Source organism: Sminthopsis crassicaudata, chromosome 5 (genome assembly GCF_048593235.1).
Source record: "Sminthopsis crassicaudata isolate SCR6 chromosome 5, ASM4859323v1, whole genome shotgun sequence".
Lineage (NCBI taxonomy): Eukaryota > Metazoa > Chordata > Mammalia > Dasyuromorphia > Dasyuridae > Sminthopsis > Sminthopsis crassicaudata.
In genome coordinates, this window is record NC_133621.1 from 91,474,976 (window position 1) to 91,525,590 (window position 50,615).

At 38.2% G+C, this 50,615-nt stretch overlaps 2 protein-coding genes across 2 annotated transcripts in view; both read right to left on the reverse strand.

Moving 5' to 3' along the window:
- Positions 1 to 12,063: 12,063 nt before the first annotated feature.
- LOC141542878 (stonustoxin subunit alpha-like) lies at positions 12,064 to 28,992 on the reverse strand. The gene is made up of 5 exons (XM_074267558.1): positions 28,858 to 28,992; positions 18,959 to 19,083; positions 16,176 to 18,218; positions 14,648 to 14,693; positions 12,064 to 13,272 (listed from the first exon to the last, which is right to left on the reverse strand). Exons 2-5 carry the CDS (start codon positions 19,077 to 19,079, stop codon positions 13,245 to 13,247), a joined length of 2,238 nt encoding a protein of 745 aa, XP_074123659.1. The 5' UTR covers positions 19,080 to 19,083; positions 28,858 to 28,992; the 3' UTR covers positions 12,064 to 13,244.
- Positions 28,993 to 48,821: 19,829 nt separating this feature from the next.
- Positions 48,822 to 50,615, reverse strand: part of LOC141542879 (stonustoxin subunit alpha-like) — a 5,510-nt gene continuing 3,716 nt past the window's right edge. Inside the window, exon 3 of the mRNA XM_074267559.1 lies at positions 48,822 to 48,940. The gene's annotated coding sequence lies outside the window, so the exon portion shown is untranslated. The remainder of the gene's footprint in view (positions 48,941 to 50,615) is intronic.

The following is a 50,615-nucleotide window of genomic DNA, read 5'->3' on the forward strand; positions in this document are numbered from 1 at the left end:
TCACAGAGGCTTGTATGATCATACAAAACACATTTTCATGTAAGTCATTCTGTGAAAGAAAACATATACAAAAAAAGAAAGTAAAAGTATCCTTAGTCTAAATTCAGGCTCTACCTGTTTTTCCTCTGAAAATAGGCAACACCTTTCTTCATAAGTCTTTCAGAATTGTCTTCAATAATTGCATTGCTGAGAATGGCTAAGTTATTCATTGGAGATCATCACACAATATCGCCACTGTATACATTGTTATTTTATTATCACTATTATTGCATACGTTATCCTGGTTCTTAACATAACACTGTATCAATTCATATAAGTTTTCCCCTGTTTTTCTGACAGCATAATGTTCATCATTTTCTAAAGAACAGCAGTATTCCATCCCAATATACCAACAGTGCCATTCAATGACTACCTTCTCCTCCTGGGTGAAAGCACACACTTGCCACACACAGAAGTAGAGCATGAAGACTTGGAAATGACTGGGTCATAAAAGTTGCAATTTCTTCCAGATTTTTCTGGTCTAGAGAGATAGTGTCAAAACTGTCTGGAACATCAACAACACAAATGCCTCTCCCATTCCATATGTTTCTGGCTTTCATGCATACCTTGGTGACCGACCCTCCTCAAAACCTGAACTCATATTGTCCTGCCTAGGAGGGTGTTTCCTGTTTCATTTTCCCCAGGTCCTGTTTTCCCCACAAGGACAATGCAAAGTTTGAGCTCTTTTGAATCTCCTCCACTGTTGTCTGGGTCTAGGAAACAAGTGAGAAACATGAATGAATAATTGCTTTTGGTAAATGGTAATAAAGCCCTGCTCAGAAATCTCGCATGATATGGCAATAACCCTTAGGTCCTTGAAGGGTCCCATGTAGCAGCAGCTGAGGCAGGTTCTTACAATCTGGGCAAGTTTTGAATATGAGCTAGTTCTCTATTGTCCTAGTAAAATTCATATATCCATGCCAGCAGAAGTGAGATCACCACTAGCAAGTACCTATGTAGGAAAGTCAAAGAGCTCAGAGATGAGGTTTCTTAGAATTACATAGCTACAAATACCAACCTTCCTCTGGGGCATAAACTAGTGCTTGCTTGAGAACATATGCAAGCATTATGCACATTTATACATAGCCATATTAAATCTACATTAAATTATATATCATAAAAGCTACATTAAATACAATTACATTAAATCCTTGAGACTTTCCCTCCAATTTAGGATGTTTGTGTGGTAGGAGAATGTTAGGATTACTAAGTGAGAACTCAGGTTGTCTGGACAGTGACAAGGTGAGAATTCAGGTTGTCTGGACAATTACAAGGTGAGAACTCAGGTTGACTTGATAGAAAGAGCAAGCTCATTGGCTGAAGTGGTTCTTCCCAGAAGCCCTTGCATTATCCCACGCCCATTCTCTGGGAGGATAAAAGAGAGGACTCCCAGAGATAGAAGAAGACTCTGCATTGCATCAGGCTTGAATTTTACATAATTCATGAAATTCCGAAAGCCATAATAAATTTTCTCCAGGTTCCAGACATGTCCTTGCTATGGATTTCCAATCATTCGGGGTTAGGACTTCATAAGACAAACCATCTAGTAACATTTTGACATAAGCTGATGTAGCCCCATAAAGGGTACAACCTTTTTTCAAATCCTTAATTTTATTCAAATCTAAAAGTGCATATCTCTTCTATCAAGTCAACCTGAGTTCTCACCTTGTAATTGTCCAGACAATCTGAATTCTCACCTTGTCACTGTCCAGACAACCTGAGTTCTCACTTAGTAATCCTAACATCAGAAAAGGCAATCAGATTGCAAAAATGGATTACATTTGGGGAGAATACAGGCCTTTTAAACCAACAGGGCTGTATCCAGTGCAAACAATTCCAATGTAATTGCCAGATGATGAGAAGAGATTTAGAAAGTGGTAAATAGAAGGTAATTAGATAGGTTAACTGCCTGGGAGAGAGGGTTTGCTTGTATTTCTTCAGCAGGAGAAGGAATCAGATGGGTGCCAACGAGTCATATTCGCCTTGTCCATCAGAGAGAGACAGAAAAAGAGAAAAACCTCAAAATAAAGGAGAAGATCTAAGAAACATCTTACACCGAAAGAGCATGGCTAATAAAAAGACTGTTAAAGAACTTTAAAACCAGCAGGAATCATTGGACTTCCTCACACAAGATGAGACTAATGGACAATGGACTTATGGACATTTATAAATTTTCAATTTATGATTATTTGATTATGTTATATACTTCTAGCATGTGTTATGTTACTGTGTTACTATGTGCTTATGTAATTTATGTAATTATCTGTAATACTTCCCATATTGATGGATTTATGTTTCAAGGTCATTTATGTAATTATCTGTAATACTTCCCATATTGATGGATTTATGTTTCAAGGTCATGACTGTCCTATGTTCTAAATCAAAAGAAAGGGGGAGATGTTAGGATTACTAAGTGAGAACTCAGGTTGTCTGGACAGTGACAAGGTGAGAATTCAGGTTGTCTGGACAATTACAAGGTGAGAACTCAGGTTGACTTGATAGAAGGAGCAAGCTCATTGGCTGAAGTGGTTCTTCCCAGAAGCCCTTGCATTATCCCACGCCCATTCTCTGGGAGGATAAAAGAGACAACATTGGGCCCAGAGAGCAGATTGGCCTGGAGAAGGATAAGAGCTGGAGGAGATTCAAGAAAAAGACTCTGCACTACGTCTGGCTTGACGCAGCTCTCTGCAGGAAGGGAAGTCACTTCTCTGGACAAGAGTTAACAGCAACTGCCTGGAGACAACGGTTCACTACAGGAAGAAGAATCTGTCTGAGAGATTTGAGTAGACACAGCAGATCTCTTCCCAGAGAGCGATCCAGCAGCTTCTGGAGACGACAGCTCGCTACAGGAGAATATATTCCTCCCTCTCCCTCAAGAAGCTGAATTATTATTTCCTAGTTAGAATCCATAGGGGAAAGCAATAAGCTCCTTCATGAGGAGGCCTTTCATTTTCCCCTTGGAAAAAATCCAAATCCATTCTTCCACTAGTACTCTGTTGGAAGACTCATAACCATATTCTGCTTGCCTAAGTTAAGGTTTGATTTATGAAATTAAAGTTTTTACACTGAAAAAACAAATGTGCTCAAGCCTAGAAGGAAAAAATGAAAATGGGAAATGATTTTTATAGCAAGGTTCTCTGATAAAGTTCTCATTTCTCACATATAAAGGAAACTGCATCATATTTGTAAAACATAAGCGATTCCCCAACTGTCAAATAGCAAAAGGATAACAACAAGAAATCTTCAGAAGAAGAAAGCAAAGATATCAACAGTCACATAAAAGTGCTCTAAATCACTAACACTTAGAGAATTGTAAAGTAAAACAAAAGTGATGTTCTATTGCACACCTATCAGATTAGTTAAGAAGAAAGAGGAAAATGACAAATGCTGGAGGGGATGTGAAAAAGTAGGAAAGCCAAGGCATTGTTGGTGGAACTGAGAACTGGTCCAACCATTGTGGAAAACAATTTTATAGCCCAAAGGTTATAAAACTCTGCATACCCTTTTAATTAGCAATATACTATAGAGGGCCAGCTGGAACTAACAGCCTAGAACTTCTCAAGAGTTAACTACTCTGTAAGTCTGAGCTTGTTCACTGTAGGCTTCCTCCAAGGTTAACCTATTTCTGATTTTAGTGATTTAAGAAGTGCTGCTAGCACGAGGAAATAATGAATCTGAAAGTCACATATATGAACATGTAGGCATCAGGAAAACCTGTTTGATATAAATTTACAATAACCTTCATGATGAATGCACGTAAGGAGAACAAGGCATCACAAACCTTACAATTTATGATCATGTTACCATAAACAGTTTGTTACTGCTTAATGTTAATGTATAGCTAGAATATAACCATGGAATTTATACTAAGTAACTTAGAGATATCTTGTGTTATTGCAATGCTGCTTTAAAGAATATATGAACTCTGGCTTTCAGATTAATAAACGGACTTCTTTGCTGAAGTACCAGCCTGTCCCATGTTGTACTTTCTCCTCCTTGGTAGGACCCTTGAGCTGATCTCAATACACCTACTAGATCAATATTCAAAAGAAATTTAAAAGGGAAAAGATCTCTAAGAGATAATTTATCACAGCTTTTTTTTTCCTTTTTGGAGGTGATCCCAAAGTATTGGAACTGGAGGATGGTCATCAGTGGCCAAAGGACTGAACAAGTTGTGGTATATGATTGTTTTGGAATACTATTATACTATATGGAAAGAGGAGGGAGATGGTTTCAGAAAAACCTGGGAAGACATCTGAATAGAGGCATACTGAAATGAACTTTACCTTGAGAACATCACCTGCAGTAACAAGATTGCAATGCTGATCAATAGTAAATAGACTTAGATATTTTCAGCAATCCAATGATCCATGACAATTCCAAAGGACACCTGTTGAAAATTTTTATTCTCAGGACTCATGGATTCTGATGTTTTTTGCTTTTTCCTGAGGCAATTGGGGTTAAGAGACTTGATAAGCTAGGAAGTGTTGTGTCTGAGACCAGAATTGAACTCAGTTATTCCTGACTTCAAGGCTGATGCTCTATCCACTGCACCATCTAACTGTAATGCAACTAATTTTTCACTTTTAAATTTTTTTTCTTATTTTTTCTTTCCTTTGTGGAGCATAGCTAATATGGATGTATGATTTACATGACTTCAACAGCATAATGGGCATCACATTGTTTGCCTTCTAAAAAATGATTTAAGGATTAAGGATGGAAAAATTGAAACTCAAAATAAGATAAAATAAATATTAAAAGGTAAATAATCAAATTAGAAAAAAAACAAAAATACAATACAATTGAAAACTATAGTTTATTGCCTATTCCCCTAGAATCTGAGTTAGCAACCCAAAGCTCTTCTCCAATCACTTAACAGATAATTAGCAAGTTTTCTTTACCCATTATCTACTAGATTTGGCTATTGTCCCTAGAGCCAGGCAAGAAGGTCTCTGTATCTTCTCCAGGGATGAGTGTTCATCTTGACCTAGACAGTCCACATGACCAGACATCACAAATCTCTCTCTATATATAATCCCTTTTCAGCTAATCATGAATAAATGAAGGAATTTTTCAATTCAATATGCTCATAACTTCAAGAAGTTCCTGTGCTTATACATTCCAAGATTCAAACCTGGAAAATTAAATAGAAAATAACGTCTTGTTCCTCATCTATCATCCCTCGGCAACAACTTCTCTTCCCCAATTTAATTGTCTCTACCAGAGAATATAGATGAGCATATTTCTGTGAATATAATAGGATTCAGTTGGCAGTACCTGCTATTCCCTCAGGTCCAAGGTATTCCAGAAAGCCAAGGATGATATTAGAGGAGTGAAAGTGGAGACTGGGAAATAAGGCTCCAGAACATATGCAGAGTATTCCAAAAATCTTAGTGCACATTTAAGCTAATAAGACTTAAAATAACACTGAGACTTTGGGGACATAGTGTTATCAGGGAACAGAGGCAGAGAATGATGTGAAGTCAAGCAATTGACTGGTGAAAAGTCAGCACTACTACCTCAAAGTCCCATATTATTCAACTGGTCTCTTCTTTCTTACTTCATCTCCTTCAGAACTCACATCAGAAATGTGATGCTTGGCCAGCAGCAAAATACAAGGACGGAGACAAGTTCCTAGCACTCAGCAATGAGTATTGTCACAGATCTAAGCAAATTTTTCTTGCCCTAAGAGCAAAAGTGAACAACCTTCTTCTAAAGAAGAACCATATTTACTTCTCTCAAGTCATGATTTCCAAGAGGGCCAGTGAGGAGGCTTCTGATATGAGGGGACAATATCTGCTTTACACAGGCTGAGTGGAGGTTACTTTATGAAGGCAAGGAGACTGCCCAGAGTCAAGGAGGAGGATGCTATGAGGATATATAAGCCCATTCCCTCATTTTATTAAGTCCCAGGGTGGATAAAATAATTTAAAGTCACCAAATCAAAAAGAGTCAGTTTATAATGCCAGGTCTTCTGCTTTCCATACCTATATCCTCTTACAGGACCAGGTAGAGTTTATGGTGAGGAAGAAGAAAAGAAGGAATATGGGAGTGTGGCCATGATGGCCCAGAAGGGAGAATGCAAGGAAGAGCAGATGTGCAGACTGGAGGAGAGAAGACTTAGGAAGGGCATGGTCACTGTCCTCAGGAATCTGGAGAGATATCATCCAGAAAAGGGAATCATCATCCTACTTGGCCCAGAGAGCAAACTTGGGTCCAACAGTTGGCAGTTAAAGGAGAAAGATTTCAATTCAAATCTAATGAAAGAAAATTGAGGTCTAGGGCAGTTATCAGGGAATCACTCTCTTGCAGGCTCCAAAGAGAAATGCCCCATTCTTCAGTGACCAAGCTCTCCCAGTTCCTATTAGGTAGAAATCTAGCTGGGAGATAGTAACTGTTCTGAGATGCAAAAACATCAGGCTTATATGGAACTCACAAAGGAGCTAGACACGATAGGGTGAGGTGCTCAGTGAAGAGAAACTTTTAGAAACTGAAGCTCCCTCTCTTATACCATCTTCCATCCCACCTGGCCAGGTAGATTGGTAAGGTGGAGAGACAGCTGGCTGGGCAGAGTAGGAGTTGGGTTCAAGATTTCCACCACCTGACATTTGCCACCTTGTCCAGGTCATATGCTGACCTCATTCCCTTCTCTCATCTGCACCTGCTCAAGAGTCAGGAGTTGCCTGCCAAGAACCACTACTGAGCCTCTGGTCAACCCTGAGTGCCCTGACTCTGGTTCTCCTCCCCAATCTAGATTCAGTGGATCCATTGTTTTCATTGGAGTAGGGAATTTCTGGTGAGGAAACTTCTACTAGTACAAGTCAGCTCACATCCTGCAATCCCTAGCTTTCGTAAATCTGCCACAGCAATGAGAAGTTACATGATTTATCCAGGTTAAATACCATATGTCAGAGATGGATCTGGTGTCCTCCTGCCAGAATTCTTTGTTTCCTTGTTCCCCTGTTCCCTAGCTCTGAGGCCAGCTCTACCCACTGCCCCACAGGGCTTTTCATTTCCCTGCTTTGGATAAGGCTGATTATAAAATGACACCCATCATTTATACTTAGTGTGCTGTTCAAAGACCAAAACACACATATTTGTGACAGATAATTATGATCAACTTTTTTAAGATTGCAGAAAGTATGGGATTGGGGACCTATCTTCTCTTTAAATTTTATGGCCCAAGAGGAAGGTACTGGAATGCAATGTGTGAAAGTACTCTTTCTCTGACAGTCTAGTACCTATAAGATGCTTTGTAAGAACTTAAATTAGGATTCAGATACTCTTTGAGTCCTGAGCCTATTCTGGAGCAAAATAATAAAACCTGGGTTTTTCCATCTATAATTTCTATATTGTGTCAAATATGGATGTGAAGCATTAGCCACAATGGGAACTCAGAAGTTTCTCCCATAAGAGATCACAATCTAAGAAGACTTTATGAAGTCAAAAGCATATTTGCTATGCCATGTTGAAATATTTCCTGACTTCTGTGTACATGTGGAAACAGGGAATGGCATCTGGAAATAAGCCTTGCTTATGCACGTTGTAAACATATACAAAAAAAAAAAATCAGAGCAGCTACGTGATCAGTGAATAAAGTGAGGCATGTTATTTAGGGTTGACAAATGAGAACCTGAATAGGCTGACCTATTCTCCTAAAATGTCTTCTTTACTCTTCCTGAAATTCCTTTTTGGTGGCTCCATATTGTGGGATCAGTATTTCCTCCTCCCACAACTGCTTTTTAAAAAGACAAATAGTTAATGGGTAGGATAATGAGACACTGTCACAGCAACACTTCTGTAGGAGTTTTCTGAACATATATATTTAAGTGATTTTAGTCTCTGAAGGAGAAATGGGGCAGCACTAAGACTTATGCATCCCTGTTCCCTTCTTAGGGACCCAAGCTTCAACTGAGTAATGACCCCGACCTGACTCTACAGGCAGGAGATTGGTCTGTTCCTTCCTTCAGATTTCTTGATCAAGGGCAGCTTTCCTCTCTCACCCACCACCCCTCCAGAACAGCCCTCACTCCCAAAGTTGACAAAGTGTGAAAGGACAAGTATCCACCTGAGAAGGGCTTGTCTGCTAGGAGGTAAACTTGGTGTCTTGCTGGGAGTGGGGTACAGTCATCACACATTTACTTCCCTCCTAACTCAGCAGGAGTCAAAGTTAAAGACTTAACCAAGCAGAGAAACAAAGCAGACTGCCTGAGAAAGGCATTTCTAGGGCCAAGACAGAAGAGGTAGCCTCCCCCAAAAAAGTTCCAGCAACCCCTCAACTGATCAATCTGAACACTAGGGCTGGCCGAAAAGGCACAGCCTTCTGCTTCCTCCTCACAGAACAATTAGCCCCAATGTTATATAAATTATTTGAAAAAATAGGGGATGAAGGAGTCTTACTAAACTCCTTTTATGACACAGACATGGTACTGATACCTAAACCAGATAGGTTGAAAACTGAGAAAGAACACTATAGACCAATTTCCTTAATAAATATTGATACTAAAATCTTAAATAAGATATTAGAAAAAAGGCTTCAGAAAATCATCCCCTGGATAATACATTATGATCAAGTAGGATTTATACCAGGAATGCAGGGCTGGTTTAATATTAGGAAAACTATTAGTGTAATTGACCATATTAATAATTAAATTAATAAAAACCATATGATCATCTCAATAGATGCAGAAAAAGCATTTGATAAAATCCAACATCCATTCCTACTAAAAACGCTTGAGAGTATGGGAATAAATGGACTATTACTTAAAATTAGTCAAGAGCATATATTTAAGACCGTCAGTAAGCATAATATGTAATGGAGATAAACTGGAACCTTTCTTAGTAAGATCAGGAGTGAAACAAGGTTGCCCACTATCACTATTACTATTCAATATTGTATTAGAAATGCTAGCCTCAGCAATAAGAGTTGAGAAAGAGATTAAGGAATGAGAATAGGTAATGGGGAAATCAAAACTATTACTCTTTGCAGATGATATGATGGTATACTTAGAGAAGTATATTCTAATATATTCTAATAAAAGAGATTCTAATAAAAAGTTATTAGAAATAACCCACAACTTTAGCAAAGTTGCTGGATACAAAATAAATCCACATAAATCCTCAGCATTTTTGTACATCACCAACAAAATCCAACAGCAAGAGATACAAAGAGAAATTCCATTCAAAATAACTGTCGAGAGTATAAAATATTTGGGAATCCATCTACCAAAGAAAAGTCAGGAATTATATGAGCAAAATTACAAAACACTTGGCACAAAAATAAAGCCAGATTTAAATAATTGGAAAGACATTAAGTGCTCTTGGACAGGCCAAGCGAATATAATAAAGATGACAATACTCCCTAAACTAATCTATTTATTTAGTGCTATACCAATCAGACTCCCAAGAAACTATTTTAATGACCTAGAAAAAATAACAACAAAATTCATATGGAAGAGCAAAAGGTCGAGAATTTCAAGGGAATTAATGAAAATAAAAATCAAATGAAGGTGGCCTAGCTATTCCTTGATCTAAAACTATATTATAAAGCAGCAGTCACCAAAACCATTTGGTATTGGCTAAGAAATAGAGCAGTTGGTCAGTGGAATAGGTTAGGTTCACAGGACAAAATAGTATACAACTATCGCAATCTAGTGTTTGACAAGCCCAAAGATCCAAACTTTTGGGATAAGAATTCATTATTTGACAAAAACTGTTGGGAAAACTGGAAATTAGTATGGCAGAAATTACTTATGGACCCACACCTAACATCATATACAAAGAAAAGATCAAAATGGGTCCATGATTTAGGCATAAAGAATGAAATCATAAATAAATTAAAGGAACATAGGATAGTTAACCTCTCAGACTTGTGGAGGAGGAAGGAATTTGTGACCAAAGGAGAACTAGAGATCATTATTGATCACAAAATAGAAAATTTTGATTATACCATATTAAAAAGCTTTTGTACAAACAAAACTAATCCAAACAAGGTTAGAAGGGAAGTAACAAATTGGGAAAATATTTTAGTTAAAGGTTCTAATAAAGGTCTCATTTCCAAAACATAATACATGAAGATGTATTCTGATTGAAGTAGATATCTTCAACAGAGAGAAGATCTAATTCAGCTCCAGTTGATGAATGATGGACAGAATCAGCTACACCCAGAGAAAGAACACTGGGAATGGAGTGTAAACTGTTTGCACTATTGTCTTTCTAACCAGGTTACTTTTACCTTCTGAATCCAATTGTTACTGTGCAAGAAATTCAATTTTACACACATAAAAAAAAGACTCAAGTTTGGGGATTATTTTTTATAAACAATCAGAAATCAGACATCTGTCCTGAGACTGGCATTCTCTCTGATCTGTTTCTCTGCCATGATCTAACTTCATAATCTGCTCAGAAATCTGGATCCTAGTAGCAGCTCCTGTTCTATCAAGAAGGGACATATGGAGCTATTCCAGGCCTCACTTTTTCCCTGTTTTGGAGTCCCTGACAGACGTGGGGTGCCCTTTTAGGATGGGTAGTAGGACTGTCTTGAGCACTGTTACTCCCTATATAAGCAAAGGCTGAGTTAAATGCACAAATAACCACAGACCTAACTCACAGTGAATTGTCAATCTCAAACTGGATTCTCTGGCTGACTCCCCAACTGCAGAAGGACCTGACATGGTTGCAACAGGGAGCATTTGTATTGTGGATTAACTCTGGAGTTATCAGGGAGAGACTTGTCCTTACCATACATAACTCCTTGCATTGTTCTAGCTTTATTTTGGTTTATTTCCTTTACATAGAGTTGGTGGAAATGATGGTGCTAAGACCTTCTAGAGGAAGATAATTCAATGATCTGAATATTCAGGAGAGAGAGTGTGGAGTGTTACACCATAGTTCTCTTTTATTGTCCTGCCTTGGTTTCCCTAATTGTTCTGCCTCAGCTTATAATTGCTCTGCTCAACCTCCCCTCCCTCTTAATTATCAGAATATTTGAAGAGGATAAATGATCTTATATTTTATGATATCAGAATGCCTCTCCCTATCTCCAGTATATCAGAATATCAGATACTGTTTTATGAAGATGCCTCTCCCCATCTCTGGGATGCCTCCCCCCATTATGTCATCCCCATCTCCGGTGCCTCCCCTCATCCTGTCAGAGCAGATTGTTACTTTGTGTTCCTGCTTTCAGCACCCTGACTTCACCCCTGCCTTTACCCCCTGTGTCTGAGCCCCATGAATATATATCATTGAGAACTCACATTGTTTGCTGGATTCTTGGAAATTATAGTCTCATTCAGCCAACCATGGATCCATTTGGTGCCAGTAAATATCTCCCTTATAAATAAATTGTTAAATACTCTCTAATCTCGATGTTGCCTCAGTTTCTCCAGCCTTACATATTGAGCTGAAAATTGACTCAGGACCACTCCCAGTAAGTGGTCTCATTCTACTGGAAATCTAGGCCTGAGGGAAGTAATCTCATTCAATTGAAACTTCAATCTCAAATCTCTTTTAAAGGGCAACTTGGGGCTCATTTCTTTGAAGAGGCCCAAAAGCAGGAACATGACTTGTCAAGGAACCCCTCTGTCTCCCTGACATAGCTGCCTGCTAGGACCCTCCCTGCTGAGAAGACCCTCTTTTCTCAGTGTTAACACCACTCTTTCTCTCTCTCTGCCAGGATTACTCTGCTAGCCTTTTACTTCTGTATCAGGACCTTGCCAGTGAGGCAGTCAGCCTCTTAGCAAAAGGACTTCTCAGTGCCAATAAGCTTCTTTTTGCCAGTCTAACTTTTTGGGTTTGGGAATTCTTTCACGCTGGACCTGCACCAACCAGAGGGGTTCCCACAACTCTCTGCCCTGCACCAAACCTCATCAATTGAACCAGCTGACTCATGGGATTCCTGGACTTAACCCTTCCCCACGTTCGGGCACCATTTGTGCTAGACTGTCTGAGCACTATCCTAGGCTGCCAGTGACATACTCACCAGTCTTCAGAACCCACCCAGATACACACAGAGACGAGCCAATCTTGAGGTGCAAACAGCCTATCTTTATTTAGGAATTATCTCAGCAGGGGTTAGCAGGACACAAGAATGAAAGAGTACAAGAACAAATGTGCCTGTGTGTTCAGCTCAAAGCTGGCTATTTATGCTTCCTCTCTTCCAGGATTACCCCATGCCCAGCCCTCTCTGTACTAGGTAGACAGATCCACAGAAGGGGGACACCTGGAGTTAGTGCTGTGTCCCAGGAGGAGATCTAGCAAGAGGACACACCTCTGACCACTTCAAGGAACCTATCAGCAGTTCCTTTAACACCTGCCAGACACAACCTCCTGCCTCAGAAACCAAGCCCCTTTTTTCCTCCTGGGCCGCTGTACCAGGTGACAGGTGTACAGGCTCCATGACACATCTCAAAGAGAGAACAGTGCCTCATCACCCCTAACAGACATGGATAATATGGATGCATGATTTGTGTCACTTGAAATGTATAATGGATATCAGGAGGAAAAATTGGAACTTAAAATTAAAAAATTAATTTTAAAAGTTAAATAATAATAAGACATATTTAACAAAATATTACCTCATTTGGACCTCACAACATCTTTGCGAGTAGATGCTGTTATTATCCCCATTTGACAGAGGAGGAAACTGACAATAAAGAATGACTTGTCTGGGGTCACAAACCTAAGGATTGTCTGAGGGTGAATTTAAACTCAGACAGTCCTGACTCCAGGCTCAGCCTCCCAACCCTGCACTACACAGATGTTTCTAGTATGAGGGGAGGAACATAGGCTGAGTTGGGTTCACTCTAAAAGGGCAAGGAAGCCTTCTCTGCTGGAACTAGCCTTGAACCCTGGCCTTAAGGCCTGAAGCATCAAGAATTTTTTTTTTTTTTAATTTAAAAATTTTTTCCCACAGTATATATGCATGAGTAATTTTTTTATAATATTATCCCTTGTATTCATTTTTCCAAATTATCCCCCCCTCCCTCCATTCCCTCCCCCCATACATTTTACATGAAGCATCAAGAATTTTAAACATCATTACTTTAAAAACTCCAAATTGACATAACTTATCTTTCATCTCTGCTCCTTTTAAGAAAATTTAAATACTCAGAGTTTTTATTTTATTTCTTTCTTCCTCCTCAAACACTTGGTTAGGATCTGATTAGAAAAATGATGGTTAAGAATAAAATGAAGTTATGAGTCCTTTAAGTCTCCTCCGTTGTTATCTGTGATCTGTAAAAAACAAGTGAAAGAAGAATGAATGACTGCTTTTTGTAGACAATTGCAATGATCTCAGCATGACATGCAGGTGACCCTAGATCCTTAAAGGCTATGTCCATGGAGTACCATCTGAGACAGGTCCTAACAATCTAGGCAAGCTTTGAGTATTGACTAACTCTCTATTATTCTAGTAATATTCATAGATCCTTGTCAGCAGAATGGAAACTTCAGCCAGTAGTGGTGACTATTTGGGAGGGAAGAAGAATTGGGAAATAAGATTTCTTAGAATTCTATAACTACAAATGCCAACCTTTCTCTGGGGAATAAACTAGTGCTTGTTGGAGAGCACATACTTGCCTATGCATATTTATACATAGCCTTATTATATTCAGCAACATTAATCAGTGAGGTTTTTCCTCCTTGTTAGGATCTTTATTAGATAAGGGAGTATATTCCTTCCTCAACTAAATAATATGAATTATTATTCATAGTTATAATCCCTAAAGAAGAAAGCTATAATCATCTTCAGTAGTAGGCCTTTCTTTTTTTCCTTTAGGAAAAAAAATCTCTCCTTCTACCAGTACTCTGTTAGAAGATTCATGACCATATGAATTGGCTACTATTCTGTTTGCCTAGGTAATTTTGATTTTATGAAATTAACATTTTTACATGAAAAAAATTTATCCAAAAGTAGAAGGAAAACACAAAATTGGGAAATTATTTTTTACAGCAGAATTCTTTGATAAAAGTCTCATTTATCAGACATAAATTGAACTGTATCAAATTTGTAAAAATATGAGCCATTCCCCAACGGATAAATAGTGAAAGGATATAGCCAGGAAATGTTCACAAGAAGAAATCAAAGCCATCAACCATCACATTGAAATGTTCTAAATCACTCATAGAGAATTATAAAGTAAAACAACCCTTATGTGCTATTGCACAACTCTCAGATTAGCTAATAGGACTGAAGAGGAAAATGACAAATGCTGGAGGAGATTTGGGACACTAATGCCCTGTTGCTGGAACTGTGAGATGGACCAAGCATTCTAAAGAACAATTGGGAACTATGCCAAAAGAGTAATAAAACTCAACATTCCCTTTTACCTACCAATACATCTGTTAGGTCTATGTCGAAAAGAAATTAAAAAGGGAAAGGATCTATATAAGGACATAATTTATATCAGAGTTTTTGTTTTTGTTTTTGTTTTTATTGTTGTTGTTTTTTGTTTTTGGAAGGGGGAGGTGGCAAAGTACTACAAACTGAGAGGATGGCCATCAGTTGCAAAAGGGTTGAACATTTTTGGTATATGATTGTGTTTGAATATTATTGTTACTGTATGGAAAGAGTGGAGAGATGGTTTCCAATAAGTCTGAAAAGACTTACCTGAATGAATGACGAAATTCTCTGAATAACCCATAAGCAAACGCAGCTGCAATAACAAAATTGAAATACTCATTAGTGGTGAAAGACTTAGATATTTTCAACAATCTAATGCTCCATGACAATTACAAAGAACTTCTGATGAAAATGTTATTCTCTGAAAGAACTAAAAAATCTGAGTACAGATAGAAGCATATATTTTTTCACTTTCTAAAATCTTTCTTGTTTTTCCTTTGTTTTATGCAACATGGCTAATATGAATGTATGATTTACATGACTTCAAAACATAATAGGTATCATATTGTTTGCCTTCTAAAAGACTATTTAAGGGATTAAGAAACTAAAAAGTTGAAATGCAAAATAAAGCAAAATGAATTTTAAATAATAAATAATGAAAATGGAAAATTTAATAAAATAGAAAACAATTTTTTTCCTGCAGCATAGAATCTAAGGTAGCAACCCAAGGCTCTTCTCCTATCACTTAACAGAGAAGTAATAAGTTTCTTTTACAGATTGTCTATCAGGTTTTATTATTGCCCTGAGAACGAGTCAAGAAGGTATTCATATCTTCTCCAATTAACTGCAGGGATGAATATCCATCTTGACCCAAATGGCCTAGATGATAATATGTCATAGATAAGTTTCCCTATATCTCCCTCAGCTACTCATGAATAACTAAGGGAATTTTCAGTTCTATATGCTCATCAATCAAGCAATTCTTATGCTTATACATTCTAACACTCAGACCTCAATAATATTTTGGTTGTCACTTACTATCATTCCAAAACAAGCTCATCCCAAAAATTAACTGTCTGAAACTGGATTTCATGATAAATATTTTCCTCTCAAGATCCATCTCTCTATCCTTTATTAAGGCCAGCTACCTCCTTAAAAAGTCTGTCAAGGTGCATGAAATGGCAGACAGGAATACATTGACAGCAGTATTCCTGAGCTTCCAAAGAAATGTCCTGAAATGTGGAAAAGAGAAATACATCTCAGGCTTCCCAAGTAGATATTGCATAGAAGATATATGAAGTAGCAAGGACGCAGATGAGATGACATATTATGATGTTCATTTTATTATGTTAAAGAACATCATAAAATTCTCAAATCAGGAAATGTAAGCTGATTTTCATTGGAAAAAATAAATTTGTGTCAAAGATCATTTTTATATACCTGGAATAATAACTATTGCTCAGAAAAAAAAAAAAATCAGAGAATGGCTGTCAATTGTGATTATTTTCAATAGTAAGAATTTCAGGCACTTAATTTAGTAATTGGAATTAGTAAACATTGTATCTCCCTGACATTCTTCTGGGAGGGGTGGGAATAAAATTAGATTGCTCAGACAGCTCTACATTAAATGGATGCTTACAAACTGTAAATAAGTCTCAGAGTCTGTTGCTCTGTAATTTCATTGAGGGGATTATATATGAGTCAATGAGAGGATCTAATCAATGCTTTCAACCCTTCCAATATTGCAATCATGAAGGATATGCCTATGAAATATAGTTGCTAAAAAGACCCTTACCATATACTAAATGTCCATTTGTAGCAAAGGGGATCATCACAGAGTTACTCTTGTCACTACTGTTACCAGTAGAGCCATCATCATATACAGCAGAAATTCGGAATCTGTACACAGTCCCAGGAGTCAATCCAACAATGCCCCAACAACTCACACCACATAGTGTTCTTTGTTCATACCACTTTCCTTTCCCCTTTTCATCTGCAGCCTTCTCTTCCTCTTTATACTCTATTTTATATTCCTTGATCTTGTCATGTACTCCACAAACATCTAGATGCTCCCAGCGCAGGATTGCATAATCTGTTCCCACAATGACAATCTTTGGCTTTCTAGGAGGGCAGGGTGAGGGAAGTGTTTTCACAGTAGTGCTCACATCACTGCTCTCACTGTGCCCCAGCTCACAAACCTCAGCAAACTTGAACAGATAATCTGTGCTAGGTTCAAGGCCACTCACTTTGAAGACGTCCGGCTTTCCAGACACAGGGATGACGGTCCAATCCTCTTGCCCTAAAACCTGGTACTCTACCTGATAGCCAGTGATCTTGTCGTCCCTCCCATTAGCTGGGGTCAGTATGATCTCAACACTGGCTTGTGCGATCTCAACTATCTGCGGAGGAGGAGGTTTGACTGGAAGCTCAAAGTCAGAGCTGACCAGCAGTCCCTTTTCATAAAGATAAATGGAGACCCCCTGCTTCTCCTGCTCTGGGACAGATGCCACAATGAACTGAGTCTTCTCAGTGGAATGATTGGCCCTGGCAAATGCTGAAAAGGATTCTGCCAATTGTGTGGCTTTTCTCCTTGTCTCTGTGTCCTTGACCCATGAGGAATAAATCTTTTGCTCACAGTCAGGAGTGAATGATGTTGGATCCCGAAGCCACTGTTTCCAATCTGCTAAGTAGGATTCCTGCTGCAAGGAGGTGAATGCAAACACCAGGACAAATCTGTGGGGAGAGTCCAATACCACACTGTCCAACTCATTCTGGTCAGCTACGACCTGCAGCTCCTTCAGAAGGGTGAGGTAGGACTTTATCACCTTCATCTCAAAGAGCTTCTCAGCTAGAAATTCAGAGAGTCTCCTGGGGCTAAATGGGGACTGGCTTTCCCTGGATAAAATACTGCTTAGCTCATCTTCCTGTGCTCTGCCTGCCCGGATCAGGGGTAAGGTCTTGGCTATTTCCTTCTGTAAAAGCTGTCTGTGCTGCCTATTTAACTCCTGAAAAAGCCTGATCTTTTCCTTGGTTGCAGAAAAGACTGAAAGATCTGGTGCCTCCAGCATGTCATTGCACCTCTTGTCACACTCACATAACTTCTCCAGAGTGTCCTGGGCTTCCCATACCAAACTCATGCTGATCCCTCGAGCCAGCCTGGCAGCCTTGGAGCTCAGCTTCTCCAGAGGGTACAACCAGACTTTGAGCGGCACCCCACGGCCCTTAAGCAGCTTAGGAAGGGAAGCATAGACCTCTACTGCATCTTCATAAGTCACTGGATTTCTCTCAAGAACAAAATCTCCATAAAATTTACAGCTGAACCCTTTAGTTGATCTTATGTCTCTCTCTTCCATTTTTATCTCTGCCCCAATTTGAACTGATACTAGGGGAATCTTTGTGATGGCTGCTTTCAACATTCCTTCTGATTCTTTGACATTTTTATTGGAGGAAACTTTCTGATCAAACACAAAGAAAGCCTGGGCCCCATAGAGCACTGCAGTGACCACGTGGGTGGCAGTTCCATTATAAAACACATCATGATAAGAAATATTCTCATCCCCCAGGTGGCTCATGGTTAGGTGGCAATATTGGGTAGTCGTACTGTATTTGAGAGTAATGCGAGCTTGCTGTTGGGAGGTCTTGGTATCACATAAATATTTGCCAGAGCCTCCTACTTCAACCAGGCCCCCAAGGACACTTGCTTTTAGCTCTCCAGTGATGTTCATGGCATTGGTCTTTTCCTCCATGGAGTCAGAGGTGATAATGTCAAACTCAGTCTTGTATTGATCTTCTATGTTCACATTTCTCTCTAGAGTGTCTTTGTCCCATAAGGTGACACCTAGAAGGGAACAGAGACATTAGGGAGGAAATGGCAGATTCCAGGGGATCACAGCCTCCTCACTGAAAAGGCAATAAATAGTGTATAGGTTATATGGTGTAGTCATAAAAACATATTCAATGTGTCATGTTGTATATTCCACACTGCAAGCCTCAGGCTTATCAAGGGAAAGTGATAAGACTGCCTACCCAAACACATTCCCCTTAATTCCTCATTCTGCACCATCATGTTTTCCTTTCTCCTTCAAGGCTGCTCTTCAACTTTATATTAAGCAGACTGGTTAGCATGGAAAATGCCTTGGATGTGTGTATGTGTGTGTGTGTGTAACAATTTGCACCATCATCTCCCAATACAGTATATCTGTCTCACCTATGTCTCTGACCTTGTCTCTGAGTAAAAGGCTTTTTTCCAAAGCTCGGTATTCTCCTTCTTAGAGCTTGCAAAATTGCTTCTCTTTTTGATCATTTTAACCTTCTAAGTCTGAATCAGCCCCTCCTCTCCCTGCCCTCTTCAGATATCCCCAATCCTTCCTGGCTTGGATTTCCATCCCCCCTGCATTTCCCTTCAGAACAACATGATCTCAGAGGGTTCTAACTAGCAGAAAAAGCCTGAGACATGATAATCACTTTGCTGGTCTCTGAATCTCACTTTCTGACTGATAATTTTTCACCAGAACTCTTGCCCAACTCTGCCCTCTCCTGATATCTGGAACAAGGCTTTTCATTGAAGAGAGTAATTACCTGGGATGAGGGTATCCGAGCGACAATCATATAGTGTTCCCAGATGTAAGGGACGACCAAGAGCTGGGACCTCCATTGTGCTCTTCCAGATCAGGCTGGTGGGAACTTCTTTCTCTGCCATTTATCTAATGAAAGAAAATTGAGGTCTAGGGCAGTTATCAGGGAAGTCACTCTCTTGCAGGATCCAAAGAGAAATGCCCCATTCTTCAGTGACCAAGTTTTCCCAGTTCCTGTTAGATAGGAACACTGCAGGAAGATAGTGACTGTTCTGAGAGAGAAAAACATCAGGCTTATATGGAACTCACAAAGGAGCCAGACACCATAGGACGGGGTGCTCAGTTAAGAGAAAATTATAGAAACTGAAGCTCCCTCTCTTACATTTTCTTCCATCCCATCTGGTCAGGTAGATTGCTAAGGTGGAGAGAGAGCTGGCTGGGCAGAGTAGGGGTTGGGTTCAAGATTTCTACCACCTGACATTTGCCACCTTGTCCTGGTCATGTGCAGACCTCATTCCCTTCTCTCATCTGCACCTGCTCAAGGGTCAGGAGTTGCCTACCAAGAACAATTGCTGAGCCTCTGGTCAACCCTGAGTTCCCTGATTTTGGTTCTTATCTCCAATCTAAAAGAAGGGGATGACTGAAACTTTCAATCACTCAGGATCTTAGCTTTTCATTTACTTCTGTCAGAGAAAAGGGTTTTCTAGATTTGTAATTATTGTTCATCCTTCTATCACAAAGAGGAAAAATAATGTCTCATACTTCCCACCTTACCCTTAATTTTTTTCCCCCACAGGATATCCATAGTTTTCATTGGAGTAGGAATTCCTGATGAGGAAACTCCTACTAGTACAAGTCAACTCACATCCTGAAATCCCCAGCTTTAGTAAATTTGCTGCACCAATGAGAAGTTAAGTGATTTGTCCAGGTTACATAGGATATGTCAGAGATGGGTCTGGTGAAAATTCTGCCAGAATTCTTTGTTTCCTTGTTCCCTTGTTCCCTAGTTCTATGGCCAGCTCTACCCACTGCCCCACAGGGCTTTTCATTTCCCTGTTTTGGATAAGGCTGATTATAAAATGAAACCCATCATTTATAGATAGTGTGGGTTCAAAGACCAAAACACACAGGTTTATTCCTGATAATTAAGGTCAACTTTTTTTTTTTTTATCATTGCAGGAAGTATGGGATTGGGAACCTATCTTCCCTTTAAATTTTATGTCCCAAGAGGAAGGTACCAGAATGCCATATGTAAAATACTCTTTCTCTGCCAATCTAGTATCTATAAGAGGCTTTGTAAGAATTTTAAGAAGGATTCAGATACTATTTGAGGCCTGAGCCTATTCTGGGTTTTTCCCTCTGTAATTTCTATATTGTGGCTATTATGGATGTGAAGCATTAGCCATAGTGGGAACTCAAGGAGAAGTTTCTCCCGTCAGAGATCACAAGCCTAAGAAGACTTTACAAAGTTAAAAGCATATTTGCAATGCCATGTTGAAATATTGCATGACTTCTGTGTACATGTGCAAACAGGGAGCAGCAAATGGCATCTGAAAATGATCCTTGCTTAGGCACCCTATCAACTTGTACCAAAAAAAAAAAAAAAAAAATCAGAACAGCTATGTGATCAGTGAATAAAGTGAGGCATGTTATTTAGTGTCGACAAATGGCAACCAGTCTGACCTATTCTCCTAAAATGTCTTCCTTACTCTTCCTGAAATTCCCTTCTTGGTGGGTCCATATTGTGGGTTCAGCATTGCCTCCTCCTCCAACTACTTTTTAAGAGACAACTAGTTAATGGGTAGGATAATAAGACACTGTCACAGCAACACTTCTGTAGGAATTTAATGAGAGTATTTAAATGACTTTACTCTATGACAAGAGAAATGGGGCAGCACTGAGACTTAAGCATCCCTGTTCCCTTCCTAGTGGCTCAAGCTTCAACTGAGTAATGACTCCGACCTGATTCTATAGTCAGGAAATTGGTTTGTTCCTTCCTTCAGATTTCCTGATCAAGGGCAGCTTTCCTCTCTCACCCACAACCCCTCCAGAACAGCCCCAAATTTGGCAAAGTGTGAGAAGAAAACCATTCACCTGAAAAGGTCTTGTCCTCTAAGAGCCAAAACTGACTCCTTAGGCAAGTGGGGAGCAGTCATCACACATTTACTTCCCCTGACTCAACAAGAGTCAGTTAAAGCCTTAAGGAAGCAGAGAAACAAAGCAGACAGCCTGAGAGGGGTATTTCTGGGACCAGGACAGAAGAAATAGTCCCCTGCCTAAAAAAGTGCCACCAACCCCTAACCTGGCCAATCTGAGCACTGGAGCTTAACCAAACTACACAGGCTTCTGCCTCCTCCTCACAAAGCTGAACTTTCCTATCATTGTTGGTATACAATGGGCCTGAGCTGGGTGTGTATGAACAGAAAAAAGCAGACTGAGAAAGAAGAGAAATGGGGAGGGGGGGGGAACGAAAGTTGTCCGAACTAGAGACCATCCCAATTCCAGGAAATTAAGAGAAAGAGGTATCTGACATCAGGGGAATAAGTGTTCTCCAGACCTTTTGAGCCAAGAGGCTCCCTGAGCTGAGGAAACAGGAATTGGATATTTGTGCTGGCACAAACCCTCATCTGGTCTCACATATAATCAGTTCTTCGTTATTCAACCTGTACAATAACTAGGCCTTTGCTCACTCTCTGTCTCTTTATTTTCCTCAGTACTTCCCTTCTTTGGCCCCTTTTCCTATTTGCTCCTATGACCATTATTTTCAAGCTCCTCCTTTCCACTAAAATGTTCTGACAAAAGGACTTTCCCTCTCCTCTTACACTAGAATCTATAATGGCCCTTTAAGGCCATGGAACACTTTTATGAGGAAAAGGAAAGAAAAGGAACTTTTGTGTAAAGGAGAAGATTTATCCCCTGAGGAACCTAAGATAAGGAATTATTAACAAGCTGAAACTTGGATGTCCAAAAGGAAGATGAAAAGAATATTTTTAATAACTAAATTTTTGTAGTGTACGTGTGTGAAGAAATTGCTTTCATTTGGAATTTTGGCAGTTTCAAATACAAAATTAACTAACTTTGATCTTCTCATTGCAGGCTGGCAAAACATCATTTTAGACTGTTACAGAGTAATGGTTCATGGGAACAAATGAGAGTTCTATCATAGAGAGAATCATCTGCCACAGTTCACAAACATTTGCCATTTGTTAAGGGAATTAGCTCAGGGGCTCAACCAAATATGCCTAAGCAAGGCAGAATGAGACATGAGAAGCCATGTTCTTCAGGATTCAGGAACCTTTAATCTCAGGGTAGATGAGAAGAAGGGCAGGATCTAGGGAACAAAGGGGAAAAACAGGGTGATGTTGAGGAGAAGCCAGAGAGAGAACAAGGAGGAGCCAGGTGGAGTCTATCTGACTGATCTTGCCCCAGACTTCTCTAAAGATACTTTCATTAAGACAAGTGTCAGAGGCTGAAGACAGAATGGGTAGATTAGGTTACTAACAATGGAGGACAGGTGAGCTGAGGAGTTCAGGCTTCTTGTCAATCTGAAATTGTGAGTGTCCAGTTCATACTGCTATACTGCTATTTTTAAAAGGACACTTTATGCAAATTTGCCTCACTTTTATTTTTAAAATTCTAGAAAAAAAATCTGCATTTCCATTCTAATTTTAAAAAACATGCAAGATTTCATAACCTTCAAGTGTCAGGAGAGGCTGCTAGTGCCTAAATTGAAGCAAAAAAAATTACTTCCCAGAGTGTCTGTGAAAAATAATTTATAAAAGTCCCTACCTGTAGAAGTGGGCTATTTTATCAAAGAAAATCATCTCAAACAACGTCTGTATTGAACAAAAAAAAAACTCTGCTGGGACATAGAGTTTCCACAAAAAGAATCACTCTACTGCAAGGAAGGAATGTATCCAGAATTACACATTAAAGCCTGCTCTTGTATACCATTCAGAAAACCCAGAGCATTGAAATGAGTCAGCATAGTATCATTACCTATGTATTTGGATTGTAAAGCCTGCCAATTAGAATAACTGTAAATCTGACCAATCCAAACCTTGAAGGGATGGGTAAAGAAGCTAAACTAACAATCTAAAGCTTTCTCTTGATTCTGAATTCAATGTGTACTTCTTTGGACTATACCACTTCTCAATAAAATAAAAGATTCTTCTTTCACTCTAAAAGAAACCTGATTGTAACACTACACTTAGACAAGTTTGCAACTAGGGAAGTCATGGCAGTTGTAGCTCATCCCAGGCTTACTCTCCTAATCCTGCTGAGTTCCACTGGGTCTTTTGATACTAACAAGGAGAAATCAAAGCTATCAATATTCATATACAAATGTGCTAAATCACTAATAGTTAGACAACAGTAAAACAAAGATGGGCTATTCCATACCTTTCAAGTCAGTTACTATTACAAAAGAGAAAAGTGATAAATGTCGGAGGGGATTTCGAAAAAAATAAGGAGTGAGGGAGGGAGAGAGGAGGAGGAGGAGGAGGAGGAGGAGGAGGAGGAGGAAGAGGAGGAGGAGGAAGAGGAGGAGGAGGAAGAGGAGGAGGAGGAGGAGGAGGAGGAGGAGGAGGAGGAGGAAGGAGGAGGAGGAAGAGGAGGAGGAAGGAGGAGGAGGAGGAGGAGGAGGAAGGAGGAAAGAGGAAGGAGGAGGAGGAGGAGGAAGAGGAGGAGGAGGAGAAGAAAGACAGAAAAGAGTTGAAAAAGGAGGAGGATGCATAATGATAACTGATAGCTGGGAGGGGAATGATGACACAACTATTGAGTTCTTTCCTTACATGGAAGATCTGGAGGACTTCTTTAATATCCACCTTCCATACCCTCCAATCTGAAGGGAGAAGTCCTAGATCCAGTAGGTATTAAGGAGATGCCAATTTCAAAATTGATGTAATCTTAAAGTCTTAGAGTAAAGGCAGATCTCAAGGGCAGAGTATAAGAGGCACTAGGAGGCTTATTCTGCCTGAGCCTGACAAACAAGGTAAGGATGGTATTGAGTAGACCTCATTAATGAGGGAAAGCCTTCTCGCCCTTGCTGATCATACACCTGGCTCTTACACTCTCAGCTAGGGACTATATAAAGGGGGTTGGAGAAGATGGAGAGAGAAGGAACTCTGGAAAGGGGGGTACTCCAGAAGGGAGGGAACTCCAAGGGAGAGCAAAGGGAACAGTAGAGGGAACGTCAGGGAATACTATGTAAAGTATAGAATCAAGACCTACTGCCGCATACTTGAGTGACTTGGGTGTTCTGTGGGGAACCTCTAAAGAGGTAGCTCTCTAATTGGGATAATTAGAGCTGAAAATGTCCAAAGACCTGGGGAAGGTAAGAAACCAGTTGACTCCTGCTGAGATGAGCAGAGGGGAGTTAACATTGAAGGACGATTAATTACTGAATATATGAAATCATTTCAAGGTAGTGAACCTAAGTGATGAAGGTTGTTGCTGCCATGGATGTAAATAGGGAAGTTAGGAAAGGGGAATGATCTACTTTGAAGAGAAAATGATGAGCTCCATTGCAGCAACAAACCTGTGCTTCTTTATAGTTCATGAAGTGCCGCTGGGACACGCAAGTGGCTATAGGTAAAGAGAAAATAGTCTTGGGAGGATAGTTGCTCAGGAGAGGAAGGAAAATAGAGTATGTAGATTAGTGAGTGATCTGCATAAAGATAAACCTATGAGATCCTGACAGATCACCAGGAAGAGGACACAAGATAGAGTGAATTTTACTATGAGCTACTTGAGACAATATCCTCGCTTTTTGAGTATGCATTAAAAATGGAATGCAGAAAATTGCCCTGTGAGAGGATTCATGACCACGAAGTGTGGAAGATGTATTTGAACTGGGAAGGAATTTTGTGGGTCATGATTCAGGTCACACTACAGAGATAGATATGTATGTTCTTCATCTAATGATAACCTTAGACCAGGCTGCAAACTTTTGTTTTTGCCTCTCCCCTCACTGTGAGCAGGAAATGATTATTCTTCTCACCAGGCTCAATCCAGTTTCTTCAGGTAAATGCTACTGAATATAGGACAAAGTAGCAACACTGATCATGAGCTTCCTGATAATGTATAAACAGGAAGTCACTGAGAAACAAACTGAGAACCAAGAGATGGGAACTATTAATATAGGACAGAGGGGGAGAGTGGAGGAGACAAAGGAGAGAGAAACTGGGCCAGTGTCTGACTTGGACAGCTCTGACAATTCCATTACAAACTAGCTATCGAATGATAAGAATGTATCAACTTAAAGTTGTGTTGTATTGGAAGAACTTTTTTTTTAAATTTACAATGTGAGAGGGACAAAAATACAAGCAAGACAGTCCCTGTACTCAGGGAGCTTACATTGTAAAGAGAAGATATCACATACAAAGGAATGGTATCCAAGGAAGAATGTTTGAGACAGTGAAGTCAGAGGTAGGGTGGTTAGTTACACAGCATGATTGCTTGATTGTTATGTCTTTTCCAATCTTGAAGTAATTATTCAGAGTTGGAGCTAGAAAGTGTGAATGTAGCAGGGAGAGAAAGGAAATAAAGGTTATGTCAAATCAATTAAACAAGCATTTATTATTTACTGTACACTGGGCAATGTACTAAATGCTAGGGATATAAAGAAAGGCAAAAAGGGGGGAAAGAGATTAATTAGCATTTCTCAGTACCTGAGTCAGGCACTGTGCTAAGGACTTTGAGCTTTACAAGTATTATCTGTTTTGATCTTCACAACAACCTTGGGAGATGGGTGAGTTTTTAATACCATTTTACTATTGAGAAAATTGAGAATAACAAAAATTATGTGATTTTCCCATGGTCACATATATAATAAGTGTCTTAGGCCAAAACAGTTGTTACAAAGAGTTAGATGGGTTGAGAATGAATCCAGATCTGCAAAGAATGTAATAACTTATAAAATACAATTCAAATTAAGTCTAAAACCACTTCTTGTACATGAGCCACACAATGTTTAAAAAAAAAAGTGGTCAACATTGTTAAAAGTGGGAGTTTATGTGAAATAGAAAGTGGCAGCCTAATGTGAAATAGAAAAGGCATCAAAATTATTCCATTTTGATAAAGAAAAATTCTGGAAGCAGAGGTCACAGCAACTTGATAGAGAAAGGCCACCAGCTGACTGATACCAAGGATCAGAACACTTTTCCATTACCGCTATTGTTTAAATGACTACCCACTTTCTAGAGGATAATTATAGTTCTAGTGCACTCTAAAGGATACCTGGGTGTTAGTGATTCAGAAGCTGAAGGCCAAGGATGCAATTTCATGAAATAAGAATGAGACCAAGGACAGGGCTGGCCTTGGATCTAAAACTTCTCCAGAGCTAAAAACCCTTCTCCTTTCTGTATTATCCCTGAATTCTCTTCAAAAATAGTAAAACTTCCATTTAATTTTGCATACAACTTCCTAATTGATAGTCCTAATAATCTTGTGCTATTATATCCATATTCAAACATCTCTAGTGACTCCCTATTACCTTTAACAAACTCTCCTATTTTACAAGTGTACACATTCTGGGGAAGTTAAGCTACTAATTTTGTATCACATGATTTATAATTGCCTTTTCTAGGATTTCAACACACATCTTCTGTCTGATATTATATATTAGTTGATTAGCCATACTGGTCATTTTTACTTTTTAAAAAGATATTTTTACACCAAAAATAAATTAATCCTGATTGAACTTTAGACATCATTTGAGGGAACAGAGAATCTTATAGCTGAAAAGAGTCTTAGATATTATTTAATCCAACTTAATATATGAGGAAATTGAGGCTCAGGCATATAGCTTGATTTTCTCAAGATCCCAGAAGTTTAGAAATAATCTCCTGACCCTGATTCCAGTGAACTTTCTATATTCACCATGACCTCAGTCCATGAAATATTCATAATTTAACTACAGTCTGTATTCATTGTCTCTGCCCTGTCCATTCTCTGTCCATAGTCATAATGCCAAGAGGGATGATTCCACCCAAAGTTTCTACTATGTGTTTAAACTCTATTTATTTCTGTGACTATTTCAGGTAAGCATAAGAGGAAGAAAGATGAAGAGATGAAAAAAATCTCTATGGTAAGGGTTTTTTTTTTCCTTATTTATTTAATATTTAATTTCCCCTGGTATATATAAAACAATTTTTAATACTAGTTTTTAAAACTTTGAGTTCCACATAGGATAGTTTACCTCTCAGACCTATGGAAGAGGAATGAATTTATGTCCAAAGAAGAACTAGAGATCATTATTGATCACAAAGTAGAAAACTTTGATTATATTAAATTCAAACTTTTTGTACAAACAAAACTAATGCAGATAAGATTAGAAGGGAAACAATAAACTGGGAAAACACTTTTACAGTCAAAGATTCCAATAAAGGCCTCATTTCCAAAATATAGAGAGAATTGACTCTAAGTTATAAGAAATCAAGCCATTCTCCAATTGATAAATGGTCAAAGGATATGAACAGAATTCTCAGATGAAGAAATTGAAACTATTTCTAGCTATATGAAAAGATGCTCCAAGTCATTATTAATCAGAGAAATGCAAATTAAGACAACTCTTAGATACCACTACACACCTGTCAGATTGGCTAGAATAACGGGGAAACATAATGTGCAGTGTTGGAGGGGATGTGGGAAAACAGGGACACTGATACATTGTTGGTGGAGTTGTGAATACATCCGGCCATTCTGGAGAACAATTTGGAACTATGCTGAAAAAGTTATCAAACTGTGCATACCCTTTGATCCAGCAGTATTACTATTGGGCTTATATCCCAAAAAGATCTTAAAAAAGGGAAAGGGACCTGTATATGCAAGAATGTTTGTGGCAGCCCTTTTTATAGTGACCAGAAACTGGAAACTGAGTGGATGCCGATCAAATGGAGAATGGCTGAATAAATTGTGGATTATGAATATTATGGAATATTATTGTTCTATAAGAAATGACCAACAGGATGATTTCAGAAAGGCCTGGATCTGATGCTGAGTGAAATGAGCAGGACCAGGAGATCAATATATACTTCAACAACAATACTATATGATGATCAATTCTGATGGATGTGGCCATCTTCAACAGTGAGATGAACCAAATCAGTTCCAATTGAGCAGTAATGAACTGAACCAGCTACACCCAGCAAAAGAACTCTGGAAGATGACTATGAACCAATCCCTCTATTTTTGTCTGCCTGCATTTTGGATTTCCTTCACAGGCTTATTGTACACTATTTCAAAGTCTGATTCTTTTTGTACAGCAAAACAACTGATCATGTATACATATATTGTATTTAATTTATACTTTAACATATTTAACATGTATTGGTCAACCTGCCATCTGGGTGGGAGAGACGGAGAAAAATTAGAACAAAAGGTATGGCAATTGTTAATGTTGTAAAATTACCCATCCATATATCTGGTAAATAAAAACTATTTAAAAAAACAAACAAAAAAAAAAACCCAAAAAACTTTGAGTTCCAGATTCTCTCCCTCTGTCCCACCCCAACATTGAGAAGACACATAGAAAGCTATGCAAAGCATTTCTATAAAAGTCAGGTTATGAAAGAAAACATAGATTTCCCCCCAAAAAAAGCAAGAAAAATAAAGTTTAAGAAAAAAAAATATGCTTCAGTCTACAGTAGTCAGTTCTTTCTCTGGGCCTAGAGAGCATTTTTCAGCATAAATCCTTCAGAGTTGTCTTGGATCATTATATTCTCTCTCTCCTTTGAGCCTATCCCTACCTAATCAAAAGGATTTTGCTTCTGACTACCCTCTCCCCCTATATACCTTGTCCCTATTCTCATATGCCCATTCCCTCATACTTTCCTGAAGGGAAAAAAATAGCCAGGACAGAAGAGGTAGCACCACCCCCCAAAAGTGCCACCAACCCCTCACCTGTCCAGTCTGAATACTTGGGTTTGACCCAATTGCACAGGCTTCTTCTGCCTCCTCCACAGAGCTGAGCTTTCCTATCAGTGTTGGTGCAGGATGGGTCTGAACTGTGTGTGTGTGAGCAGCAAAATGCAGACTGAGAAAGAAGAGAAATGGGGGGAAATGAAAGTTGTCTGTAGGAGAGACCGCCCATTTCCTGGAAATGGAGAAATTAAGAGAAACAGATGTACAAAGTTATTGGACTGGATATTCGCCTTCCTGCCAAATCCTTCTAAGGCAAGAGGGTTCTGGAGCTGAGGAAACAGGAAGAGGATATTTGTGCTGGGCACAAAACACTCCTCTGGACTCACATAAAATCAGTTCTTAAGTATTCAATCTATACAGTAACTAGGCCTTTGCTCACTCTTTCTCTGTCTCCCTCCCTTTGGCCCATTTCCTACTTGCTCCTCTGACCATTATTTTCAAGCTCCTCCTTTTTCTCCACTAAAACGTTCTGACAAAAGAACTTCCCTTCCCATCTTATCCTAGAAAGTATGTTGGCCCCCTAAAGCCATGGAGCAGTTTTGTGAGGAAAAGGAAGGAAAAAGAACTTTTGAGTAAAAGAGAAGATTTAACCCTTGTGAAGCTTAAGATGAGGAACTATTAACAAATGTAACTTTGGAGGCCCAAAAGGAAAGTGAAAATAACTTTTTAAAAAATAATTAAGAAATTGTAGGATGTATGTGTATGAAGCAACTGCTTTCATTTGGAATTTTGGCAGTTTCAAGTAGAAAGTTAACTATCTTTGATCTTCTTATTACAGGCAGCTAGCTGACTGAGAGAAAATATCGCTTTAGAATGTTAGAGTAATGGTTCATGGGAAGAAATCATGACAGAGGCACCTGCCACACAGTTCACAAACATTTGCCATTTGTTATGGGAAATACCTCGAGGGCTCAACCAAATATGCCTAAACAAGGCAGAATCAAACATGATAATAAGCAATGTTCTTCAGGATTCAGGAACCTCTAATCTTAGGTTGGATGAGAGGAGGGATGGGATCTAAGGAATAAAGTGGGAAAAGAGAGAAAAGTTGAAGGAAAAGTCCCTACCTGTGGAACTGAGCTATTTTATCAAAGAAAGCCACTGCAAATCAATATATGTCTGAAATGAAAAAACCCTGCTGTGGCATAGAGCTTCCACAAAAAGAATTATTCTAATGCTTGGAGGGAACATATCCAGAATTGCAAGTTAAAACTTACTCTTGTGTGCCACTCAGAAAATTCCAGGACATTGAAAGGAATAAACAACTTTACCTGTGCATTTGAATTGTAAAGCCTACCAATAGTATATAACTCTGTAAATCTGACCAATTCAAACCTTGAAGGGATTGGTAAAGAACCTGTAAAGCTTCCTGATTTGTTGGACTACACCTGAATAAAATCAGTAAAATCTCAATAAAATCAATGAAAGGTTCTTCCTTCACTCCAAAAGAATGTTGGTTGTAGCACTGCACCTAGATAAGTTTGCAACTAGGGAAGCCATGGGCAGCTGCAGCTCATCCAGGCTTACTCTCCCAAACTCACTAAGTTCCTTTGGATTTCTTAACACCAACAAGGAGAAATCAAAGCTATTAATATTCATATAAAATGTGCTAAACCACTAATACTTAGAGAACAATAAAGCAAAACAATATAAATGTGCTATTACATACTTTTTAGAAAGTTAACATGACAAAGGAGGAAAATAATAAATGTTGGAGGGGATGGTGAAAAGTTGCACTAATGGCACTGTTATTGCTTTATTTATTTATTTATTTATTTTAAATACACATTGCTTCATGAATTATGTTGAAAGAAAATCAGCAAAAAGGACAAACAATGGGAGAGGAATAAAAGAGAAAAAAAGAAGTGAACATAGCATGTATTGATTTACATTGAATCTCCATAGTTCTTTTTCTGGATGCAGATGGCAATTTCTATCCAAAGTCTATTGGGATTGCTTTGGATCACTAAACTATTGAGAAGAACCAAGTTTTTTATAGTTGGTCATCACACATTCTTGCTATTATTTTGTACAATGTATTCCTGGTTCTGCTTCCTTCACTCAGCATTAGTTTGTGTAAATCTTTCCAGGCCTTTGTAAAATCAGCTTGTTCATCATTTGTATAGAACAAAATATTCCATTATCTTCATATGCCATAACTTATTCAGCCATTGCCCAGTTGTTTCCAATTCTTTGCGACCACCAAAAGAGTCTCTACAAACATTTTTGCATATGTGAGTTCTTTTTCCTCCTTTATGATTTCCTTGGAATGCAGACTCAGTACACTAATGCATTTTAAGTGGAAGTCTAGAAAAAATATCCTCAAAAGGCTATAAAACACTACATATCTTTTTACCTAGCAATACAGATGCTATATCTATATCTTTAAAAAATTAAAGCATAGTGCTCTGTGTGTGTGTATGTGTGTGTGTGTTTCTCTCTGTCTCTGTGTGTGTATTAGCAAAATACTCAAAATTGTGACAATATCTATCAAAGAATGACTGAACAAGTGCTATATGATTATGATAGAATACTACTGTACTATATGAAAAGAGGAGGGAGATGGTTTCAGAAAAACATAGGAAGACTTAATTGATTCATGGTGAATTGATACATACTTTATCATAAGAACACTGTCTGCAGAAACATCATGATTGCAATTCTGATCCATGGTGAAAGATTTAGTTACTCTTACCAATTCAATGGTGCATGACAATCCCAAAGATCTCCTGATGAAAAATGTTATCTTCTCCAGAGTAAGAACTAATGAATTCTGATTGCAGACAAAAGTATATGTTTTTCACTTTCTAATAAGTCTTTTTTGAATGATATAAATTTATAGTTAGATTTCCTTTTTCCCATTCCTAGTGTAGATTATAGGGGACCACATAATTACTCATTGGAATTGCCAAATGAAGGAAATTAATCAGATAGAGGACTTTGACTAAATATCATTTTTCTTTAGAGAAAATTCCTCAAACTCTTAAATCTTTCATTCTAATTGTTTCTTTCCAGTGATGAGCGATAAGTGTGTGTGTCAATTCACAATAAGAGAATTGTCCCTTATGTCCCCCATTTTGATTTCATAAATAAGTGTCTACTTAGGTTCAAACAATCTGGCACCCAAAATTATTATGTGAAACTAAGCATCACTTTTCTTAGCTGACCTCAGAGAGATGGAGGGATATTCTAATCCCATAAGATGGGAACAGGGAAATAATACTCTAGAATAAATGCAGAGTATTCCAAAAATCTTAGTGCACATTCACGCTACTAAGACTTAAAATGGCACTGGGACACAGTATTATCAGGGAACAGAGGCAAAGAATGATATGAAGTCAAGCAATTAATTGGTGAGAAGTCAGCGCTACTACCTCAAAATCCCATATTATTCAACTGGTCTCTTCTCTCTTACTTCATCTCCTTCAGAACCCACACCAGAAATGTGATGCTTGGCCAGCAACAAAATACAAGGACAGTTTAATTGACTTCTTCTCTAGTAGGCAACAAATTCCTAGCACTCAGCAATGGGTGTTGTCATAGATCTAACCAAATTTATCCTGCCCTAAGAGCAAAAGTGAACAACGTTTTTCTAAAGAAGAACTATTTGTATTTCTCTCAAGTCATGATTTCCAAGAGGACCAGTGAAGAGGCTTCTGATATGAGGGGACAATATCTGCTTTACACAGGATAAGTGGGGGTCACTTTATGAAAGCAAGGAGACTGCCCAGAGTCAAGGAGGAGGGTGCTATGAGGATATATAAGCCCATTCCGCTTATTTTTATTAAGTCCCAGGGTAATTAAAATGATTTGCTCAAAGCCACCAAGACAAACAGAGTCAGGATATGATGCCAGATCCTCTGCTTTTCATATTTATATCCTGCTACAGGACCAGATAGAGTTCAAGGTGAGGAGGGAGAAGAGGAGGAAGATGGGGGTGTGAGTATGATGGCCCAGAAGGGAGAATGCAAGGAAGAGCAGATATGCAGAGTGGAGGAGAGAAGACTTAGGAAGGGCATAATCACTGTCCTCAGGAATCTGGAGGGATATCATCCAGAGAAGGGAATCATCATCCTGCTTGGCCCAGAGAGCAAACTTGGGGCCAACAGATGACAGTTAAAAGGGAAAGATTTCAGCCTAATTGAAAAGGAGGAATACCCTAATAATTGGAGCTGCCTCCACCTTGGGAAGGGCTGGTGCAGAGTGAGTTCACCATCACTTGAGCTGACTTGTTAGAGAGATAAGAGGGACTCCTTCTGCAAGGAGGGCATTGGGCTCTAAAGCTGCATCTAACTCCCATGATTCTTTGAAAGCCTCAACTTAAAATGTTACCAACCTCAGTAATATACCTTTAGAAATTATTGCTTCCCTGTCAGGAGGAAGCCTGACCACACGTTTTAGTGAGAGGAAAGGAAAATTGGGAAGTTGTGTTGCTGTCATATTCACAAAGTACATTACAATTATCTTTGTGTATTCTCACAGCCATTTTTAGATGGTCAATATTATCAGTATCTCAATTTTACAGATGAAGGAAATCAGGCAGGCAGAGAGATTAAGTATTATTTAGAGAGATTAAATACTAACACAGAGATAGCAAGGGTCTGAAACTGGATTTCAAACTATCTTTTCACCTCAGGGTTCAGCTCTCTATCCATTACTAAGCCCACCTGCCTCAATGAACTCTGTCAGGAGGGGCTGAGCCAAGATGGTGGAGAGGACACACATTGTCTTTTTGAGCTCTCCTTTACCCTCAAAGTATTTTAATGAAATTTAGCCTCTAAATTAGTGCTTGACTTTCAGAACCCACAAATATTGGGAGTACAACACATTGCCAACTGAAGATAATCTCAAAATTCTCCAGAAAAGATCTGTTTTTCTCACACATAGGGATGGAACAGGGCTAGGCCAAGTGCAGACTCAGGCAGGCAGTGAGAACATGGGAAACAGCTCACACTGAGCAGACAAGAGTGGGGCAGGGTTTGGTCTCAGCAGATGGAAAGTCTGCTGGGGGAACTTTACCATAGTGTCAGCTACTCTGCCCTGGCAGCAAGCCAGTAGATCAGCAGAGAAGCTATAAACACAGGGGGTAAAGAGTATAACTCCAAAAAGCTAGGGTCTCTCGGGACCTAGCCACACCCACCCAACAGCCAGAGTGACTCAGCATGATCCAAGCACAGCCACAGTTGCTGTTCCCAGTGCAGATACTGCCTTGCACTGTTGCTGATTTCAGTACAACTGCTAATCCCAGTACAGCTGGTGGGTGCTGTCCCACTGCCCCTTCACTGCCACTTCCTGTGGTCTGTAGAGGCAGCTTGGAAATACCCCACTGCCCCCCATAAGCAGATGGAAGCTTTTTTTAAAAAGTGAGCAAAAAGGCAAAGTGGGCTTTAACTATAGATAACTACTATACTAAAAAAGAGCAGATTTCAAACCTTCAGGAGACTAAAAACAGTGGGTCTCTAGATGAAAATCCAAATATGGCTATGATCTGGTTCCCACCACATAAGGTTCTCATAGAAGAAATTAAAAAGGATCTTAAAAGAGAGCTAGAAGAAAAATGCAGAAAGGAATGGAACGCTTTGCAAGAGGGTCAGGATAAGGCATATAACTCATTAAAAGATAGTGTGGAAAAAGAAAACAACTCCCTGAAAAAGAGAATTTGCAAATTGGAAAAGGTAAACAATTCCCAGGAAAATGGAATTTGTGAAATTGGAAAAAGAAAATAATTCTTTAATAAAAAATTGACGAAATGGAAAAAAAATTCCATAGAACAAAACAACTCATTTAAAAACTTAATTGGACAATTACAAAAAAGAAATAAAAAAGTAAATGAGGAAAAGAATTCATTAAAAATTAGAAATGAACATATAGAAATGAATTACTCAAGGAGACACCAAGAATCAGTCAAACAAACCAAAAAAATGAAAAAAAAATAGAAAAAATGTGTTAAATACCTACTTGGGAAATCAACAGACCTGGAAAATAGATCTAGGAGAGATAATCTAAGGATTATTGGACTCCCTGAAAATCATGATGAAAAAAGAGACGAGACACTATTTTTCAGGAAATTATCAAAGAGAACTGCCCAGATGTTATAGAAACAGAAGGTAAAATAGACATTGAAACAATTAGTCAATAAACTAGTAAAAGTGATCCCAAAATCAAAACTCCAAGAAATATGGTGGCTAAATTCTAGTACTACCAGACCAAGGGAAAAATACTACAAGCAGCCAGAAAATAAATAAGTAAGTAAATAAATAAATAAATAAATAAACGGTTCAAATACTGAGGAGCCACAATAAGAATCACTCAGGATCTAGCAGCATCCACATTAAAGGATAAAAAGGCCTGGAATCTGCTATTCCAAAAGGCAAAAGAACTTGGTATGCAGCCAAGAACTTACCCATCCAAACTGAGCATTTTCTTCCAGGGAAGAAGATGAACATTCAATGGAATAGATGATCCCATTTATTTCTGATGAAAAAAAAACAGAGCTAAATAAAAAGTTTGACCTCCAAATATAGAACTTAAGAGGAGCATTAAAAAGATAAAAAGAACTCTTGAGAACTGTATTTCTGTTATGTTATACATAAAGAGTTCATGTATAATTTGGTTTTACTGTTATAATATAAAAAGGGAACTAGAGGTGGAAAGGAAATTGTACCAGAAAAAGGGAAAACTGGAGGTAAAAAAAGGGAAACTACATCTCACAAAGAGACAAAGGAAAGTTATTATATCTGAGGGAAAGAAGAGAGGAGGGTGAACATAATATGAATCTTACTCTCATCAGAATTGATTCAAAGAGAAAATATTGGACATATTTGGTTTACATAAAAACTTCTTCCATTTCATTGAAAAGTAGGAGGGAAAAAGCAAAAAAGGGAAGGGGTAGGCTGAATAGAAGGGAATACCAAAATAGTAAGGGAAAGGCTTAAGAAAAGGGGAGTGACTTTAAGGGGGAGGAAGGATTCTAAAGGGGGAGTACTACATGAGGCAAGTGGTGTTCATAAGTTTAATAATTAGGAGGATGAGGGGGAAAGGAAAGAGAAAAACATAATTTGGGGATATTAAGATGGTAGGAAATACAGAATTAGTAGTTTTAACTGTAAGTGTGAATGGGATAAACTCCCCCATAAAGTGGAGGCAGATAGCAGACTGGATTAAAAGCCAGAATCCTACAATATGTTGTTTATAGGAAACACACTTGAAGCAGGTCAATACATACAGAATAAAGGTAAAAGGCTGGAACAGAATCTACTATGCTTCAGGTGAAGTAAAAAAATCAGTGGTAGCCATCCTAATCTCAGATCAACAAAAATAAAAATTGATCTAATTAAAAGAGATAAGGAAGGGCACTATATCTTGTTAAAGAGTAGCATAGATAATGAAGCAATATCAATACTAAGCATAGATGCATCAAGTGGTATAGCATCTAAATTCCTAAAGGAAAAGCTAAGAGAAGAAATAAGTAGGAAGAAATAGACAGCAAAACTGTAATATTAGGAGATCTCAATCTTGCACTCTCAGAACTAGATAAATCAAACCACAAAATAAAGAAAGAAGTTAAAGAGGTAAATAGAACACTAGAAAAGTTAGGCATGATAGACATTTGGAGAAAACTGAATGGAGACAGAAAGGAGTACACTTTCTTCTTGGCAGTTCCAGAACCTATACAAAAATTGACCATATATTAGGATATAACGACCTCAAATTCAAAGGCAGAAAGGCAGAAATGGTAAATGCATCCTTCTCAGATCACGATGCAATAAAAATTACATTCAATAAAAAGTCAGGGGAAAATAGACCAAAAAGTAATTGGAAACTAAATAATCTCATCCTAAAGAATGAATGGCAATAAAGAGAAGATCTAATTCAGTTCCAATTGATCCATGATGGACAGAATCAGCTACACCCAGAGAAGGAACACTGGGAAATGAGTGTAAACTTGTTTGCATTTTTGTTTTTCTTCCCAAGTTTTTTTTTCCTTCTGAATCCAATTCTTCCTATGCAACAAGAAATTTGGTTCTGCACACATATATTATATCTAGGATATACTATAACATATTTAACATAACTATAACATATTTAAGAATGCCTGCCATCTAGGGGAAGGGATGGAGGGAAGGAAGGGGAAAATCAGAACAGAAGTGAATGCAAGGGATAATGTTGTAAAAAATTACCAATGCATATGTACTGTCAAAAAAGGTTATAAGTATAAAATTTAAAAATTAATTAATTAAAAAAACAAAAAAAAAGAATGAATGGATGAAACAGCAAATCATAGACACAATAATTTCACCCAAGAGAATGACAATAATGAGATATCATACCAAAATGTATGAGATGCAACCAAGGAGATAATAAGGGAAATTTTTATATCTCTAGAAGCTTACTTGCATAAAATAAAGAAAATGAAAATCAACAAATTAGACTTGCAATTTAAAAAAGCTAGGGAAAAAAACCCAATCGAACACTAAACTTGAAATTCTAAAAATAAAAGGAGAGATTAATAAAAGTAAAAGTAAAAAAAAAACTATTGAATTAATAAATAAAACTAAGAGTTGATTTTATGGAAAAAAACAGATAAACCCTTGGTAAATTTGATTACAAAAAAGAAAGGAAAATCAAATTGTTAATATTAAAAATAAAAAGGGAAGACTTTCCACTAATGAAGAGGAAATTAGAGTAATAAGTAGGAGTTACTTTGCCCAATTTTATGCCAATAAATTTGACAACCTAAGTGAAATGAAAGAATACCTACAAAAATATAGGTTGCCCAGATTAACAGAAAAAGAAGTAAACTGGTTAAATAGTCCCATTTTAGAAAAAGAAATAGAACAAGCTATTAATCAACTACCCAGGACCAGACGCATTTACACTCAAATTCTACCAAACATTTAAAGAACAATTAACTCCAATTTTATATAAATTATTTGAAAAAATGGGAAATGAAGGAGTCCTACCATATTCCTTTTATGACACAGACATGGTTTTGATACCTAAACCAGGTAGGACAAAAACAGAGAAAGAAAATTATAGACCAACACCTTTATTGAACATTGATGCAAAAATCTTAAATAAAATACTAGCAAAAATATTACAGAAAATCATCTCCAGGATAATACATCATAACCAAGTAGGATTTATACCTGGAATGCAGGGCTGGTTCAATATTAGGAAAATATTAACTTACTTATTAAAAGCTATCTGTGCTGCCTATTTAACTCTTGGAACAGCCTGATCTTTTCCTTGGTTGTAGAAAAGACTGAGAGATCTGATACCTCCAACATGTTGTAACACCTCTTGTCACCCTCACATAACTTCTCCAGAAAGTCCTGGGCTTTCCATACCAAGCTAATACTGATCCCTCCAGCCTGCCTAGCAGCCTTGAAGCTCAGCTTCTACAGAGGGTACAACCAGACCTGGAGAGGCACACCACAGCCCCTAAGCAGCTTAGGAAGGGATACACAGACTTTTACTGCATGATCATAAATCACTGAATTGGTCTCAATTACAAAATTCCCATAAAATTTACACCTGAATTCTTTAGTTCATTTTATCTGTCTTCCATTTTTATCTCTGCCTCTACTTTTGCTGATACTTGAGGAATGTTTTCTGCTTTAGCATTCCTTCTATTTCCTTGACATATTCATTGATGGAAACTTTCTGATCTAATACAAAGAAAGCCTAGGCCCTATAAACACTGCAGTAACCACTGTTCCATTATCAAACACACCATGGTGAGAAATAATTTCATCTCCCAGGTGCTTCATTCTTAGATGGGAATACCGGCTAGCCTTACTGAACTTGAGAGTGATCTGAGTTTTATTTGGTTGGTATTTTTTGGTGTCATTTCTTTCACAACATGATCAATAAAGAAATATGCTATTCATGACAGCACATATATAACCTATAAAAATGTTTTGCCTTTTTAATGAGGGTGGAGAAAGAGCAAGAGAATTTGAAACTCAATTTTTAAATAAAAAATGTCTCTGTCTTCTTATGGAGTCGTTAGGTTCTTCTTTTACTTTCATGATGTTTGCCAACAAGCCCCAACTCATTTCCTAGTGATATTGAAAAAACTTCTTACCCACATTCTGTAACAGAAGAATATGATGAAAATCTTCTCATTTACATGATGATTGTTGGCAAGAAAGTTCTTAGAAGATAGCCGATTAAATGGCCCCCAGGATCAATTGTTGGAATGATTACTTTTATTTAGGGAGCAAGGCATATTTAGAACATATATGTTAAATTGAGTATATATAATGATTTTTGTGAAACAGGAAATTGGGAAATTAGTTCAAAATGTATGCAATAAAAGACAGTTACCAGCTTTAAAAATAATAAAATTTTTAAAAATGAATGTTAAAAGTTTTAAAAATAAATATTGACATACAATTGGAAAAATAAAATTTAAAGTATTAAATAAATCAATATGTTCAAAGTACTTTGCAAAGATAATCTCATTTGATTCTCAGAACAATCCTGGGAAACAGGTGCTATTATATTATTATCCCCATTTGTGTTGAGGCAAATAGGATTAATTGGCTTGCCCAGGTTTTCACAAATAGGATGGGCCAAATCCTGCATCTGGAGTCAATCTTCCTCATTTCAGGTCCAGTCCATTAGGATCCACTCATTGTACTACCTAGATGTATCCTATCAGCTACCTACAGGGATGTGCTTCAGGAAGGCAGTAACTGGGATAAAATGAAGTGGTTCTTCTACATGATTTTTGTTTAGTAGTTTTAGTTTCTGGCTCTTCCTGACCCCATAGATAATAACTGTGCATGTCATTTTCTTGAAAAACAAATAGGAATGATTGTCATCTCCATTTCTAATGGTTCTTTTTGTCATTCAATCAGAGGTTAAGTGACTTTGCCAGAATCGAACTGCTGGGAAGTGCCTGAGGCTGAATTTTAATTTGGGTCTCTCTAAATCTATCCAAGTTTTCCTAACTTCAGAATCATACTTTCTTCTTCCTATAACAAAAGCAAAATTCCCATTCCCTCAGGTCCTACCTTCTTTTTTTTATTTTTTATTATAGCTTTTTATTTACAAGATATATGCATGGGTAATTTTTCAGCATTCACAATTGCAAAACCTTTTGTTCCAATTTTTCCCCTCCTTCCCTCCCCCCCCCCAGATATTTGTATACATGTTCATATGGTTATTTTGTTGCAGAAGAAGAATTGGACTTCGAAATAGTGTACAATTAACCTATGAAGGAAATAAAAAATGCAAGCAGACAAAAATAGAGGGATTGGGAATCCTATGTAGTGGTTCACACTTATTTCTCAGAGTTCTTTTGCTAGGTGTAGCCCTCAGGTCCTACTTTCAAGTGCTTTGGTATCAGGGATGTGTTGAAAGTTGCATCCAATTTTTCAGGAAAATGTACCTCTGGTATGCTTTTAAGTTTAATCTACGTTATTAACATTTTCTTCATAGCTTTTTCAATTCTATACAAGCAACCAACAATAAATCAAACCTAGATCTGTAGTGCTTTCCTAAAAATTTAACATCTGCCCCTGGGGAGGTCATGAGTCCTGACTCCAACACACAGATACAAAATACATTTTAAAAAGGGTTTTCTCTCTCTAAATTACTTTGCAGAAACTAATCCATATAAAATATGAATGACTGGGAACAATTTACTTGAAGATAATTCTCATTGTAGAGGAGGATTTACTTAGTGTTCCTTTGGAGAAGGATTTTTGCTTGACAAGACTTTAAAAAATACAGCCTAATAATTGGTTTGAGGGAGGGGAAGAGGGAGCGGAGAGAAATGGTTAGGGCACCTACCAAAAAGGTCAGAAATAGGATGGGTGATTGGGGCTTACTTTCTTCTTATTTTGGGGGGTAGAATGAATAAAGCTGCTTTTAAGATGAGGAAATAGCCAGAAGACACTTGGAGAAAGGAGTGCTTACTCCAAGAAATTAATGTATAATTAGGAACAGGTACTTGGGGCAGGAAAAGGCTAAGGGTATAATGCCAGAGAAATTGAGGCAAGACAGAGATTAGGGTTTTTAATATTTTAATAGTGGAGAATTTGGAGTAGCGAAGCCATACTAGCCATAGTCAGCCAGCTAGATTGGACTCTTGTCTCAAAGCACCCAGCACATAATTCCAGAGACTTTTATAGGGTTCTAATTATAAGGGAAACAAAGGCAAGGTGGAGGGGATGCAGAGCACTGGGTGAGAGGAAATTCCAGGAATGGACAATAAATTATGATAAGTTGGGAGTGAAAAAGGTAGTCAAGTAGGAGATAGGAAGTCTGGACCAGGAAAAATAGAGGATGCCATCTAGGTATTTGAGATAAGCTATCTGGACTTTTATGACTCTTTGGAATGTGAGAGTGGCCAGAGCTTCAAAGATGTTAATTCTCTCAGTTGTAATGGCCAGGAAGGGGTGATGGCTACCAGAGAAACTGAGGCAGAAACAATTCAGGGAAACTGAAGCATTACAGGGGATAGGGTACATACTTTAGAAACTGAGGCTTTCCTCTCAACATCACCACTCAGGTCACCATTTTCTCTGATTAAGTGGGAAGCTGGCTTCCCACTTTGGAGTCATGACTTTGACTATGGGTCCCTGTTCCCTTCCTAGTGATCCAAGGCTCAACTCAGTAATAACCAAGACCTGACTCTATAGGCAGGAGTTGGTTTGTTCTTTCCTTCAGATTTTCTGATTAAGGGCAGCTTTCCTCTCTCACCCACCACCCCTCAAGAACAGCTATCACTCACAAATTTGGCAAAGTATGAAAAGAAAACCATTCACTTAAGAAGAACTTGTCCTCTAGGAGTCAAACCTGGGGCCTTGTGGGGAGTAGGAAGCAGCAGTCATTACAAATTTACTTCTTCTTGACTCAACAGGAGCCAAAGCTAGCCAGTAGAGAAACAAAGCAGACTGCCTGAGAGGGACAGGTATAGTACCTGGACAGGGCAGGGAGCCTCCCCTCCCATAGAGGTGCCACCAACCCCTCACCTGGCTAATCCAAGCACTGGGGCTTGACCAAATGATAGGTTTCTGCCTCCTCCTGACAGAGGACAGTTTTCAATCAGGATTGGTATAGGGTGGGTCTGGAGTCTGGGTATATGTGAGCAGCAAGAAGCAGACTAAGAAGAAATAGAAATGGGGGAAAGTGAAAATTGTCTGAACACCTGGAAATTTACTGGAAATATGGAGTTTAAGAGAAACAGGTGTCCGAAGTCATTGCACTGGGTGTTCTCCTACCTACAGAGCCCTTCTGAGCCAAGAGGGTCCTTGAGCTGAGAAAACAGGAATAGGATATTTGCGTTGGACACAAAACACTCCTCTGGACTTACATATAATCAGTTCTTAATTAATCTATGGAATTATTAATCTATGGAAAATTAGGCCTTTGCTCACTCACTGTCTCTGTCTTTCTTGGTACCTCCCTTCTTTGGTCCATTTTTGCACTTGTTCCCCTGGCCTTCATTTTCAAATTCCTCCTTTATCTCCCACTAAAATCATTTGACAAATGATCTATTGCCCTTTCCTTGCCTGGATATTAAACTGTCCCTTTAAGGACCTTTTCATATGAAGATGTGAGTAATGATGAATGTGATGAAAAAGAAAAGGAACTTTTGTGTAAAAGAAAAGGTTTAACTCTTGAGGAACCTAAGATATTGAACTTTTGACAAATGTAACTTTGGATGCCCAAAAGGAAAATGAAAAGAACTTTTTTTCAACAATTAAAAAAAACTTGTAGAATGTAGGTGTGTGGAGAAGCAACTTTCATGTGGAATTTTGGCAATTTCAAGTAGAAAATTGAGTTTGTCTTTAACATAAATGATCTTATCATACCAAAGAGCTAGATGGTTAGAGATGGTTCATCTGAAGAAATCATGACAGAGGCATCTGCCACAGTTCACAAATATTTTCCATTTGTTATGGGAAATAGCTCAGGCGCAGAACCAAATATGCCTAAGCAAGGCAGAATTAGACATGATAAGCAATGTTCTTCAGGATTCAGGAATCTCTATTCTTAGGTTGAGTGAGAAGCTGAACAGGTTCTAAACAATAAGGGGAAGAACTAGGGAGAAGTTGGGGAGAGGCCAATAAGGGATCAAGGAGAAGCCAGGTAGAGTCTATGTGACTGATCAAGCCTCAGACTTTTTCTATAGATATGTTCATCAAGGCAGTCTCAGAGATTGAAGACAGGATGGGTGGATTAGGGTTTCTAACAGTGGAAGACAGATGAGCTGATGAGGAGTTCAGGCGTCATATGAATATGAAATTGTGAGTGTCCAGGTCATCCTTCCATTTTTTAAAAGAACACACACTTCCCACTTTATGTGAATTTGCCTCACTTTTATTTTTAAATTCTGAAAAAAGAATCTACATTCCCACTCCAATTTAAAAATCATGCAAGATTTCCTAATATGTCAAGAGAGGCTGCTAATGCAGATACTGAAGCAACAAAGAAATTCCCAGAGTTCCTGCCAAAATTAATAGATAAAAGTTCCTACCCACAGAACTGGCCTATTTTATCAAGGAAAGCCATCTCAATCCTACATTTATGTTGAGGAAAAAACTGCTGGAACATAGAGCTTCCAGAAAGAGAATGCCTCTACTGCTTGGAGAGAATGTATCCAGAATTGTAAGTTAAACTCTGTTCTTGTACACCACTTGGGAAATCCCAGAGCATTGAAAGGAATCAACAAGGCAACACTACTTGCGCATTCAGATTGTAAAGCCTACCAATTGTGCATAACTCTGACTGTAAATACAATAGTCCAAACCTTGAAGGGATGAATAAGGAACCTAAATCAACAGTATAAAGTGGTTTCGGGTTCTACATTCAGTGTGTCCTTCTTTCTGTCTGTAAATCTATCCACTTCCTGCTTCTTTCCCACTGCCTCTTCCTGCTTGCTTTACTATTCTATAAACTTCTTTCCCCAGCACCTCCTGATCTGGGACACTAACAAAAATCTGTCCCATCTTCCTTCCCAGACCTATCAGATCTTGTTTCTCTTCCCATGATCATGATGGGAGAACCCTGAAAATGTCATGACTTGGGGAGGAGAAACTCTTCTAGGACAGGCCAATCTCAGGGAATCAAAATAAAGTGGTTTCATTCTGTTATCTTGGGGGGACTAGTTGAGTCCAGGTCCACTCTTACTTAGCCCCAGCTGGAGATCTGGACCTAATATCTCTATTGAGCTTTAAATTGGCTCAGGACCACTCCCAGTAAGTGGTCTCATTCTACTGGAAATCTAGGCCTGAGGGAAGTAATCTCATTCAATTGAAACTTCAGTCTCAAATCTCTTTTAAAGGGCAACTTGGGGCTCATTTCTTTGAAGAGGCCCAAAAGCAGGAATATGACTTGTCAAGGAACCCCTCTGTCTCCCTGACATAGCTGCCTGCTAGGACCCTCCCTGCTGAGAAGACCCTCTTTTCTCAGTGTTAACACCACTCTTTCTCTCTCTCTGCCAGGATTACTCTGCTAGCCCTTTACTTCTGTATCAGGCTTTCCAAGAAGACATTATGCAGAAGACATATGTGTTAGGATTACCAGGTGAGAACTCAGGTTGTCTGGACAGTTACAAGGTAAGAATTCAGGTTGACTTGACAGTTCTCTGACTCAGACCTTTGGTTTGGGCCTTTAAAGGGAGTTTACACCTTAGGAATTCTAGGAGGAGCAAGCTCATTGGTTGAAGTAATGTTTCCCAGAAGCCCTTGTGTTATCCCACGCCCATTCTCTGGGAGGATAAAAGAGGGCAGCATTGGGTCTGAGAGAATCGACTCTGGGATAAAGTCTTGATGCCAGGCAGGCTGAAAGGAGACCAGTCTGATTTGAGAAAGGACAAGAGTTGGAGGAGATTCAGAGCTCCCAAGAAACCTGCACACAGAGGAAAAGATTTTACAGATCTCCTCCCAGAGAAGGATTATAATTGAGCAGATGACCAGACCCTCACAATTCAAGAACTTTACAAATAATTGCTATGGTCCAGTCTAGCTCCTCTGAAGGGCTCAGAATAAGTCCTTGTCAGGATAAGCAAAAGTCCTTGCCCCACGTTGTGGACGCCAATTTGTAAAGTTCTTGAATTGTGAGAAGAAAGGCAGGATGTAGGGAGTAAGGGTAGAAAACAGAGAGAAGTTGAGGAGAGTCCAGAGAGAGATCAAGGAGGAGCCAGGTAGAGTCTATCTGACTGATCAGGCCCCCAGATTTCTCTAAAGATATTTTCACCAAGACAGTCTCAGAGGTTGAAGACAGAATGGGTGGATTAGGGTTACTAACAATGGAGGAGAGGTGAGGTGAGCTGAGGAGTTCAGGCTTCATGTCAATCTAAAATTGTGAGTATCCAGTTCATATTACTATACTGCTATTTTTAAAAGAAGAGACAGTTCTCACTTTAAGTAAATTTACCACACTTTTGTTTTTAAAGTTGTGTAAAAAAATCTGCATTCCCCTTCTAATATAAAAAGCATGCAGGATTTTATAACATTCAAGTGTCAGGAGAGCCTGCTAGTGCATATATTGAAGCCAAAAAAAAAAAAAAAATCACTTCCTAGAGTGCCTGTGAAAAATAATTTATGAAAGTTCCTACCTGTGGAACTGGGCTATTTTATCAAAGAAAGTCATCTCAAACCGAAATCTGTATTAAACAAAAAAAACTCTGCTGGCACTCTACTGCAAGAAAGGAATGTATCCAGAATTACACATTAAAGCCCTGCTCTTGTACACTCAGAAAATCCCAGAACATTGAAAGGAGTCAGCAAGGCAACATTACCTGGGCATTTGTGTATGGGAATGCCTGCCATCTAGGGGAGGGGGTGGAGGGAAGGAGGGGAAAAACTCGGAACAGAAGGGAGTACAAGGGATAATGTTGTAAAAAAAAATTTAACTATGCATATGTACTGTCAAAGAAAATGTTATAATTATAAAAATTAATAAAAAACAAAATTAAAAAAAGAATGATACCAAGCTTATGGAGGCTTATAGTAAAGACAGAGAAAAAAATTCTTTTAGAATTAAGATTTAGAATAGAGAAAAAAACCCTTCATTTACATGGATATATTTTTAAAGCACAAAAGTGATAAATAAAGTAACCTGTAAGAATTGCAAAAAAAAAAAAAAAAGTGGGAGCTTATGGAAAGCAAAACGAGAAATAGAAAATGAGTCAAAATCATTCCATTTTGATAAAGAAACGTTCTGGAAGCAGAGATCACAGCATCTTGATACTGAAAGACCACCTCCTGACTGAAATCAAAGAATCAGAACACTTTTCCATTACAACTATTTTTAAATAACTACCCACTTTCTAGAGAATAATTATAGTTCTAGTGCACTCTAAAAGATACCTGGTATTAGTGATTCAGAAGCTGAAGGCCAAGAATGCAATTTCATGAAACAAGAATGAGAACAAGACAGGGCTGGCCTTGGATCTAGAACTTCTCCAAAGCTAAAAACCCTTCTCCTTTCTGTATTATCCCTTAATTCCCTTCAAAAGTAACAAAACTTCCATTCAATCTTGCATACAAATTACCTAATTGATAGTCTTAATAATCTCCTGCTATTATATCCATACTCAAACATCTTTAGTGGCTCCCTATTACCTTTAACAAACTCTCCTCAAACAGATGTGGACATTCTGGGGAAATTAAGCTACTCATTTTGTATCACATGATTTATAATTTATAATTGCCTTCTCTAGGATTTGAACACACATCTCCTATCTGATATTATATATTAGTGGATTAGCCATACTGGGCATTTTTATTTTTAAAAAAGATATTTTTACACCAAAAAAATGAATCAATTGTAATGGAACTTTAGACATCCTTTGATGGAACAGAAAATGTTAGAGCTGAAAAGAGACATTTAAATTCATTTAATCCAACTTTATATAAGAGGAAACTGAGACTCAAACATATAGCCTGATTTCCTCAAAGTCCCAGAAGATTAGAAATAATCTCCTGACCCTGATTCCAGTGAACTTCCTATATTCACCATGACCTCAGTCCATAAAACAGTCATAATTTAACCCTAAACCCAAAGTTTCTATTATGTGTTTAAACCATATTGTTTCTGTGACTGTTTCAGGTAAACATGAGAAGAAGAAAAATGAAAAGAGATTAAAAAAAATCTCTATGGTAAGGGTTTTTTTTCATTATTTATTTAATATTTAATTTTCCCCTGGTATATATAAAATGATTTTTATTCTCTTCCTTCTTCCCACCCACACATTGAGAAAGCACATATGAAATTATGCAAAACATTTCTACAAAAGTCATATTATGAAAGAAAACATAGATTTCCCCCCCAAAAAAGGCAAGAAAAATAAAGTTTTAAGAAAAAAAAGTATACTTCACTCTACAGTAGTCAGATGTAAAGAGTTCTTTGGGCCTAGATAGCATTTTTCAGCATAAATACTCAGAGTAGTCTTGGATCATTATATTCTTTCTCTCCTTTGATCCTATCCCTCCTCAAAAGTGTTTTACTTCTGACTACCCTCTCCCCCTATATACCCTGTCCCTATTCTCATAGGCCCATCCCCTCCTACTTTCCTGAAGGATAAGTTAGATTTCTCTCCCAATTGACTTTTTGTTTTTCATTAAACTTCACTTTCACCATCTATAAAATGAGGTTCACAAAATCTCCCTTTTAGAATGGAGGAACCTTCAGTACTTGTAATTTTTCCATCTAGAATAGAGCAATGAGCTGGGGGGGGGGGGGGAAGGAGTCAGAGCCTTCTGCTGACTATTTCCAATGGCTTGACAACATGGGAGACTGCAGCAGTAAGGGACCAGATCTGTTTTGTCACTTGTCTAATAAAACAGTAACACCAGATGGACTGACTTGTTCAGGCCATAGAATTAGTCATTGGCAAAAGTACAGTGTGCTATTGGGTCTTTCAGACTGTACTCTGAGAAATGAAGGGATTGGATTATTTCTAATATCCCTTTTTACCTGTGAATCCTTTCATCCAACTTCATCAAAGGGTTGTAGAAAAAAGATCAGATTATGAATAGAAAAGTTCATTGGAAAGTATAACTACTGGACACATTATGGGATGGGGTTGTTTGGTCTAGGCTACTTCCCATGAAGTGATCCTCTGGCTAGTGACTCCTCCCTGACCTTTCTTCTACACAGATCCCTGGCTCTCAGTTCTTTCCTCTCTATCACAATGCTTGGATTCGGACAACTGGAAATGGTTTTTGGATTATTAAAAGGCATAAAAATGTTCCCAGACTGAGTTTCTGTCCACCCAAGGGGTCTGGGATTCCTTGTTACGCACTGATTTTTGATGCTGCTGATATTTCCTCTGAATGTTCTTCATATTTGCTAGGGCAGAGCGGGTCTCATTTGACTCCTCTGATGCCATATTCTTCTTACAGAAAGTTCCCTTAGAGTTCTGTCCCTGGCCTGTTGGCTCTTCTCCCAGCTCCTCTTTTAACTGCTTAATATTTTTTTGAATGTAGGTATATACATCATTTGAGTAACAGTGCCAGTTATTTTTCCAGAGAACCCCTTCTACCATCCCCATCAATTCCTTTAGTTGGGCCTCCTATTCCTCCCCTTCAACTTTATTGTTGAAAGCACAGTGAAATCCTTCACAAACCCTAGTCAGCCACAATAAGTTTTTGTTGTCTGTTGTATTTAAGTATTTTGTCAGGGTTTCCAGACCTAAATCTTCTTTCCTGGTGAAGACATGGATGGTGTGAGACAGGATTCCAGCTCCAAATATCTCCCGGATGCGCCTGAGGGTTTCCTTGTCCTCACTGGTGTACCAGCCCACCTGGATCACCAGAAGCAGGGCATGAGGCCCTGGTGATGAGAGTACCATACTGCCACAGATCTCCAGATCTCCATTTGTTTGGGCTTTGGAGGAAAAGATATCTGGGGTGTCGATGACAAGTGTCCTTCCATCCCATTCTCTGCTCTCTCTCTGGCAGCTCTTGGTCACTGGCCTGGAATTGAGCTTTGACTCAAAGACTTTTTTTCCCAACGATGCTATTTCCACTGGCACTCTTCCCACTTCCTGTCTTCCCTACCAGGATGAGTCTCAGCTCTTTCGGCATCATTGGATCTGGAAAGCACCAACATGAAAATGAGAAAGTCAGAATTCTGAACGATGTAAACATCCCTTTTCTCTATTGAGCCAAATCATATTGGAAAACACAAGCCAACCTGTCATTGTTCTTGTTAACAGATGGACCATGGAAAGTCAAAATGGCTCTTCCCATTCTTTGAACATCTGCATTACTCCTCTCTCATGAAAATCTCTGATCTCTTTTATCCCTCTTGCAATATGAGCTGTCATTAGATTATGAACTCCTCAAAGATGAAGACAATCTTCTGTCTCTTTCTGTAGCCCCTGTGTACAGCAGTGTCTGGCCATAGTCACTATTTAATGAATTCTTACTGACTGTCTGACTAACCCAGTGTAGTCAGGGGAGACAGCATTACATGGTTAGTAAATTCCATAAAGATGACTGACAACTAACTAAACAGCTTTACAGCAGATTCTGAATCAATGTGGTTGATACCAATGTCGTGGTGTCTGATACCATCATGCTGGTTTGGGATTATCATCTGTTAATTATACTATTGTGAGAGAAAGGATAGGACAGTGATATCTAGGATAATATTTTCAGAGTCAAAATGCTTTCTTGGCATTTCCCTTTAATAATATAGCTAAAAAAAGGTCAAAGGCTAAGAACCTGGGAATAGGAATTGAGGATATAATTTCAAAAAAATTAAAACACTCTTGATCCACTAGATAAAGCAAAATAGCCCAAAACATTGTTTTCTCATTATGTGACATTTTCCAAGTTCAAATTTTTTATCATTGTTAGCTTCAGTTTCCTTGACATAGAGTGATGTCCAAGGACGTGGGGATTGGGGAGGAGGAAGGAAGTATGGGAGTTTGGAATTTTATTTCTCTAAGCTAGAAATGCTTGGATTTAGATGAGTGTTAAATTAATTGAAAATTTCTCTTGCAGATGTGATTAAAACATAGAATAAAGTATTCATTTTTTCTTTAACATACAATTATATGAGTGTATGTGTCTCATCAAAGAATTCTCAGTTCTCTAAAATTAAAATGACTAAAAAGTACTTTACATAGAAATGGACTGAATAAAATTAAATTCTTTCATGATTCATAATGTACTTTAGTTCATCATGAAAAATATACATTATCAGCCATAAATGATCAAGAAAATTTGAGTTATTTAAGTTTTGGAAGTTAGAAGTGAAGAATTTTTTGTGCATGCATTCTTTTATATTTTTTCTCATGTTTGCCTGATTTCTCATCTACTCAATCTCTTTTTTCTGGAGAATATTTAGAAGAAAGATGTGAAGCTACCCTAAAAGCAAGCAATGATTATAATTTTTTCCATATTGAATGCAAATTATCATTATGACCATTATTGTTGTTGTTATTGTTCTTACTGCTTCCTATTCTGATTATGTCTAGTCTTGTCTATCCCTGCATGTGGAAAAGAGACAGACATCTCAGACTCCCCAAGAAGAAATTGCACAGAAGACATATGAAGTAGCTAGGAGTCAGAAGAGTCGACATACTATGATGCTCATTTTATCATGTTAAAGAACATTTTTGAAATTCTTAAGTCAGGAAATTTAAGCTGATTTTCATTTGAAAAAATAATTTTGTATCAAAGACTATTTTTATATACCTGTAATGAAAACCATTGCTCAAAAAAATTGGGGAATAGCTGTCAATTTTGATTATTTTCAAT

Bases quoted from the DNA above. Each gene is read 5' to 3' on its own strand.
- LOC141542878 (XM_074267558.1), bottom strand. From the start codon at position 19,079: ATGGCAGAGAAAGAAGTTCCCACCAGCCTGATCTGGAAGAGCACAATG. The intron at 18,219-18,958 runs GTAATTACTCTC...GTTCCCTTCTAG, and splicing joins CTCGGATACCCTCATCCCAG to GTGTCACCTTATGGGACAAA. The intron at 14,694-16,175 runs GTAAGGGTCTTT...TTGTTATTGCAG, and splicing joins AAATGGACATTTAGTATATG to CTGCGTTTGCTTATGGGTTA.